We start from the raw sequence: 72,089 nt of genomic DNA, 5'->3' as shown, positions 1-72,089 counted from the left end.
CACTAATCAATACTGCTGCCTTTCTTAACTTGTCTGTATTTTCAGGTTCTTGTTAAAAGTTTATTTTTCAATAACAGAAATTTTAATTTTGCACAACACGAAATCAACATTTTCGATACTAGTATCAGGAAATGTAAAATTTGGATGTAGTGTCATTGATCGAGTTATGTGGCTTAGAGTCTCCTTAAAGCCTTTTTATGTACATTGTAAACAACTTACTATTGACCCTTAAATTGAAAGTTAATCATAAAATGCAATAAGTCGATGAAAAGAGCAACAACAAGCACACACCAGTTGTACGAAATTTGAACTGCTTCATGTATATTTGAACTTACAAAGTCTATTAATCTTAGACTAATTATTGGTTTTCTGTGGTTTAAACACTTCCAGCATGTGGAATTTGTGTATTTTTATAGCATATGTGCAAATAAGTTCTCGTTTCTACAGAAATTGCTAAAAAATTGCATGGACCTGTTGTTTAAAAGCTTTACTTTTAATAGCCTCTACGATAGCTTGATATTGGTTGACTTTAAAAAAAAAAAATACATGTACTGTGTAATTGACCTTTTTTAAAAATCAGTTTTAAGTTACACTTGAGCTATACTAATTTATTACCCTAAATTTAAACAAACTTAAAGGTTGACTAAATAATTTGGGTGAGTGGTAAAAAAATGCACAATGAAATGCAATGAAAAACATAAGATCACAAACATTCTGAGAGTGTCGCTGAAGCAATAATGTTTCCTAAGGGTTCAATTAATACATTCATAATGGCTGATACAATTTGAATTTCTAAGCGAAAATATATAAAATATGGGTTATGATAGTAGTAGAATATAGTCAACTACTGAATATAATCACATTGATTGTTTTTCCCCTAAAATTAGCTGAATTTACAAAGGCCACAATAATTATTGGAAATTTATAAAATGCTGTGAAAAGTTTTGTCCACTCAACTCTTATATAAAAACAATGTGTGTTTGTGAAACACTGATTCCCCCAATATGGCAGCTCAAGGCTAAAGTTAAGGTTTTTCAAATGTAGGTCAAACTTCAAGGCCAAGAGTTCAAAAATGTTGATAGCAAAAGAAAAGTCTTCTCGCAAGGGATACACATCTGAATATAATAGCCCTAATACCAACCATTCAGAAAATATAGCAAAGATTAAAATTTTTCTAAAGTAGGTCAAACTCCAAAGTCAATGTCATGAAGTCCAGAAATAATGGAACCAAGGAAAATGTCTTGTCACAAGGAATGCGAAAGTGAAATATGAAAGCTCTAACAGCAGTTAAAGAAAAGGTTAAAGTTTTTTTTAAATGTGGGTCAAACACAAAGATGAAGGTCTTTGGGTTAAAAATGTTGGTATCAAAAGACAGGTCATATCACAAATATACACGTGATATATGAAAGTCCTAACACCACTGTTCAAACATTTTATCCAAGGTGTAAGTTTTTTATAAAGTAGGTGAATTTCAAAGGTCAAGGTCGAAAGGTAAAAATAATTGGTTCCCAAGGAAAGGTTTGGACACATGAAATATAAAAGCTCTAGCTGCAATTATTCCAAAGTTATGGTCAGGATTAAAGTTTGGTAATTTTTTTTTCAAAGGTAGGTCAAACTCCAATGTCAAATATGTTTGTATCCAAAGAAAAGTCCCGTCAAAAGGAAAATACATATGAAATACCTAGCACCAACAATTCATAAGTCAAGAGCAAGATTAAAGTTTTTGCGGACAAACAAATTAATAGAGAAACACATAATCGGAAAGATAGACCAAAACTATATACCCCCAAATCTTCGATTACGGGGGCATAAAAAAACTTTCGTATGAAATTTAACTTACTAGGATTATGGTCACAAAATTCCCATAGAAAGAGAAGTTGTAACTTGGTCAAAAAGGCTAGAATTCTCCGAAACAGAAACAAGATCTTCTACTCTGATATACACAGAAGTAAAAAAAATATCAAATTAATATGAAGTATTTTTGAATAAATCCAGAGGTCACATAGTAAATGTAATGTTTTCTAAATAGCAACTCTTCCCCTAAGAAGAAATATTATACTCTAGTAAATCATCCCCATGGAAAGTTTACTACTACTATACAGCAAACGTTATATCAGGGGAATGATTATAAAAATTCCTCCGTGCACAGAAAATAATTCTCACCCGGAATTTCTACTACACATGATTACATTGCGACTCATAAATTATCAAAATGTTATAATTAGATTACCTAACTAATAATCTAAACCAATCATGATTCAGTGAGAGGGTTTACTATGCGGAATAAATACTTCATATGAAACTTTCCTCAGGTTACGTACATACAATACTGATGAAATAACTGCTAACACCTCCTCATCCGAGACCATTTCATATCCTGTGTTTCGACCCCTAACTTTGTACAACTCTCAAAACGGGGGGGGGGGGGGGTTCACAGTTGTGATCAGTCACTATGCATGGTGATGGGTTTCCAGCTACCGCTGTCTCTCTTCATCCATATTCAACATAATGTCTTCTCTGCCTCTTGGCTCATTTTCTGTACTGCCACTCTTGTACAAAGGGTCAGTGAATCCTATTAGGGAGAACTACTTCTACACTGACTGTGCATGAAAGCCTCTGCACCCAATTAACCTCACAGGAAAGTTCTATGTCTGCTATCCTCTGTCTCGGCACCATGCCTTCAGATCTTTATATTTTCTCTTTCCTTCATTGGCTTTGACACATTTCTTTCTACTGAAATGTCAATTCTATTATCTCAAACTTTTTACTCTTTGGCGACAGAGAACCATTAAGAGTCTTAAGTTTATTAGATCAATGTCAGGAAACTGCATCTTCTTGTCTAGATCTACCTCTAGCTACCAATCTGTAACTTGGTATATTATGTAATATTCCTGACATCATTTTTTCTTTTGTCACTTGATTCCCCTTCCTTCATGAACTGGATATTGAGAGTCTTGTTCCTTAAGATTCTTGCTTTTTTCCTCTTTCTATTCACTACTTCTGCTAATTTTCGGAGGTTCTGATTGTATCCCCAAGTATACATACCATGTGAAAGAGCGATGCTCCATCCTCTGAGAATGTGTTGTAGCGTTTCCACACATAGGCGTCGGAAGCAAATTGAAAGGGGGGGCTAATTGAAAGTGTGTGGGGGGGGGGGGAGCTAAACCAGCGAAAAAAGGTAAGCCCCAATTTTCAATGCCTATATTATGTCTATTTTTGCAAAAAAAGTGGGGGGCTAGGCTCCCCCCAGCCCCCCCCCCCCCGGTTCCGACGCCTACCACACAAGGAGCAATCTGATATTTCTGACAGGTTCAAATTTAACTATGCAGTCTTGTTGATGTTGGTAACACATCATAAACTATAAATGTAGTTGCAAATGTGGATTTTGTCCATGTAAGGGGTCGTTGCCCACTTCCTACATTAACCACGCCCCCTGGCTCCATAACTTAAATGTCTTTATTTGTCAGCTTTTTTCTCTGCTTGTTAACTCTCCTTCAACCATACATTGTCGCTCTTTAGTCTCAGCAATTTTCTAGCAGCAGCTTTTCTTTCTATATATGTTCCAAGACCTTGCCTTCCTACTGCCATGCCTTGTCTACTCATGGCTTCTGAAACTGATTTGGAGGATGAAAACTTGTCCTGTTCTTACTTCTACTCCTCTTATTTTCATCTTTAGATTCTTCCAAAGTCATTATAAACCGTGCTTTTTCAACTTTTAATTCTTCAATGATATTGATTTTAATAGTTGCTGCAACTTGGTGCTCCTGCTATACAGTTGTACGTAGGGATGTAAAAACTTGGTGGAACACCTAACCATTTTAAAGTTGTTTATTGATTGATCTTTCAGTTTCCCGACTGTTGACAAAGTCATGTCGTAAAACATAAGTGGTCACGCTATTCTTGTCAGGTATCCATGTTAATATATCTATGCCTTAAGCTTCCCTGCTTGACCCGTCTTATTCCCTCACACATCTGTTGTTCAATCTACCTGATATTGTTCCTTTCACTTAATGAATCATCGAACCACTTTCCTAAGCTCTTGATGGAATTGTCAATTATAGACGAAATGATTTCTCTTTGCACCTTAAGCTGCATTAGGTGTGTGATCTTTTGTTGCTTTATTATCAGAAATCGTGATTTCTTGAACTTGAAGGCCATTCTTGGTCATGATACTTTCTCTTCCAATGCATTTTATATCCATGAACATGGGTATCTGTAATGATAGCTATCATTTTATAATCTCTACCTGGTTGTTGCCTGATGTTGGTTGATCAGATGTTTTGGGGCCTCTAGTTTCTCTCTCTCTCTCCCTCTTTCTATAAACCTGGTATAGAATCCCGTTTGATTCTCATCCAGATGTATTTAGCTTTTTACATCACCGTTACTTTTTCCATGATGGTTCTTTTATATTCTACGGTACAACTGGTTCTGACACTCTCTATTCTTCCACAGTTTTCTGTGTGTTTCCATATCCTTTTATCACTGTGTGTATCTGCTAGATGATCTTTCTACCGCTCAGTCGGTAGAGCGCTCGCTCCGTGATCAGGAGGTCGTGAGTTCGAATCTCGGCCGCGACAGACCTAAGTCGATAAAAAATGGGTAGCAACTGTTCCTTCGCCATGCGCTCGGCACTTTGAAGTGAAATTTGCGGGTCCTTCGGATGAGACCTTAAAAACCGAGGCCTCGTGTCGCGGCAGGCGTTGGTACGATAAAGATCACTCACTGCTCAATGGCCCTGAGTGCCGAGTAAAGGTCAATATTTGAAGCCCTTCACCGGTATATGTTGTCGTCTCTATATCAAATTAAAAATTCTCGAATGGGACGTAAAACAACATACAATCAATCAATTAATCAAGTGCATCCTTTGAGCTTTGCACAGAGCCTTCCTTCGTGCCATCCACTGCTGTTTTTGTAAACTTGTATGGATTGGCAACAAACTCTGCTTTCTGTTTCCCTCTTTCTTCTCTGGCTTTTCTAATTCCTTCTGTCATTTGAAGGTTGCTTTGTCACAGTATTTATTTCTGCTCTCAGTGTCTGAATTCCTTGATGTCACCGGTTAGGTTTACTTGTGCTTAGTTTGCCTTCTCCTCTCCATTTGGTGTTATTAACTCCGAATCTTTCTTGTCCAACTGTGTGTATGATTGTTGACATTGATGATAACTTTTTATTGCAATTCTTCAGGTTATATTATGACATAAGTAACAGAATTTTCAGCCATGAAAGGGTTATAATTACGTCGGAATGGATCGGAATCCCGAAAACTTGACCTAGATTAACAACTTTTTGTTTAAAGTACTAGTGTACCATATGAAAAATGCAATACCTCAAAGTTTATCCCATTCACCTCCCCCCCCCCCCCCCCCCCAAGAAAAAACAACACTTGAGAGATATAATTCTAAAATTATGCAGACATCCATTAGCTCAATTTGTGAACTTACTAAAAAGGTGGAAAGAAGAGGGAAAGGTGAGGGGTTAAATGGAAAATGTCTCTAGCTTCAATCGTATTTCAGTTGTATAACTCTCATTGGAAAATGATACAGATTAGAGCAATGTTTTACTATAATCGATAACAATGTATAAAATTGTACCAAAAATTTTTTTTGATTGACAATGCATAAGCAGCGTGTTTGAGGGGATGGAACCCAAGCGGTTAATTATTACCAATCAAAAAGCTAGATACACAAGTAATTTTTTAACCAAAAATTTGGAGGATCTGTCAAGAAGCGCATTTAAATGTTCAGTGGGTCCTTGCTCTATTTTTTCCTAAATCGATGTTTGGATTTTAATTTTCCACTATCTTTGTGTAACCATGGTATTTTTCTCGGCTTAATGAAATAAAAAGCCGTGAACAGAATTGTTTATCTTCATGTAGTCTATTTTTTGTATGTAGTTTTATTGAAATATTACTGAAGAATCTACCATCTCTTTCAGAAAAATGAGGCTTGGAAATAAATAACATTTTCTTTTCATTTTAAGTAACCATGATAACACCATTATTTGAAGCTATAAAAAATATATACACGAAGATGTGAATCTTAATGTAATAAGTAGTCAACTTATGTACCATGATGTGTTACATTCAGATTGCAACTGTCTGAAAAGTAACTACAGTATTAAAGACAGATAAATCTGTTGTAGTAGTAGCCATGGAATCACCGTTCCCCAAATTAAAGTAGAAATCGATATAAAGAATTATGTATTTTTAAGACAATACTGCAAAAATGCTAATTTGAGAATCTTAATGATGAATGAAACTACAAATTGGAATGAAGTGGTCTTCAGCCCTCAAAACATAAATGACACTCGGAGCTCCTCGGGTGGCTCGTGCCTCGCTCACTAACCTCGGACGTGAACGGGGCTCTACCATCATGTGATCCAATTCAAAATTCCTCCAAATATTATTCCTTTGAAATCCAAGTTTCTTTGTGGCACGCTCAACACTATGTTTCCGCTTTCAAAGCCTACCAACAGGTGGTTGTAATCAAAACCAATATACAAGAAAGAATGTGAAAAGAATGAGAAAACTATTTCGGTGAACCTAATGCTGAGCGAAATACGAAATGAGTTAAAAGGCAATTCCATCTGAGAAATGCATCGATTTGATGCATATTCTTCCACCAATCACATCCGAGGTTTGTATGGAGCGTAGCGGAATCAACCGATTGAATAAATGCAAACTTTGTAAACATAAAACAAGCACAGAGAACATATCCCAACCAAAACTATAACCGTGTTTAGTTATGAACAATATTAGAAAATATAAATTGTATGTGCATAAAGCTGTAAAGACTCAAAACGTTTATCACTGGAAACAGTGTCCTCACTTAGTAAACAACGTCATTGCTGGAATTAGGGTCTTATGAAATAGGCACAATCTTTGAAACCAAATATTTACATCCATACCTCCTAGAAAAGTGCGAAAATTGTAAAATCTTTGTTGATAACGCTAACCTGCTAAATGAAGACATTACTGGAGTATCATCCATATGTAATGATCCAGAAGTGCCATTACGTGGACCAGGGCCACCATAAAATTACTTATTTAATGACTTTATGATTACAGAACAAGAAGTATTGGATCAGCTTCAAGTAATAAACATAGGCCTAACCAAATCTCCAGGTCCAGATTATATAATTGTCTCCACTTATAAACAAAAAATAGTAACCAACTCTTCAATTTTTGCTTTACACTTGGTCAACTTTTAGAAATTTGGAAAAAAAATTACAAATTACTCACATTTTTAAAAATACGATAATGGTGTAAACTATTGTCGGCCAATATCAATAACTTCGGTTATATGCATTTTAGGAAAAGTATATTCAAACCTATCAAAGATGAAAGTTAAAGGGGATCGGAGTGTCAGTATACCCAGTAAATTCAACAAGTAAATATAACAAGAAAATATAAGACTGAATTTGTTTTTATTTGGCTGAATGGGCCATGGCCGCTTAAAATGAGGGAGCCGAGGCATCAATATATAGCCATATATGGCATCCCTTAAAATGCCATCGGTGAACCCTGGGAACAGATGTTCACAGCATAATAATTGAGTTTCAAACAAAATAATCAGATATATATCAAGCAAGTCCATTAATTGAGCCTACTGGTAAGCCTGAAAGCCGCATCCACTATGTGTCTCTAAATGTGGTGGACGCGCATAGGAACGGCCATGACGGTGGGCGGAAGTTGGAACCAGTTATATACGTCAGTCCGATTAATTCAATCATGATCTGAAAATATAACAAATCTCACAGCAGAAACATGTAGCAAACTCACATTGTCTATGTGTGTGAAAACTTCTGCTTCGACTGATGATGAATCTGTGCACTCATGACGTAAACAAAATGTGTTGAGGTATAGCCAGATAAAATATTTTTTCTACCTGGCACCAACCGGCTTCCGTACTTTTTGCAGACGTCTCTTTATGTAATAGTTGATGATGGCATGACTAATTCTACAAATATATTAACCAAGAATCCTGTAAAAAAAATCAAGCAGTGCTGCCTTGGCAGTAGATTTCAATCCAAATAAAACAGTTAAGTTACATTTTAGCAAGGAAATTATATATCATCCCAATGTTAAATTTGGTGAAGATGGACCAACAATTCAAAATGTTGAAACACACATACTCATTTGGGAATAAGATTTCAACAGAATGGTAGGTGGAGAACTCACATATTTAATTTGATTTTCATGTTAAAGCATGTACCTGATGAAATATCTTAAGAATGTTAAAGCATACACTGTACCCTTAAGAGGGAGTCATTGATTGAAATTTATTTTGCTTTTGTCCGTTCTCATCTTGAATTCTCAGATATTAATTGTTTGGGATAATTGATGTTCAGACAGAGATGCGAAATTACTTGGAAGATGTTCAAGTTGCAGCTGCGCAAATGATAAATTCATCAACATCAATGCTAAAGGAAGAGCTTTGATAGGATACCTTGGAAATTAGAAGAAAAATACATAAACGTATTATTTGATAAAATAGTCCATGGATTAGCTCCTCAGTACTTGCAAGACTTACTTAAGCTGTGTTTTATACCATACAATTCTGTTCCATTCTGGAACCAGGACACTCATATATTTCACAAGCCAGAACAACTTCATACATGAATAGTTTTCTCCCTTCAACTACTAGTATTAGACTAGAACTATTTACTAAGTTTTCCTACGCTTTAATCATTTAAGATTGCCATTTAATTTAAACATATACTTCCTAAAACTTCAAAAAATATTTCAACTGTGGAAACAAATATTTTACATTTTCAGTCAAGAAATAATGCTAGTAATCTATTTTTTCATCATTTTCAGGGAAAACCAAAGGTGTGACGTCGACATGTGTGGAAATAGTGTCATGCAATTCACTTTTTTCATGAACTGTCCAAAATATATTCTGTGCAAAAACAAACACTTAAAGAAAGTTTAAAAATTTAATTTGTAATTATCATTCCCTTTATCCTTGAAACCTATTTTGTAAAGAGACAAAATTTTAAGGTTTTGCCAAAGGTCAACATGTCCAAAAATTTATTTTTACAATAGCTCCAAAACTATGTGGTTTATAAAGTTAAAACTTTTACAGTTTATAAATATATCATTGATTAACAGAAAGAAAGTATCACTTGTATGGAAGGGAATTACCGCCAAAAGTCTATTTATCTTGCTTTTATTCTTATTCTGCCTACTTCTTTATTCTTTGTTATTATTGTAACTATATGTCACTTCATTGTTTTCATATTCGTCTTTATCATGTTTATCACATTTCACTTTGAACTTTTTTCATTCTTCATTTTGTCCTTACTTCTATGTTGCTTTATTCTTGTAAATTCGTTCTTCTTTCTTTTAAATTGATACAGTTTCTTTAATAAATAATTATGATCATCTCTATTACAAATGTAAATTCAGTCACGCAAACCATGAAGCGCATTCAACGAAGACGAATACAAGTAGTGTAAATTTAATGCGGCATTATAACGCTAGGTGGCAGGGTGTTCGCTGCGAGTGTTGGTAAAATTAGGTACGCAAACACGGGCCGAGGTTATTCGAGATTTTTCAATTTTCTGCCTTAATACTTTATCAATCGAACCCAAATTTTCAAGTTATGTTAGTTATAGGTTTATTTGTATTCGCGGTAAAATTGCCCCGAAATGCTCAATATTTTAGATTTTATCAAAGATATTTGATTTCCAAGTTGGTAAAATGGGAAGGTAGTATCAAACTGACATTTTTAGGTGTGTGTGTGTGTGTGTGTATGTGTGTGAGGGTGTGTGTGTGTGTGTTTTAACAAAAAGCTAATAAATTTATAAATTATTCTGATGTTAAACATTATATTTTAACTATTCATAAGCATTTCTTCTTTCAAATGTGCTTTTGTTGCTTTAAATAACACGTTTTAAGAAAATCTGGGTCATTAAAACCGGACCAATGATGGAAACTCCGAAATAATTGTGTATTTTCTATCACCTGAAAAATATAACTCTATTCAAGTTATTTGTTGGATGATTGAATTTCAGTTTTATTGATATAAAAAATATTAAATATTTTGATAATTGCTAGTATACCCTTATAAATTGAGTTGTTTTTCAGGACCCCTATATATTCTTCCACTGAACTCACATTTCTTTATTTTAGGATAATAATTGTTCATGCGCAGTCGCGTGATTCTGGGGACCGGGGCTAGTCTGGTTTTGGCCAACCCATAATGCTCTGCAAAGTAGTGCGGAACGTCATGGGTAGGGTGGCCGGAACCAGGCTAGACCGGGGCATACTAGAAACTTCCTCCGGTTTTATGAAAATCTGTATTAATTTTTTGTACAGAAATAGCACTTTTCAATAAAGAAATAAATATCTCTAGTAAGCACACAGTGTTTGACATCAGAATAACTCAGAAAATCATTTTGTTTTTTATTTAATTTATTGACCCATTAGGACCAGTCACTTTAAACATTCTCTTATTTGGAGATCCAGCTAGAAATTATTCCTATAATACAAACATTTTTAAACATGTACATCAATTTATTTCTGCTACTAAAAGGTTTGTAACTTGAATCTTACTTGTGGCCGTATTGTTGATATTGTTAATTTTGCATTGTATGACTGTTTATTACTCAGTTACTTTTAATGTTGATCCATGTTATGATATCTCTCTCTATATTTTTATTTTTTTTTCATTTTTGTTAAATTTTTGCTTTCATTTCATCTTTATTTTTTCAGTTATTGTTCCTATTACACTTGTCAGTCAACAAGGGCAAATGTTCTTTTTATAGTTGAAAGTTAATTTAAGGAAACGGATTAATATAAGTTGTAACAACTTGTTTCCGAATCCTGTGTGTATTATTTATTGTGTACATATGATGTATAATTTAAATGAAATAAAGTTTAAACTAATCATTTTGTCAATGTCTCGTTTGGCAAAAAATACGTAAAATGTCGGCTTGATATTGCCTATATACCCATATTAGCAAATTGGAAATCAAAAATCACCAAAAATAATCTAAAATATTGAGATTTTCAAAATATAAATACATGAATATAAATATTGGCAATTTTTACAGCGATTACAGATAAAACCTAGAGACGTAGCATTGTTTTTGAAAGGGGCAGCCAGAGAAAAAAAAACACTTACCTTAAAATATTGACAAGCAAAAAAAAAAAAAAAAAGAAGAAGGAAAGAGGAAACTTCGTCAAACTCGAAAATTCTATTTGGGGGGAGGGGGGTCCAACTTCTTTCAGTACCAAATTTTACTCATACATCACCACGTACATGGCCCTTATTTGACTAGACTGCAACAAAAAGTCGGAGGGAGCAACCAGACTTTCACTGAACATTTTCAGTAGTAAAAAGTTATGGCTAGAAAAATGTTTGGTGGCCAGCCCCCCCCCCCCCTACCGGTGTCATATAGTGAGACTTCCCCCATAGTGAGTCCCCCCCGGAAGTCTGGTTATATAGTGAGACTTCCCCTCCGGGGGGGGGGGGTTCAATGGGTATATAGTGAGACTTCCCCTACCGTGTTTGGTTTGGATTTGATTTACATCGAAGATGTATATATTGCATATTAGGTTCTGATCTTATATATCAAACAAAAATAAAGATGTATAGTTTCAAACGAATCAATATAAAAGTGCGCATTAAATTTATCGTGCACAGCAGATTATTATATTGTTCAGAGACGATTCTTATCAAAAGAAAAAAGATATAATTAGTTTAACAGTAAAGAGGTCATTACCCGTAGAAACATGCAGTTTACCTATGTTTACATGCATGTTTAAGATGTTTTAATTATAATTAAAAATCACTATTAAAATGCTTTAATTATTTATTCATATATTTATTCATTCATTCATATAGGACGGAGAACTTTTATCCGAACTCTGAAAACGTTAGACTAGTATAAAAACATTGTTTTACAATAAAAAAAAAGATATTCGGAAACTAAATTAAAGAGGGAAGTTTCGCTATGAGGGAGATAAGACTAACTATATAGTGAGAATTTCCCCCTGAAGACTGGCTATATAGTGAGACTTCCCCTGGAGAAGTCTCACTATATAGCTAGTCTTCCGGGGGAAGTCTTACTGTACCATCTAGCCAGCCTTCAGGGGGAACGATACCGGGTACATACCTGAACCTATAACATACATCATTAAATTTGGGTTCGATTGATAAAGTATAAAGGCAGAAAATTGAAAAATCACGAATAACCCCGGCCCGGGTTTGCGTACCTAATTTTACCAACACACGCAGCGAACACCCTGCCACCTAGCGTTATAATGCCGCATTAAATTCACAATACTTGTATTCGTCTTCGCTGAATGCGCTTCATGGTTTGCGTGACTGAATCTACATTTGTAATAGAGATGATCATAATAATTTATTAAAGAAACTGTATCAATTTAAAAGAAAAAAGAACGAATTTACAAGAATAAAGCAACATAGAAGTAAGGACAAAATGAAGAATGAAAAAAGTTCAAATAAAATGTAATGAAGACGAATATGAAAACAATAAAGTGACATATAGTTACAATAATAACAAAGAATAAAGAAGTAGGCGGAATAAGAATAAAAGCAAGATAAATAGACTTTTGGCGGTAATTCTCTTCCACACACTTGATAACAAATACTTAAAGAAAGTATTTATCGAGAAAAATTCTTTTAAAAAAATGCATATATTTTAAAAAAAAAATACACCTAATTAATTCCGTACTTTTGGTGAAAGCCATTATTGCATAAACAATATAAGTTTATCAATGAAGGGCAAGTTGGACTTCGATAGCCTCTGGAAAGTTGTTTTCCCTGTTTATTTTGTCCAAATGTTAAGATTTGAAACCGAAAGTACATTGCAAATGGCGGATTTTATAGGGGTCTTGTCTTGATACATGGCATGCTTTCAATAACAGCCTTTCAGAGACCATTCACGTCCAACTTGCCCTTCATTGATAAACATATCTTATTTCTGCAATGATGGTTTTCACCAAAAGTACAGAATTAAGCAGGTGCATTTTTTTTAAAATATGCAAATTTTTTGATTTTTTTTTTTCTCAAAAAATATTTTTTTTAAATATTTGTTTTTAAGTGATACTTTCTATCCGTTAATCAATGATATATTTATAAACTGTAAAAGTTTTAACTGTATACCTCACATAGTTTTGGAGCTTGACCTTTGGCAAAACCTTAAGACGGTGGAACATTAACTGGCAAGATTGGAAATATTGTTTCTACTTGTTACAGACAAAAACATTTGATGATAGACAATGAAAAGGGCGGGTACAATTCGGCACGGGTGTTTGAGAAAACATTGGATGGAAATTCTATTTTGAAATTCATTTTTCAATTAAACGTTTTGCCTGTTACATATGGAAATGAAGTAAGCATATTTCTAATGTGTTTTTGTTATCTTTTGGATGTCTTATCTGTATGACCTTGTACTAAAGAGAGGTTTATATATTGTGTCTACTGACCAATCCACTCATGTATTTAGCATTATAAAATAATCAATCATGTATGGATAATGTTTAATGATCTCTTTTCTTGAGAGGACAACTGGTTTAAGGTTCATAAACCCTCTGCACACTCATGTAAAATGTTACTTTAACATTTTTAAGTTTTTTCCGAAAGAACTGCATTTTGTAAGTGAAATACAAACAATTACACCATAGCTTGCGAGGTAAAATTAAACAAAGAAATTTCAACTTGACAAATCTATAAAGGAATTGTAGTCATTAATGTCATTAAGAGTTATCTCTCTTATCAGAGTATCGATGAACATTAAGGGCATTCAAAACAGTGCTTCGAAGTACATGTATATTTGCCCTCAACTGATAGAACGTTACATAAGGAATTATATAAATGTAAAATGTAATGCATAATGTAATTTGTATTGAAAAATGCATAATTAATGCATAAAGTTACATTTTAAAAGCCTGAGAATTTCAGAGACAATGTAAAGTGGATTGAAAAGCGCTTGGGACCATCAAATCGAATCATTTTATATATAGCCAATCAACGTTTACATTACAACCAATCAGAGCATACCAGTTATTTACCAATCCGTAGTAATTAGGCATAGGATAAAAGATATAAATACAGACACCCTTCTAGTTCTTGTTTACTTGGTTGTTACTCATTGCTTGAGTAGGTCCTAGGTCCTTGGGCTGTGTCGGGAAACAACAAAATTGTTAGTTAGACCACACAGCACAGGGATTTAGTTCCTCAATGTCTTGTGTTTGGTGACTTAAGATTGTGTCTTGGCGACTTTAAATTGTATCATGGCTTTAAAAGGGTGTGTTTTAGGTACATGTAGTTGCAGACCGTGTCGGGAAACAACAGAATTGTTAGTTAAACAACTCAGTCTGCAGCTATAGATATAATGATATAGATTTGACCATTGATTTGATTAAAGGTGATTCTCTTGTTATAGTTCGTGTTTGTTAAGTCACCAATCATTATCCAGATAGGACCTAGGAAAAAGCACATATAGTGGATTTCAGTCAGTTGGTCTTTTAGTGTCATTGATAATATTGAAGTTTGTTTTGATTTTACATTTTGAGCGTGATTCCTAGGGAGGAAACCTAAGCGAACCCAATAATTAATAATTTTCATACTTATTGTTAGGCCCTTATTTACACACTGCATTGTCGGCGTTTCCCAATCATGACAAGGAGCACATGGCGGGTGTGACCGGTCGGCAGGGGATGCTCACTCTTCCATGGCACCTGATCCCACCTCTGATGTTTTAGAGGTCCGTGTTTGCTCTGATTCAAAATGTGTATTGTTTAATGAGCTTTTGAGCTTGAATACTGTTCGTTGTCTCCATACATTTCATTGTACATAGTAAAAACGTTACAAATTTGGTGGCAGCGGTGGGATATCACGTTTATATTTTGTATAATTTGTTGATCTATTGTTTATTTTCATTGTGGGCATATTGTACAATATGGATAAGACGTTGACGACATTGACAAAGAAATCAGGTTTATAGAGAAAAAGTCACAAAAATTTTAAAATGACAGTTTAATCATTCACAATACTAGTTTAGTATCTAACGAGGATACAAGTGCTCATAAAAGTAGTACTCCAGATGTTCGATCAGATACAAAATCAAAATATTCTGCTTTTGCATCAGGGAGATTTTCAGATACAGACTTCCACGGTGATGTTAAACCGAAAAAGCATCCCATAGGAAAAGTTTATTGGGAAGATAAAATGTTGTTTGGTACAAGTTCAGCCTGATGAAGGCAAAAGACCTGGCTATTTAATGTCAACACCAGTCTCTGGAAGTGCAACAGAATCAAACATTACTCATCGTCAACATTACCGTCGCTTTGGTAGACCAGATGAGGACACTAATATTATAAGAGCAGCGGAGAAGAACCCACAGACTCGTATTAAACCTGCAACATTTGATGGCACGGGTCCTGGTTAGACTATCACTCCCATTTTGTTGCGTGTGCCATGTCAAACAAGTGGACAGAACAAGAGAAAGGTCTTTATTTAGCAGTTTCCTAAAGAGGACAGGCTCAATGTGTATTGGCGAATTTGCCTAATACACATAAGCATGAATATGTCTTGCTTGTTAATGCCATAGAGGAGAGATTTGCAACTCAAATCAAAATGCGACTACGAGCAACGGAAACTTTGCAACAACTAGAACAGTCCATACGAAGATTAACAAATTTGGCATACCCAACGGCTCTACGGGATGTTTAAAAAACAGATGCAAATGAACAGTTTATCGATGCTTTCTTGGATTCTGACATAAGGTTGAGAATAAAACAAGCAAGGCCATCAAATCTCAATGATGCTATTCGACATGCTGTCGAATTGGAAGCATTTGTTAAATCTAATCGTAAAATGTTAGAAACTCAAACCCAATTACGACCAATGCAGTCAGAGAAAACTGAAGGAAACAAAATGGCCAATTCAGAATCAATCAGCACAAGTGTCTTGGTAGAGCTGAAGGATGAAATAAGAGAACTTCGTAAAGAAGTTAATGACATGAAAGCAAAGACGTTCATCTAATACAAAGAGATATCCTGTACAAAATACTAGTACATTCCAATGCATCACGTCTTACAAAGCTCAAGTTGGCGTAAACCAGAACGATCCAGAAGCTGGATTGTACGTGAAAGCTACCATTCAGGGGTTTGAAGCAAAGTTGCTTGTTTGACACTGGAGCAATATTGTAAGTACTGTCCAGTAAAATTTACGAAGCTATACAAAAACATGCCAGTTTTGTGCAAAACTGATCAAATTGTCTCTTCCGCGTGTTGGACAGACCTGACTGTGAAAGGAAAAACTTCTCTTTGTATTTATTTGGGTAATAGTTTGTATAGCCAAGATGTCATCGTAGCAGATTTTTCTCTTGATGGCGTCATTGGACTTGGCTTTATGAAGAGATATAATTGTATAATAGACGTAGTTAACGGGTATTTTAAGGTGAACGACAAATTTTACAAAGTTTATTTCCTTGGCAAAATTGGATGCTTCAGTATTAACTCAAAAGATATGATCGCTCTTCCTGCCAGAAGTGAAATAGTGACTTTTTGTAAAGTCTCAATGCCGTCAAAACCCCCACGACATGAAAGAAGTTTTGGGTATGATAGAACCATCGGAGAAGTTTCTCAAATCAGGAAAAGCTTTGACAGCTGGATCCGATTGCTATATAAAAAAATTAGAGAAATACCAGTCCGAATGATGAATCTATCCCATGACCAATAAACAGTGTATTCAAGAACATTTATTGACGACAATGTGTCTACTATAGATAAACCATGCGCAGATCTGCCGTCTCATCTGCAGGATCTGTTTGAGAGATATGAACTTCATCTTAAAGCTGGTGAAGTACCTAAATTATGGAGGTTCTTGACCAGGTATGCATATATATTTACGAGGTCAGACAAAGATCTTGTCAAACACACGATTGAACCAAGGACGCTCGCCCACTGAAAAAACCTCCTGGAAGAATTCCACATCATTTTCAGGACGAGATGAACAAGCAATTAGATGACATGCTTGATAGAAACATCATAGAGCAGTCAAATAGCCCATGTGCATCAGGAGTAGTTTTGGCCAAAATGAAGATGGCTATTTGCGTTTCTGTGTGGACTACAGGCGTTTGAATGCAGCTACTGTCAAAGATGCCTACCCACTACCACGCATCGACGACTCGTTAGACAGTCTTGACGGAGCAAAGTGGTTCTCAACCCTTGACTTAATGTAATGCCTTTTGGCCTTTGCAGTGCCCCGGCAAACTTTGAAAGGCTAATGGAAGCTGTTCTGATTGGCTTGCAATGGCAAATATATTTGGTATACCTAGATGACATCATTGTTATCGGAACGTCGCTTACCAACATGTTAGAAAACCTCACACGGGTATTTGATAGACTATCATCTGCCAACCTGAAGTTGAAAGCAAGAAAGGGTCATCTGTTTCATAAGAATGTTGAATTTCTCGGACATGTATCAGAAGAAGGAGTAAGCACTGTTCCTTCAAAAATTTCTGCATTACAAAATTGGTGCGTGCCTACAAACCTCTGACAGAGGTAAAAAGTTTTTTAGGTCTTTGCAGCTACTCCAGACGTTTTATACATAACTTCACAGCAAAGGCAAAGTCACTGCACAAATTGACTGAGAAAGTAGCAAATTTCAAATGGACAGATAATTGTCAAGCATCTTTAAACTCGCTTCGTCATGCACTTATCTCCGCGCCGAACCCAATTTGGCCCATCCTGATTTTACCCACTCATTTATTCTGGATACAGATGCTAGTGACGTAGCTATTGGGGCAGTTCTTTCACGGATACAGAATGGAGTACAAAGGGTTATTGCATTTGGAAGCAGAACCTTTTTTAAAACTGAACGTAAATATTGCATGACACAAGAGGAGCTGTAAGCTGTTGTCTACAATACAAAGTATTACAAACACTACTTGTATGACAAATAGTTTTTAGTCAGAACAGAGCTCTTTGAAATGGCTAATGAACAGCAAAAATCCAGAAAGCCAACTTGCTCATTGGTTTGAATGTAAGCAATTTTCAAATGACAATTGATCATAGACCAGGGAATAAACATGCAAATGCTGATAGTTAATACTATAAGTAGTGCGGAATCTCACGACAAAAACATAAATCACCTGATCATGATAAAATGGGTTAAAAAAAAGGTGTAAAGCCAGAGTCGTCACAGATATCTGGTCATAGCAACTTCATAAAATCTCTGTGTTCTCAGTGGGATGCTCTGGTATTAGAAAATGGATTGCTCTTCCAAAAGAAAAAAACATGAAATTAAAATGAAAAAGTTTCTGTTTTCCCATACAGTGAAAGACGTACAGTGTTAGGACAGTTCCATGATGAAAGAACTTCTGCACATTTTGGGATAAGGAAAACATTGTCAGCCAAATACTATTAGCCAGGATTGTAGAAATTGTGTACATTGCAGGTTGTGAAAAATGCCTTAGGCGAAAATCATAAAAAACTACAAAACGGTGCACCAATGGAACGTTTTGCTATAGATATATTAGGCGAACTTCCATTGTCTAATAATGGTAACCGATATATACTAGTCGCATCGGATTACTTTACTGAATGGACAGAAAGTTTTCATATGGCAAATATGTAATCCGCAACTGTAGCTAAGGTGATAGTGGAAGAAGTCATAGCTGGCTTTGGAGTGCCTGGAACTGTTCACTCTGATCAAGGAGTCCAGTTTGAAAGCAATCTTTTTACAGAAATGTGTATGCCTTTGAATATAAAGAAAAAACGCATCACCCCGTACCACCCCCAATCGGACGGGGTGGTTGAAAGATTCAACATAACACTAGCTACCATGCTATCAGCATATATCAATGAGCACCATATGTAATGACGGAATACAGAGCAGCGGTCCACGAATCAACTAGTGCAACCCAAAACAAAATGATATTAGGTAGAGAAGTCGCTACCAAACTGGATATTGTTTATAACCTTAATCCTTATATTAAAAAATACCACAGAATAGATGAGTTTGGGATTTACACGAAAAATTAGAAGAAGCCCGTGTAGTTGTCAGGGAAATGACAAAGGAAAGTATACAACGACAGAAGTGGTACCATGATAGAAAATTGAACTGGCAGTCATTTACTCCAGATGATAGAGTTTACGTTTACTTTCTGAAACGTAAGACTGGTACATCTTCCAAGCTCTCATTATATTGGCAAGGACCATTTGAAATTATTGAATAATGTTCAAATGTTACTTACATGTATAAGTCGCCCGGGTAGCGCAGTGGTTAGAGTGTCTGCTCTAGAGTCGCGGCGTAAGGAGTATATCCTTACGTCGCGGGTTCGAATCCCACTGTGGGACGTGGAGACCGGTCCTTAGGATGAGAGCTTATAAACCGAGGTCCCGTGTCGCAGTAGGTGCTGGCACGAAAAAGATCCCTCACTGCTCAATGGCCGTAAGTGCCGAGTATAGGACAAAATTTGCAGCTTTCCGCCGGCAAGTGGTGGCGTCTCCATATGAGTGAAAAATTCTCGAGAGGGACGTTAAACAAGATACAAACAAACAAACTTACATGTATAATATAAACTGTGGACAAGGGGAGCAAATCAAGTCATTCATACTGACAGAATAAGGCCAGTGAAAGACCAAATCCTAGCATCAGAACAATTGCATTTACGGACAGATATTGCAGACAATGCAATTTCAGATTCTAACAATTACAAGACAGAAGACACCGAGACTAAAATTAAGAATGACTGCTATCAGACAGGTAGCAAACGACAGAGAAAGCTCTCCGAATATTCATCGGAGTATGTTTCATTTAAACCATTTCTTCTTCTTCCCTTTGTGGGGTGTACTCAAATTGAGTGTCAATACTCCAGTCTTTTTAGATCATGCCAAAAACGAAGATTACTTCAAGATCTTCACTTAAATGCCCCATGTGCCCTTTCCGAACAGAAACGTTATAAGAACTCAAGAACCATAATTTTATTATTGTGGTCTTCAAATGATTTGTGATTTGTGTCCTTTTAAAACTACAAAGCACGTATATCTCAGAAGACATTAAAACAATGCATCAACCATCAAACTTTGCAGAACAACCGTTGACTACTGATCTTGAACTATCAGACAGCAGTGACTGGGATAATGATCCAGACATTTCTAATGGGATAATGATCCAGACATTTCTGTTGAGGATGTCCAACCTAACAAACCCTCCGCAGAACAGGATAACTCTACTAGTTCCCAGAGTCATGAAGATCCTAATGGTGAAAACGCATCTCAGCAATTGGAATCTATTACATCTCTTCAGCAGGGTCGTTTGTTTCGACAACCCACTAATACTATATTGCAAGGAAAGAAACGCACTCGTGACCCTATATTTCCAATTACTGTCTTAGGAAAAGTTGGAAAGTGGGTGGAGAAGTCTCAATCTTCTTTGGACGAGAATAAAGCTGATAAAACTCAATCATCAGGTGAAGGAACGCTCGAAGCTAAAACACCTCAACGAACCAGCACTTGCGATTCCAGTGTTCAGACTGAGTTTCCCAAACACGTTAAAACAACTAAGAAGATTGTAAAATACATCAAAGACAATCCTTATTACTATTATTGTTAACTTATGCAAGGACGCACAGCACATTTTTTTGGAGGGCACGGGTAATGTAATGAAATAGTATAATCAAAGTGGGTTGAAAGGCGCCTGTAATCATCCAATCGATTGCCAATCAACGTTTACGTTACACCCAATCAGAGCTTACCAATTATTTACCAATCGGTAGTAATTAGGCATAGGATAAAGGTATAAATAGACAACCTTCTAGTTTTCGTTCACTTGGCTGTTACTCATTGCTTGAGTAACACTTCTTAAGGCTAGGTTCTTGGGCTGTGTCGGGAAACAACAGAATTGTTAGTTAGTCCACTCAGCTAAGGATCTAGTTCCTCAGTGACTATTAGTGAATTTAGATTGTGTCTTCGTGACCTTGAAATAATAAAGGTGTCTCAGTGACTTTTTTAAGGTGTGTTTTAGGTAGTTGCAGACTGTGTATGAAAACAACAGAATTGTTAGTTAAATCACTCAGCCTGCAGCTACAGAGATAAGGGTGAAGATTTGATCATTGATTTGATTAAAGGTGATTCTCTTGTATATAGTTCATTTTTGTTTATAGTTACCAATCATTATCCAGATAGGACCTAGGAAAAGGATATATAGTGTATTTTAGTCAGTTGTTCTTTAGTGTCATTGATAGTATTGAAGATTGTTTTGATTTTACATTTTAAGCGTGATTCTTAAGTAGGAAACCTAAGCGAACCCAATTATTAATCATTTGTACATAGTAAAAACTTTAAAATAATAATATATTTATTCGAAACATCGCGGATACACAGCTATATACAATATACTATAGGTTGTTTTGAGACTGTGAGACATAGATGAAGTAGCTGTAAAAAATAAACAGCTAAACAGACAGACTCGCGATCAAAATCATTTACCAATGCCAAAGTTAAAGTTTTTTTTTTTCTAATGTAGGTCAAACTCCAAGGTCAAAGTCAAGACTTCAAAAACATTGATGCCTAAAGAATGGTATTGTCACAAAGATAATATACACATGTGAAATACAATAGCCGAAACCAACCATTCAGAAATTTTGGCCAAATTCAATGTTTTTCAAAAAGATGATCCAATGGCGGATCCAGAAGTTCATGTGTGTGGGGGGGGGGGGGGTTGAGGCCCGTAGGGCCGAGGGGGGAGGGCATGGGAGGGGGTGTCCCCCTCCCATAGGTGGGGGTTCGGGGGCCTCCCCCGAGAAATTTTCTTTAAAAATGGCTCGAAATGGTGCATTTTCCAGCATTTTAGATTGAATTAGTTAGTTTTTGGCCACTTTTTTCTAGTTGTTTTTCAAGACCGACATACCCAAATTTTCAAGAAATTGAACAAAAAATTAAAATTTTGGGATTTTTTTTTAAACTTCCATGTTAACTTGAAAAATGAGACTTTTCTAAAGAAAAAATTAAATGTAAAATCTGATAAAATTAGAAATATCCCCATTTGCTATATAATATCCAATTCTTCATTTTAAAATGCACGTCCAACACATTGTCGCATATTAAGCTTTGTCTACCAAAATACAACTGCATGGTGTGCAATTTTCCAACACTTAGAAAATTCGAATTCTGTATAGAAACCCTAATTACTCTTTTGAACTACTTGACTATACGTTCATATAATTTGCAATATAAACAAATAATGATATTTCATATTGAAGAATAAATATAAATTATTTGGGAAATAATTGGAATTATTGCTTATTCATGGGGGGGGGGTAATTATAATTTCTAACATAAATGCACTCTTTAATTCTTTTTTTTAACCCACTTACCTGCCCAATGTTTGAAAAAAAAGTCTTGAAAAACAATCAATAAAAAAGTGGCCAATTCTTGTTTTGACAGGACTTCTAATTTATACGTATCAGTTTTACCACAATTCATTATACAAAGTTGTAACGGTTAGTTGGGTTTTATTCAACATCATTCAACTGTAATTTAAAAAAAAAGCAGATCTTTTGCTTTTAAAATTGCATTGTATCTTCCATCTACAAAAGGAATACTTTCAATGTGCTTTTTGGTACGGGTCACAACGTATAAAACAACTAGTATACGTCCCTGGTGTATTAATTAATTTTTTTTCCTATTAAATAATAATCACAGTTTATTCATGTAGTTCAATAAAGTAACATTCCATTATCGAAGAAAGAAGAAATTTCTCGAAACTATATTACTTAAGCAATACCTCCCCCCCCCCCCAAAAAAAAAAACCCCGTAATATAACTATGTGCAGTTTTGGTTGTTAGTGTATGACGATGTGTCATCACTAGCTGCACGGACTATCATGATCTCTGTACAGTACTGTTGATTACCTGTATATTGTGTGCGCTCAAGCGGAAAGGGGTTACATATGGAGGCTGTATATTTCACATCTTTGTGTAAAACAATGGGCTTGGATAGAGTCGCATTTATGCAATATATTGTTAAAATGACACTAAATGTCTTGTAAAAAATTTTTTTTTTGATCGGTTCCCGAACCCCCCCCCCCCAAACCCCCCTGAATCCGCCACTGAGATCATACTCCATAACTCCAAGCTCCATGTCATGAGGACAAAAAAAAAAGGTACCAAAGTAAAGGTCTTGTCACATATGGATGCGTAAGAGAAATATGAAAGCCCTAGCAGCAATCTTCCAAAAGTTATAGGCAAGGTTAAAGTATTTCCCCCCAAATAGATGGTCTTAAATTATCACAATGAATGCACATGTGATATATGAAAGTCCTAGCACCCACCCTTCAAAAGTTATGTCCAAGGTTAAAATTTGTTTAAAGTAGGTCAAACTCAAATATTAAGGTCGAAAGTAATAGTATTCTGTAATAGCCGTCTGTAAGTGTAGGCAGTGAAGGTTTTCAGTAAAAATATATATATAAATTCAACAAACTCTCGAACAAAATTTTTGTAGCAATTGTTACACGGAAGGAAGCTGAAAACACACTGAAACAGTTATTAGATTGCAAATATATGATATAAGCAACTATGTTTGATAGCAACATTTAAAACCGTTTCTCACAATATCGTAATCATTTTAAAAATGTGCTCGAGAAAGCGACTCATTAATGTTCGAGCTATCTATCACTGACGACGCCTTTTATTTCCGTTAGAGGATTTGGCACGTGTGTACTGTACCGATGAAATCTTGATTGTAAACACGAGAGACAATAATTCGTTAAAATGACAAAGAAAAAGGTAGTTTTGTTTTGTAATCCTTTATACAAAAGTTTCCTGGTATCTTATATCTTTCATGGAAGTCGAACCTTGGAGGAAAAGTTGAAATTTGCACAATTTCACATTGATACTGTTTTCCATGAGCTTTAGAACACAGGCCTCTGAATTTCTATCAATAAGCCGTTACATGATTGATTAGAGTAATAAATATACACCCTCTATATATAAATATACGTGTATTTTTTATAGATAGAGGGGGTATATATATTACTCTAATCAATCATGTAACGGCTTATTGATAGAAATTCAGAGGCCTGTGTTTAGAAGAAAAGGATTGTTAGAAAAATTATATTTAAATTCTATGCTATACTCTAATCAGTAGGCATTTCCTCCATATTTCTTTTAATTGAAGTCTGAATACAGGAGGGGTTGTAAATCGATGAATTCTGCCTGGGGTTGAGCTTTTTTTTTGTATAGGGCAAGTAGTTGGAATAATCTAACTGTGTCTCGGGACAAGCCCTCACCACAGTTAGAATAGGTCCCATATACATGCAATGTAGCAAATCGGAGTGGATCCACTCCAAAATGATTTTGAAGAATACAAAAGGAGTTGCACTGAAAATAGCTACCAAATTAATCTTAACAAACCTTTTTGAGATTGTATATGCCTTTTAACCTAAAAAATAATCCATATAAATACAAAAATTCAACTGATTTTCTCAACGTTTTTTCCTCGCTTAAAATTTAACGCCATGTTGACATTTGGAACTCTCTGGATTGTTTATAGAAAATGCACAGAATTCGAGTTACTGCCCGTGTTTATTTTGCAACATTGCCAATACACGGAACAAATTCTATCGTTAAACCGGGTCCATAGGACAATATCATTTTAACGATAGAATGTTCTATCTATAGGGCAAGTAATACAAAAAGTAGGTAAAAATAGCTACTTTGTGTAGGTTTAAATACCTAGGTAGCTAGAATACAAAAAGTAGGTAAAAATAGCTACTTTGGGTAGGTTTTTCTAAATACCTAGGTAGCTATTAATAGCTACGTAGGTAGAAATTGTCTTTGGGCTGGACCTGATTATTTGATAAACTGAGGCTTTTAGACTTGTAATATCTCAGCGAGATTCATTTTGGTCTGACTCTATGAATCTCAGACTAGTGTCACACAAAGTGATTCAGAAAATCTTGCCCGGACTTCAACTGCTTGTTTCGATCAATAGGGGCCGAAATGAATTAGCTGCCCTCTTCAACTTTTCGCTTTGGACATCCTTTTAGTCCCTATCACTATAAAACTTTCGTTTCTTACCTTTAAAAGGTTTAAATCCAACAAAATATAAAGTTGTTGATTTTTCATAGCAATGCCCTATTTGTTTAAACCTCCGACGCTGCGGAGTTTCAGCAGCAGTCTGCATCAAATACTTTGTACTGTGGTTCATTTCTATAGGAAATAATAATTGTCAAAAACAGGGATCTTAGACTCTTACCAACTTTGAGAAGCAGCTTTTTGTCAAACTAATCATAATTGTGAATCCAATCAAATTGTATATCGTGTTTTAGATTATATTTACCTATGAGTATCATTTTCTAAAAATTGTTGTTTCTTTTATTACAGCATTTCAATGAAAACATAAGTTTAAAATAAAGACATATTATTTATATTACAATTACATGCTTAAAGCATATTGTCCTTTAAAAAAAGTATTAAGAGGTATCATAAAAAGTACTGTATCATTGCAAATATGCTGGTATGGTATCATACTGTTTTATCCTTAAGTATATCCAACCCCATACTCAAGTGAACATCAAGGCCCATGGGCCTCTTGTTAAAGTGATTTTTTATGCCCCGGGATCGAAAGATTCCAGGGGTATATTGTTTTTGTCCAGTCTGTCTGTCTGTTGTCAACTTTAACCTAGCCCATAACTATTGCGCTGTTAAGGGTAAGGCATTAATATTTAACATGAGTGTTCATTACGACAAGACCTTTCCATTGGTACAGAAATTTTTGATCATGTGACCTCAACTGTGATCTTTGACCTACATTTGAAAAACTTTAACTTTGGCCATAACTATTGCACTGTAGTCTATGTCCCACTCCAGAATTGTGTTATCATCTGGGGCATAGTGTTTCACAAACACATCTTGTTTTTAGCTCTTCTGAGCCAAAGGCTCAAAGAGCTAATGCTATGGCCATTTGTGCGGTGTGCGTAAACTTTTTAGAATATGGGCCATAACTCAAGAACCCCTTGGCCAATTATTGTCAAATTTGTCACAGGGTATCCTTGGCCCAAGGGCTCCCTTTTATACTAAAACTGGGGTTGTGACCCTTTAACAAGGGGAGATAATTAGGAAAATAGAAAAAAAAGTACTGGTTGCTAAAAAATCTTCTTCTCAAGAACCACTGGGCAGATTATCACCAAACTTACACAAAAGGATGAGGATATGTTGTAGATTAAAATTTGCACGGGGATTTACCCTGGGGCAAAGGGCGTGGTCTCAAGGTCACTTCAAAGTTGACCAAAAATTACATTTTATTAAAATGTTGATATTTTGCTTACTATAAGGACTAGGATCATCAAATCTTGTCAGTTGGTGCATCTAAGGACCTCATATCATGTTGACTCAAAAGTAGGTCACGGTGACCTACTTTTTAAATTTTGCGGCCATTCTTTTTCAAAATGATTTAGAGGCATATTTTGAACAATTTAAGGCCTATGATCATCAAACTTTGTCAGTTGATGCATCTTGGGTCCTCAAAGTACGTCAACTAAAAAGTAGGTCACCTTGACCTACTTTTTGAATTTTATGGCTAATCTTTTTTAAAACAATTAAGGTCATTAATTCGAATACCGGGAGGCTTAGAATCATTAAATCTTGTAAGATGATGCATCTTGGGGCCATAAAACATATTTATTAAAAAGTAGGTCACAGTGACCTACTTTTTGAACTTTGCAGGCATTCGATTTCAAAGCGTTTGAGAGGCATAATTTGGACATTTTAAGTCCTATGATCATAAAACTTTGTAAGTTGATGCATCTTGGGTCCTCAAAAAAGGTCAACTGAAAAGTAGGTCACCGTGACCTACTTTTCAATTTATATGACTATAATTAAATATTTCAGGTACTAATTGGCTTAGAATCATAAAACTTTGTCAGTTGATGCATCTTGGGTTTTCGGAGTAGGTCAACTAAAAAGTAGGTCACAGTGACCTACTTTTGAAAATTTATGGCGTTAATTAAATATTTCGGGTACTAATTGACTTAGAATCATCAAACTTTGTCAGTTGATGCATCTTGGGTCTTCGGAGTAGGTCGACTAAAAAGTAGGTCACAGTGACCTACTTTTGAAAATTTATGGCGATAATTAAATATTTCGGGTACTAATTGGCTTAGAATCATCAAACTTTGTCAGTTGATGCATCTTGGGTCTTCAGAGTAGATCGACTAAAAAGTAGGTCACCGTGACCTACTTTTGAAAATTTATGGCTTTAATTAAATATTTCGGGTACTAATTGGCTTAGAATCATCAAACTTTGTCAGTTGATGCATCATGGGTCTTCGGAGTAGGTCGACTAAAAAGTAGGTCACCGTGACCTACTTTCAGAAAATTTATGGCTTTAATAAAATATTTTGGGTACTAATTGGCTTAGAATCATAAAACTTTGTCAGTTTAGGCGTCATGGGTCCTCTGAGTACAACAACTGAAAAGTAGGTCACGGTGACCTACTTTTGAAAATTTATGGCTTTAATCAAATATTTCGAGTACTAATTGGCTTAGAATCATTAAACTTTGTCAATTGATGCGTCTTGGGTCCTCGGAGTACAACAGCTGAAAAGTAGGTCACGGTGACCTACTTTTGAAATTTTATGGCTGTATTTAATATTTTCAGGAATTATTTGGCTTAGAATCGTCAAAATTTGTCAGTTGATGCAACTTTGGTCCTCGGAGTAGGTTGACTGAAAAGTAGGTCACTGTGACCTACTTTTGAAAATTTATGGCTGTAATTAAATATTTTGGGTACTTATTGGCTAGAATCATCAAACTTTGTCAGGCGATGTATCTTTGGTCCTCGGAGTACAGCAACTGAAAAGTAGGTCACAGTGACCTACTTTTGAAAATTTATGGCTTTATTTAAATATTACAGGTACTAATTGGCTTAGAATCATCAAACTTTGTCAGTTGATGCATCTTGGGTCCTTGGAGTAAAACAATTGAAAAGTAGGTCACTTTGACCTACTTATAAAATTTTATGATTATAATTTTAAAAAATATTTTAGGTATTAATTGGCTTAGAATCATCAAACTTAGTTGATGGGTCCTCAGAGAATGACAAGTGATAAGTAGGTCACCATGACCAACTCTCAGGTACTAATTGGCTTAGAATCATCTTGGGTTCTCAGAGTATGAATTGGAATTTCAAGGGTTTATGTAAATATACAGGATACTTTGAGGCTTCAAATAGAAGTGATAGGTTATACAGTTTATCAGAAGAGCGATTCAAGGCCCATGGGCCTCTTGTTTTTTATCAGTTTGTTTATTAGGGTTAAAGAATAATAAGCAGTGCTTTTTTTTTTGGTCAATAAGTATTGCTGTGTGGAAATTTCCAAATGCATACTTCTATATTTTTTTTTTCATAGAGCAAAGTTATTCGTTCTATGAAAGCTAAGCAAAGCGAGGGACAAGAGGAAGACTACAGAAAGGCCCCACATTCCTTTGTGTTTCACAGAGGTCATGTTGGTAAAAATATTCTACAGCTTATCAAGGACATGCGACATGTAATGGAGCCTTATACAGCATCCCGACTTCAGGTACTGAGAAAAAGTTAGGAAGATATTTTTGTAATAATTAGGTACTTTAGACTACAGGTACCAAACTTAAATTAGAAGATATTTATGTAATTATTATCTGACATCAGGTAGCAGTGATTTTTTTTCGGGTGGGGGGGGGATGTAATGAAATAATGGTGAAATTTTAAACATTGCTGACAAAGAGTAAATACATTTTTTTCTCTTCAAATTTATTCTCCAAACCCATGCACATACAAAAGGTTTTGTGATGAATGTGTAAAACAATGGAGGTATCCATGTAAACAGATACTTAGCTTATATACAAAACCATTAGATAGTTTCAAGATACAAGCCTTGAAGGGCCTTGGTAACATTTTTAGTTTGAATACAGGGTCGGGCTAATAACAGGAAAAGGACAAAACTATGGGATTTCAATAAAATCAGAAAAACAAAAACAGTAAAAACGTTCTGTACACTAGTAGTTTACTAGATAAGGTGTCCAAATGTTGGCAAATTATTATTTTTATTAGATTAGGCAACAAGTAATTTCAAGAAAAAAATAATAATTATACAAGGTGTGACTAATATAAGTAATGTTCCCATTCAATATTTATGTTTAAATTAAAAAAATAAATTGTTTTATGATTTTAAATCGGATATGAAGTAGACCTCAATCAAAAGCATGCCTGTTTGGTTATTTTATTCAATTTTTTTATCATTCTAATTTATATAAATGATTTTTCTCAATTTGAGAAAAATATCGCTAATTTTTCCCAATTCAAAAGGAGGGGTGGTAGTTTAAGAAGCAAAAAAAAAAAAAAAAAAAAAATCACTGTGGTACATGTAGTGTGGTAAAGTTAACTTTAACCTAATTAGGATGATATCTATGGAATAATTATTCAGACTTAAGGTACCAAAATAAAGTTAGAAGAGATTTATGTAATAATTGTCCTGACAATGTTAACAGGAAATGAGAACTAAAAAATATACTTATGCAATTTATGGCTATGAAATGTGAGGGAAAAAAGTATCATTGCATCGTATTTATTTCTTTTTTTGATTTTAAAGAAAAAATGTAGATTGTAGCATTACTTTTTGTACAGTACAATATGGTTACAGTGAACACATATATAATGAATTTATGCTTACAGCAAGTTATTTCCATAGTTTAAAAAAGTTTTGTAAACTTATCAGATATAATGATTAATAGTTATTGTTTGTTTCTGGTTCTTAGCCACAAGCATTTTAACTTTGGTGGTCTTGATTATTATCTAAAATCAAGATTAAAGCAAATTGAAGATTTATCTTAATTTCTCTATAATATCTAAATTAAGGAAATTTGACTTCTTTTTGGGATTTTTAACGAGTTCCGCCATTCTTTTTTTTTGAAGGGGGGGGGGGGTGCAAATACTCTAATTTTATAAAACCAAACATGTACCTTCTATGCTTCTTGAAAAAATGATACTTAATTTTATGAATCGATGTATAATTATGCTGTTTTGATCCTCTCTGATCACAATATATATTATTAAGTTATTAAGTTATCCCAGTATAACAATATAATTAAAAATTGGATGAAAGTAATTGCTCACAGTACTTATAAATTCTTTGAGATATTGGTTACTTTCAATGACTTTAAGTGGCAATTAAAATTCCTTTTTTTGTTGTTAATTATATATTATTTTGTAGGTCAGAAAGAAGAATGTGTTGAAAGACTTTGTCAGTATAGCTGGAGATTTAGGAGTGTCACATTTCTTGATATATACAAAATCAGAAATAAATGTTCACCTTCGAGTGAGTCGATTATCAAGGGGGCCAACATTAACTTTCCGAGTGAAAGAATACACATTGTGTAAAGATGTTGTGTCTTCCCTGAAAAAGCCAAATGTGGACCCAAAACAGTTCAATCACCACCCATTGTTAGTGATGAACAATTTTAGTGGGGAGGAAATGCATCTGAAGTTGATGTCCACAATGTTTCAGAACATGTTTCCTTCAATAAACATTAACAAGGTAGGAGTATCTTATGATGAAATAATCATTAACAAGGTAGGAGTATCTTATGATGAAATAAACATTAGCAATATAGGAATATCTTGTGATTAAATAAACATTAACAAGGTAGGAGTATCTTATGATGAAATAAACATTAGCAATATAGGAATATCTTGTGATGAAATAAACATTAACAAGGTAGGAGTATCTTATGATGAAATAAACATTAGCAATATAGGAATATCTTATGATGAAATAATCATTTACAATGTAGGAGTATCCTGTGATGAGTGCTTAGAGGACTATTAATTTCAGCTATTCACAAAACTAAACATATTGTCTCTATTTATGTGCATGAACATCTTTCATATTTATTACATTTAATTAATAGATACCATTCAGTCTGTAAATTAATTGATAATGAAAATATAGTAGATCTGTAGGTGTAAAACATGCATTTTAATTTGTTTCAGGTAAATTTGAATAACAGATTTTAATTTGTTTCAGGTAAATTTGAATAACATAAAGAGATGTGTGATGTTGAATTACAACAGTGAAGATAAGACAATTGACTTCAGACACTAGTAGGTTAATAAAATACTCAGTTCTTCTTTATAGTCCATCACTGTATATTTGTTGTCCTTTTTATGTCCAGCCATGAATATGGCCAAAGCATATAGTGTTTGTCATGTCTGTCTTCCAACCTGCTGTTTTTCTGTCTGTCTGTCTGTCACACTGCATTTAGCTCAGTTCGAAAGGACCTACTGTAAAAGTGGAAATTTTAAGAACATGCTAATTTTGACTATATTGACAGTGCGTTAAAGATACATTTACATAAACAAGTACATAGTAACTAAAACAAGTTCATAGATGTCTTAAAGGTAGTACATTGTACTCTTAAACAAGTGGTAAAGTTAAAAATATCTTCTATCTGCTTAATACTTTAAAATTGCTTGAATGAGTTGAAAAGGAATATATATATGCTTTTAAAGAATGTTGGGGATCTCAGTTTCTATTTATCAATTTACTATTTCAGTAATGTGAAGGTTGTACCAGTGGGGCTCAGTAAAGGTGTTAAGAAGTTAATTAAAGCAGAAGTTCCAGACCTTAGTCGTTACAATGATGTCTGTGATTTTATAACCAAGTAAGTAAGTAGTAAGTAGAAAGAGTACTTATATATATTTTTACGTGATCTATACATTCAATTGAACCTGGAACTACTGGCATGTCAGTTTAGTGCTCTACTGATTGAGCTAAAGTAAACCCAGAAGCCCATGCTAGTTGGAAGCCCAGTATCACACACTACCACATTGTCCCCCTTGCCAGAGAAAGAGGTGTCCACATTTCCCTTGGAGTGCTAGTGCCTGTGGGGCGAAGTTCTCGGTGCAGTCACTTTCATCCGCCAGAAAATACTTGGGTCCCAATGTGGGCACTCAATATAACAGAGATGCATACATGTATGTGCCTCCACTTCAGAATGAATCCGGGACCTCTGGCATGCCGGTCCAGTGCTCTACAAATTGAGCTAAAGGGTTAACCCATTAACCCACTAGCCCAAGCTAGTATCACACACTACCACATTTTGGCTATCAAGTACTAAAAAAAAGTATTACTGAAGTATTTTTAAAAAAAAAAATCTTAAAATACATAGACAGGAAATATGTTCTTAAATACATGTACATTGTGTATTTGAATTTATAGGGGAGGTAACCTCTCAGAGAGTGAAGCAGAACTGGATGGAGAGCATAATGAAGTGGTCTTACCCCAAGACATCAGAAGTAGGGGCAACATCAAAGCTGCTAAAAGTGCCATCAGGTAAATATCTAGTGAGGTAGGGGCAACGTCAAAGCTGCTAAAAGTGCCATAAGGTTAACATCTAGTGAGGTAGGGACAACATCAACATCTAGTGACACAATCCTGAGGTAGGGGTGACATCAGTGATTCAAAGAGTGTCGTGCCATCTGATATAACTTTATACAGTTATTGACTATTGATGAGGTCTTTTTGTGACTATACAAACCTGACCATGACCGTATGGTCTTGAGAAGACTGAAATCTAAAGTTAATAATCCTTTTATCAAATACTAAGGGATTTTGCAACATTGATTGTCTCTAAAATATGTTAACACTCAAAATATAATGTGTAACAACATATCATAATTATATTTCAACATAGTTTAAGAACTGTTTAAAAAAAGGAACAAAATTATAAAACAATAAAGATTTTAGTCTCTTCAATACTACCATTCACAACAACACATGCTCTAAAACATGCAATTTGATTGTTCGATAAAAAATCTATGGTTGGTGAAGAGAGAAAACTGGAATAAATGTCTCGGAACTTCATTTTGAGGTGAACTCTTTCTGAGGTACACCTCAGGAAAGACAGTCTAGACCAATCAGAGAACATCAGTGTTTCTGATCATTTAATAACTAGTGATAAACGATAAAGGTCTGAAGTAGAGGCAACATCAAGGCTGCTTAAAGTGCCATCAGGTAAAATATCTAGTGATACAACCCCAGTGTGGGCAGCATCTAGAATACATAGAGAGGACCATACTTGAAGTCTTGAAAAGGGTCAACATCAAGGCTGTTTAGAGTTTCATAGATAAACATCAATGATGCAAGTTTTCTTAGGTGTGTCAGGGTACATTTACCAATGTGAATGCAGTAAACAAGGATTTTTTACCCTTTGATTCCAGGGGCCGGGACAGTCAAGATTGGGAAAAATAGTGATATTTGGTTGAAATTAGGAAAAATATCTTCATAGAAATAAATAGGAAGAAACAGGCAAAAGTCAAATATTTAATCATTTTTCTTATTTTTTTTTAGTATGAAGCTGGCTTAAACAAGCTTTAGTGATATGAAATAATAGCAGCTGTTTGTTCCAGATGAGTGGTTAATCGGTATTGTTTGACCAATTTATAAGAATAAAAGTGATTCAACCCAGCCTGAAAATTACCGTCAAACTGGAGAGACTGACATGATGCACGTTTATTTATTAAATAACGATCCCGACTTTAATATTTAAACATCGATCCCGCTTTAAAAAGTATGCATGCAAACATCTGTAGTATTTCGAATAACTTCTTGAAACTCCTCGGATGGCTCGTACATCGCACATAGAGAACATAACATAAACACCTTTTTTGTCTTATTTTATTTTAATAATTTACAACTTTTAAATACTTTTTTTATATTGGGAATTTTTAGGTCTAATTTTGGGAAAAACATGCACTTTTCAGCATTGGGAATGGGGCCGAATTTCGGCCCCAGAGAGACCCTAAAAAAATCCCTGGTAAAGTAGAACTGAGAAGTTCCTCAAGGAAAATGATATCAGTGACAGAGTCATTATGATGAAAATGATATCAGTGACAGAGTCATTATGATGAAAATGATATCAGTGACAGAGTCATTATGATGAAAGCTTACTTCCATGGCTCTGAGACTTGTGAAGAAAACTTGTTACACACTCTGAATGAGCTTTGTCACAGCAAAATAAAGATATTTACATGTGAAGAAACTTGTTACACACTCTGAATGAGCTTTGTCACAGCAAAATAAATATATTTACATGTGAAGAAACTTGTTACACACTCTGAATGAGCTTTGTCACAGCAAAATAAAGATATTTACATGTGAAGAAACTTGTTACACACTCTGAATGAGCTTTGTCACAGCAAAATAAATATATTTACATGTGAAGAAACTTGTTACACACTCTGAATGAGCTTTGTCACAGCAAAATAAAGATATTTACATGTTAAGAAACTTGTTACACACTCTGAATGAGCTTTGTCACAGCAAAATAAATATATTTACATGTGAAGAAACTTGTTACACACTCTGAATGAGCTTTGTCACAGCAAAATAAATATATTTACATGTGAAGAAACTTGTTACACACTCTGAATGAGCTTTGTCACAGCAAAATAAATATATTTACATGTTAAGAAACTTGTTACACACTCTGAATGAGCTTTGTCACAGCAAAATAAATATATTTACATGTGAAGAAACTTGTTACACACTCTGAATGAGCTTTGTCACAGCAAAATAAATATATTTACATGTGAAGAAACTTGTTACACACTCTGAATGAGCTTTGTCACAGCAAAATAAATATATTTACATGTTAAGAAACTTGTTACACACTCTGAATGAGCTTTGTCACAGCAAAATAAATATATTTACATGTGAAGAAACTTGTTACACACTCTGAATGAGCTTTGTCACAGCAAAATAAATATATTTACATGTGAAGAAACTTGTTACACACTCTGAATGAGCTTTGTCACAGCAAAATAAATATATTTACATGTGAAGAAACTTGTTACACACTCTGAATGAGCTTTGTCACAGCAAAATAAATATATTTACATGTGAAGAAACTTGTTACACACTCTGAATGAGCTTTGTCACAGCAAAATAAATATATTTACATGTTAAGAAACTTGTTACACACTCTGAATGAGCTTTGTCACAGCAATATATATATATATATATATATATATATATATATATATATATATATATATATATATATATATATATATATTCTCTTGAGTATTTCTCACTGACTAATAATTACTAATAATAATTAGTATCACTGATACTAGTACATGTAAATATTTACAGCAGAGCTGATTGAAAAAGAACTAATACATGACTTTGGTCACTATGATGAAAACATACTTCCATGGCTCTGAAATAAAATGTAGAACCTTGTTACACACACTGAGTGACCTAAACTACATGTACCTTTTAAAGCCATCAAATAATAAGAGAAAATAAACATTATCAATATACACATATTTTTTTTTAAAATTATGCATGTCACAAATTTAGCCTGTAAACTAATCACAAATAGAAGGATTCAGTGGCAATATCTGTGGACATACAGGTACACACAGATACATGGCAATAGTGGGGCATATCTCTTCAGACAAAGTCTCATGGACAATATCAAATGTGTATAAATACAAAATGACATTTTAAGAGGTTCTTATTTTGTAGTCGGTCTGGTATTATAAGTGAAAAAACATGAAATAGTGTTAGTGTACATTTTTACTTCCCTTTGCTTGTATAGTTGGACAAATATCCCAGATCATGGTGATGAAAACATACTTCCATGGCTCTGAATAAAATGAAGAACCATGTTACACACACTGAATGATCTGTCTTTCATTTGAAATTAATTGCTGTTTTATGAAATCAGTTCTGGCTTTTTGTCTTTAAACATTTAATGAATCATCATACCACCAAATTCTAGTATGTGCCTAGTTAGAATAAGCTGGGTTTCGGGAAAAGCCCTCACCACATTTAGAATACATTCCATATAGTTGCAGTGTAGCAAATTGGAATGAAACCTCTGTGGCACAATTTTGAGGAATACAAAAGAAGTTGCACTGAAAAAAAAAAAAACAAACAAAAGAACATCAAATTAATCAAAATTTTTTTGAGCTTGTACAAGTCTTCCACCCTAAAAAAATAATCCACATAAAGAAAGAAATCAACACATTTTCTCAGTGGTCTTTTCTTGCTTCAAATTATACACCATGACATTCAGAACTCTGGATTGTTCATAGTATTTGTGAAGCTCAGAATTATCTGCTCTTGTTTATTTTGCTACATTGCCAACATATGGAACAAATTCTGTCATTAAACCAAGTCCATAGGACAGTATCATTTGAATAATGGAATGTTCTATCTAGTGCATGTATGTGTCCATGGAAGTTTGTACTTATTGAACTAGTTCACTGTAATATTGCAGACATCATTTTAAGAAAGGAAATTAATGTTTGAAAGAGTTCAGAGGGAATAGAAAAAGGGAAATAAAAAGTTCAGACAAATATGTTAAAAAGTTTTTTTTTAAAGACAAATTAGACATAAAACACTGTAAATAATATTTATTATATAGGATAGCTTGTCACTGTGATGAAAGCTTACTTCCATGGCTCTGATGAAATGAAGAATCACGTTACACACTCTGAGTGACTTCTGATATAATCAGAGAGAAATAGAAAATTGATTCATGGAAACAAATATATTTCCAAAGGGAAAATTTTGGAATTGTGATCTGTTTTGTTATTATTTTTAAGTTTTCTCATTATTTATTCACCATTAATTTTTTTTTTTTTAGATTTTTTGATTAAGTTTTGAATGTCATAATTTTAGTTAAAATATAAATTTGCTCATGGAAAAAAGCATTCTGAGAGTATTGCATAAGCGATTCTACTCTCCTACCAGTACCAGCAAGTGTAACCTGGTTTCCCTTAAAACTTAAAAGCCATTAAATCCATCTCATCAAAGAGGAATGAAATACAAACATAAGCTGTAACTTGTCAAGGTAGACTCGCATACCAATAATCCAGCTCAATATCTGCTAGAGTATAGAAGAAAAAAAGAACCAAAATGACAGAAAGAAAAGGTTTCACCTGTAGGGGACTAATAAAACTGTATACAGTATTTTCCAGATCATAGTGATGAAACCTTACTTCCATGGCTCTGAAATAAATGAAGAGACATGTTACACACTCTGAATGATCTTTCTTATGCAGGATTTAAAATGTTAAAAAATGTGGAAATGCTGTTGAGGAGTAGTTGATGTGAATTTTGCAATCAGAAAATTTTTCAGAAAATTGTACCCTTGTGTTTAGTAGTACTCAAAAACATGAAAAATAGCTATATTTAGCATATTAATGTTCAGTTTCAATTCTGTATTTAAGAAATTTGCAAAAATAATTGCCACTTAATTTTTATACCCCCACACTGAAGAAGAGGAGGGTATACTGTTTTACCCTTGTGTGTATATGTCTGTCTGTGTGTCTGTCCGTAACAAAGTTTCGCCGCAGTTTTCTCAGCAACTACTAATCGCAGATGCTTGAAATTTTAGCACACTGTTGAGGCATGCCATTAGGTGGGATTCATGAGAGTGTATATTCACATCAGAGTGGGGGTATTACTAGTGAGCATTTGCTCAAAGTCTTCCTGTTATTTTTTTAGAGTGCAACTTCAATAAATACATGTACTAGTATTTAAATCATATTAGAGAGTAATGTCTCATGTAGTAAATATTCCTTACAGAAAGTGCTGTGTACATGTTTAAGATGAATACATTTTGCCTTATGTTGAGAAAATATAATCAACTTGTACCATTATAATTCTGTGAAAGTTTGTAGTTAAATTGTTTTGTTTATTGAAAGGTTGACAGAAATTGGTCCCCGTATGACGTTACAGCTGCTGAAGATAGAGGATGGTGTATGTCAGGGGGAGGTCATGTTTCATGAACTAGTCATCAAAACTGACAAAGACCTCAAGGATCTAAAAGCTCTGAGAGATTCAAAGAGGTAGCTTGCTTTTTAATGGTTATGACTACATATAAGTATCATAAGCATCATTTTAGAGAGCATTTTTAAATGTTAGATAAACTAATGTCTCCCCCTCCCCCCCCCCCCCCCCCTTCATACCCACACACCACACACAATATACAAGTTGTAAAAATCACTAAATTATTTAATTGGAATTTAAGTCCTGTTATTTGTGAAGTGTTATTAAATTTATAGGTTTTTTTTAGGAAGCTGAAAGAACTACGAAAGAAACAACAGGACGAGAATGTCCGAAAGAAGAAACTTAAGACTGAGAAACACAAACAGAAGTGTCTGGAGGGAATGAAGAGAAGAAGAGGGGAGGAAGATGTAGAGCAGCCAGAGCTGGGAGGTAAGGATTGTCTAATATCTCTATAGGTACAACTGTACTATACCCAGGGCTCATAATTATTGTAAGCTATAACATTCGGATACGTTGTTACTAAGACCCTTATCACTTTTAAAACATTTACTAGGGAAGAATCATTAAATGAATGATTTTAAAATGTTCAGATGGTTCAGTATTGCACGTAGTTACCGTGTTGGCCTGTTTTTTTAACTGAAAGAAATATGCCTATGGCAGTTTTTTTTTCTTAATTTTTATTTAACATCTCTTGCAAGAATTTTTTCTCTCAAATGAGATGTTGCAAGATAACGTTTGAAGGGTTTCAAATTTAGACCTTTACTTGGCACTCAGGGTATGAGGGTTTCTTTAACGTGGCAATGTCTGCCATGACATGAAGCCTTGGTTTAAAAGATCTCAATGGAGAGACACAATTTACTCTTTAATAGTGCAGAGTGTTAAGTAAATGATCAGTCATTTCAATTTTAATCAAGTTTTGAAAAGAAAAATAGCTCAATTTTCAATTTTCTCCAAGTTGAAAAAGAAAAATGATTTATGCCTCTTTTCATATATGACGTTTTTATGAAATATTCAATATATTTTTTTTTTAAATGGTTACTTTTAAAAGTTAAAAATTTATGTCCCCTGAGTCCAGCGTTCAGGGTCCAGAGCAGGGTTGTTACCATACTGAAAATACAATATTACTAGTTTGCAAATGTTCTTATTTGTCCCCCGCTATTGCAAAAACGTGGAGACATTAAATCTCATGTTTGTCACAAAAACTTAAACCTTAAGAAAAAATAAGGCTTTCATATTTTACATGTACATTATTCATGACAACACTGTTCAAGGAGTAATATCATTTTTAGCTCACCTCAACGAAGTTGGGGGAGCTTATGTAATACTCTGAGCGTCGGTGTCCCAGGTTAAAGTTTTTGGAGCAGTTTTCTTTTCAAGTACTTCTATGCCCTATATCAATCAGAGATGCATGGAGGATGCTTCTAGTGTGTTTCATTATACATGTACCAGTCAAGGTTTCAGATGCTGCAATTTCAGCTAAAGAATGACCAGGTTAATGTTTTTGGAGCAGGTTAAGGTTTTTGGTGCAGGTTAAAGTTTTTGGAGCAGGTCTCATTTCCAAGTAACTATAGGCCCTATATTGACCAAACTTGCATGGATGATATGTCTAAGGATGCACACTACTGAACTTGCTTCGGATGCTTGATCTGACCTATATTTTCCGGATGAGTGACCAGGTTAAAGTTTCTGGAGCAGATCTCATTTCCAAGTAACTAAAAGCCCTATATTGACCAAACTTGCATGGATGATACACCTAAGGATGCACACCATTGGACTTTCTTCAGATGCTGGATATGACCTATATTTTTTCCAGATGAGGGACCAGGTTAAAGTTTTTGGAGCAGATCTTATTTCTAAGTAATTATAAGCCTTATATTGACCAAACTTGCATGGATGATACGTCTAAGGATGCACACCACTGGACTTGCTTCAGATGCTGGATCTGACCTACATTTTCTGGTTGAGTGACCAGGTTAAAGTTTTTGGAGCAGATCTCATTTCCAAGTAACTATAAGCCCTATATTGACCAAACTTGCATGGATGATACGTCTAAGGATGCACACCACTGGACTTGCTTCAGATGCTGGATCTGACCTACATTTTCTGGTTGAGTGACCAGGTTAAAGTTTTTGGAGCAGATCTCATTTCCAAGTAACTATAAGCCCTATATTGACCAAACTTGCATGGGTGATACATCTAAGGATGCACACCACTGGACTTGCTTCAGATGCTGGATCTGACCTACATTTTCCAGATGATTGACCAGGTTGAGGTTTTTGGAGCAGATCTCATTTCCAAGTAACTATAAGCCCTATATTGACCAAACTTGCATGGATGATACATCTAAGGATGCATACCACTGGACTTGCTTCAGATGCTGGATCTGACCTACATTTTCCGGATGAGTGACCAGGTTGAAGTTTTTGGAGCAGATCTCATTTCGAAGTAACTATAAGGCCTATCTGAACCAAACTTGCATGGAATATGCATCAAGGGACGAACACTCTCAAACTTGCTTCAGATGCTGGATTTGACTTGCAGTTTCTGGATGAGTGACTAGTTTTAATTTTTTAGATAAGTTCCCAAGCAGCAAGCCATATCAGACCAAAATTGCATAAATGTTGCATCTAGGGATGCACACTACTAAATTATTAGTTTAGTGTGGGACATTATCTTACTTAAAGACAACATTTGTTGAGGTGAGCTCTGTAATCTCTGATTACCTATGTTTTACTTCATGACCTTGAAATTTGAGCAACTATTCAATTATTAGCTAGGAGCTAATCTATGGCCATTTATGCGGTGTGCGTAAACTTTTTAGAATATGGGCTATAACTCAAGAACCCCTTGGCCAATTGTTGTCAAATTTGTCACAATGTATCCTTGGCCCAAGGGCTCCTGTTTATATACAAAAACCAGGGTTGTGACCCTTAAGCAAGGGGAGATAATTAGATAAATAAAACCAAAAGTACAGGTTGCTAAAAAATCTTCTTCTCAAGAACCACTGGGCAGATTATCACCAAACTTACACAAAAGAATGAGGATATGTTGAAGATTAAAAATTGTTCAAGGCATCACCCTTGGGCAAAGGGCGTGGTCTCAAGATCACTTCAAAGTTGACCAAAAATTACATTTTATTAAAACTTTGATATTTTGCTTACTATAAGAACTAGGATCATCAAATCTTGTCATTTGATGCATCTTAGGACGTCATATCATGTTGACTCAAAAGTAGGTCATGGTGACCTACTTTGAAAATTTTGCAGCCATTCTTTTTCAAGTTGATTTAGAGGCATATTTTGAACAATTTAAGGCCTTTGGTCATCATACTTTGTCAGTTGTTGCATCTTGGGTCCTTGGAGTACGCCAACTAAAAAGTAGGTCATGACCTACTTTTTGAATTTTATGGCTGATCTTTTTCAAAACATTTAAGGTCATTAATTCAAATACTGAGAGCTTAAGAATCATTAAATATTGTAAGATGATGCATTTTGGGGCCTTAAAACAAATTTATAAAAAATGTAGGACACAGTGACCTACTTTTTGAACTTTGCAGGCATTCGATTTCAAAGCATTTTAGAGGCATATTTTGGCCATTTTAAGGCCTATGATGATAAAACTTTGTAAGTTGATGCATCTTGGGACGTCAAAAAAGCGTCAACTGAAAAGTAGGTCACCATGACCTACATTTTAAATTTTATGGCTACATTTAAATATTTTTGGTACTATTTGGCTTAGAATCATCAAACTTTGTCAGTTGATGTATTTTGGGTCCCTAGAGAAGGTCAACTAAAATGTAGGTCACTTTGAATTTATATGGCTATAATTAAATATTTCGGGTACTAATTGGTTTAGAATCATCAAAGTTTGTCAGTTAGAATCGTCAGAGTTTGTCAGTCGATGCATCTTAGGTCTGTTGTTTACCAAAAAGTTTGGAATCTCATAATCTCCTGGCTATATCTGAATATTTAAGATAATAAGGGGCTTCGAATCAACACACTTTGTCAGTTGATTCATCTTGGGTTCTCAGAGTGTTTTAACCAAAATGTAAGTCATGACAACCTTCTTTTGGAATTTCAAGGCTTTATCTTAATATACAGGATACTTAGATGCATCATATAGAAGTGATAGGTTGTACAATTTATCAGAAGAGTGAATCAAGGCCCTTGGGCCTCTTGTTTTAAAGTTTAGCTGGGCAGTAGCTTTTGCATCTGAAGAGACAAGGCTGCCTTTTCATATTTTTAGCTCTAATGGTCAGAGACAAAGTGAGCTTAAGCAATAGTAAGGTGTCTGTCTGTAGAGAAATGAATAGGTTTTTAGCTCACCTGAGCTGAAAGCTCAAGTGAGCTTTTCTGATCACCTGTTGTCTGTCGACCATCCATCTGTCCATCTGTAAACTTTTCACATTTTCAACTTCTTCTTAAGAACCAGTGGGCCAATTTTAACCAAAATTGGTACAAAGCATCCTTGGGTGAAGTGGAGATTTTTTTTGTAAAAATGAAAGGCCAAGTCCCCTTACAAGGGGAGATAATTAAGAAAAGACAAAAATAGAGTGGGGTCTTTAGAAAATCTTCTTCTCAAGAACCACTGGGCCAGAAAAGCTGAAATCTATGTGAAAACATCATTGGGTAGTATAGATTCTAAATTGTTCAAATCATGACCCCCGGGGGTAGGGTGGGGGCCACATTAGGGAATCAAAGTTTTACATTGAAATATATATGAAAAATCTTTAAAAATCTTCTCAAGAACACTGTACCAGAATAGCTGAAACTTATGTGTAAGCATCCTTGATTAGTGTAAATTCTAAATTGTTCAAATCGTGACCTCCAGGGGTAGGTTGGGGGCCACATTAGGAAATCAGTTTTCCATTGAAATATATATATGAAAAATCTTTAAAAATCTTCTCAAGAACCACTGGATCAGAAAAGCTGAAACCTATATGAAAGCATCCTTGGGTAGTGTAGATTCTAAATTGTTCAAAGCATGACCCCTGGGGGTAGGATGGGGCCACATTAGGGAATCAAAGTTTTACATTGAAATATATATGAAAAATCTTTAAAAATCTTCTCAAGAACCACCTGACCAGAAAAGCTGACATCTATGTTAAAGCATCCTTGAGTAGTGTAGATTCCAAATTGTCCAAATCATGGCCCCCGGGGGTTAAGGTGGGGCTACAATAGGGAATCAAAGTTTCAGATTGAAATATATAGGAAAACTCTTTAAAAATCTTTTTCTCAAGAACCACTGTACCAGAAAAGCTGAAACTTACGTGGAAGCTTCCTAAGTTATTGTAGATTCTAAATTGTTCAAATCATGACCCCCGGGAGTAGGTTTGGGTCACAATAAGTATTTCAAGGGGGAAAATCTGGTGAAGAAGAGCAAGGCTAAAGTTACTCAGGTGAGCTTTGTTGCCCATGGGCCTCTTGTTTTTTTGTTTTGTTTTTTTTTTTTTTGAGATCCACAGGGCTAAAATTTGACAATGAGTATATGTAAGCACACTGAGCAAGCCCTGTATACAAATTGATCCTTGTTCGGGAAAAACAGTGAATTCACATGAGCATGTGTACATGTATGCTTGTTTCTTGTTTCAGATGTAGTACACAACATTTGATTGAGATGAAGCACATCACTTGACCTTAAAACTGAATGAAATGACCTAAAAAGAATTCTATTGAACTATTTTTTTCACTAGGCTATCAGATAAGCCTTGCAAAGCCAATTTTTATGCCCCATTGACAAGAACTTCAACCATCATTTAATCTAATTGGTGTAAATTTCAGATTGGCTTTTAAAGTTTTGCTACATTTGCTAAAGAGTGTTTTGAATTCTAGATAAATTCACATCAGTTAGATATTCCAACTATTATCATCTTTGAAGAGTCAGTTTTTACTTGTACAGAGTAATGATTCCCCTGTATTTAGTTTAGAAGAGGTTTGTCAATTCTCTTAAATATTGTGGGTGATTTAAAAAGTTTTGAGAATTTGTTTTATCAATTTAGGATTCTAATAATTAAGCTATACCTGAGTGTTATGAATAATGAAGTTGGGAAAAGCAGCAAATTTAATTCAAAATCAATGGCAGTGTGAATGAAGATGCTCATTGTGCACCCAACTCAAATCAACAAAATTATATATCTCTGCAAGAAATCTTGGTAATCTCTTATAATGAGTTAAAAGCCTAACATTTGTTAACCAATTGCAGTTAAGCAGCCATTTAATAACCATTGTTTTAGCCATGAAAGTTTTTTTTTTTTAATTTTGCTTTACCTTAACTAGAACATTTTAAGATATTCCAGATAAAGTGATAAGTCTACAAAAATTTTTATAGACTTTATTATTACACCTCTAACAGTAAAAAAATTTTAATTATGTTATTTTTCTGTGAAATTTTGTAATTTTGAGATATTGGGTTGAGATTCTGTAAACAATTGTATATATATGCATTGAAGATTAAGTGTGTGTTTCTTTCTGTTAAAGTGTCCATTATTGAGCTAAAAATAATGAAAATTCTGTTTTTCTGTAACTTTTGTCAGATATTAGAATGAAATTTGAAACATTTTTGTGCTTTTGACAAATGAAAAATGCTGGAAGGTAAAATCTATTGCCATTTGTGTAAGTACAAGTATGACATTGTTTAATTGAGAGTTAAATCAATTCACATACTTTAAGCAGGAATCAGATACCACAATTAAATGTTGAGAACTGTAAGATTAGTCTTGGAAGCTTTGATATGTTGTATGTAAGCATTTTAAATGGAACATCTGGTGCAGTATTTGGTAATTAGGACAATCACCTCATGTTGTAATTAATGAACCACAACAATTTCTTCTTGTTATCAGTCTGTACTGGGGCCTGAGAAAGCTGAGAAAGTTGCTTTGAAAACAGGATTCTTTAGTTAATACATGTCCTTTTTGTCTTTTTACAAGAAAGGCAGAGGCAAGCAAACTTATAATAAAAAATCTTTTGTATTTAATTTTTTTGTACATACATTTATGAATACTTTTAGCATTTCAGTTTTTCACAATGATTTTTAGCTTTACTGGTCAGAAACCAGAAGAGCTTATGTGATAGTAAGGTTGTTGTTGCCCTCCTGTCTGTCTGTCTGTAAGCAATTTTTCAAAATGCTACTCCTCCCACAGTTATGGTCTAATTTCAATATATAATTAACTTGGCACACAAGTAGACTACACTAAGATACATATCTTTTTATTTTTTTTTATATATTTTAATGAACAGTGTTGTCATAGTTTACAAAAAATAGAAATTTCTGTGAAATTCTTTCACAATGCTACTTGTACTACAGTTTTAATCAGATTTGAATATAACTAGGTACACAGATAACACTAAGACAAATAATTCTATAACACTAAGACAAATAATTCTATTTATCAGAGTAGATTTCACTAAGATACATAATCCTGTATAACCATTTTTGGTTTTAACAAATGTTGCCATGGTTACTAAAAAATAGAAATTTCTTTGAAATTCTTTCAAAAGGTTACTCCTACTACAGTTTTTGTCGAACTTCAATTAAACTTGCAAAAAAGAGACTAAACCAAGGATCATCATTTCTATTGTTATCATCATAGCTTCAAGTGCTACTTTTCTCTTCCTTTGTTAAGGACCCTCTATACACCAGTGCAAAATGTTTTTTGACACTGAGAAATACTGTATAAATGTGTTAATATTAAGCTTATCTATTGAATTTTCAATTTATGGTTCATGGCACTTATCCCAAGGAAAAAAGTTCAAAGACAAATGTTCAGAATGCTAGAATTGATCACAAATTGAGTAATACACTGAAGATTTCAATTTATTTGAGTTCGGATCTAAGGGTAAATCACTCTAGCTGCAGCAAAATACCACAGAATCAGAACTCTTTAGCTGCTATAGGACATGGTATGAAATTTTTTTTTTTTATTAAATTTGTGGCCACGAAATAAAATTCATTCCCATGAAATTAAATTCGTTCTCATGAAATAGAATTAGATCCCAGGAAATAAATTTAATTTCTTTGCTTATAATATGAGATGAATGACTGTACAACATTTTCATCTGAGGTTGAATAATACTTGTATTTTTAACCATTATCAGATAGAGATGTATATTACTATCTTACTGTACATATCTAAGTTGTCATTAACTGTTGTATTTAATAAGTCTATATATTACATCATTTAATAGGTCTAAAGATTATATGTCTGGTAAACAGAAACTGTACTTTGTGTCTCACAAAACAATTTTTGATATTTCTTCAAAGTATGTTGATTTAAAATGACACACTCTCTGCAACTGAGTGTGCTTACTGCACACGAGTTTTTACTTTTATTTATGCAAACTAACTTTTCCGATCAGTAAATGCTATAATTTAATTCAAGGTAGAATTTGTTTTGGAGGCTGCAGATCTGTAGTGAAACCAAGGTTTCTTAAAATCCTTCTTATATGTCGACCACTGATACTATATACGTGTTTTGTTAGACTCTCTAAAATCTGATTGTGTGTCATTACGAGTAAAAAAAAAGTAATTTATAAGCATCTTTAAATAGTTCAAATACACTAAACCAGCTTCCTCGAAGGATAAAGTATTACTGAATTACAATATAACTGCGCCACATACTTATGCAACTTTCATTTTGTGGGAATGAATTTTTATTTCGTGGGAACAAATTTAAATTCATGGGAATGAATTTTATTTCGTGAGAACCAATTTTTATTTTGTGGGAACCAATTTTTATTTCGTGGCCACGAATTTTATTTCATGGCCATTAATTCTTATTTCATGGCCACGAATTTTTATTTCATGGCCACAAATTTTATTTCGTGGTCACAAATTTTTATTTCTTGGCCACGAAATAAAATTTGTGGCCACAAAATTTATTTTGTTCCCACGAATGTTATTTTGTTCCCACGAATTTTATTTTGTTCCCATGAATTTTTATTTCGTGGCCACAAATTAAAAAAAAAAAATTCTCATACCATGTCCTATACCAGCCACCGTACTTTAGTGTGCAGTGTAGGGAGGGTTTTAAGTAAAAACCAGTAGAGCTACAGTCTCATTAGAGACTTCTGGTTTGAAAATGAAAAATCAACTTAAAAATGGTAGAAATTATAAGCATATTTCAAAAAGAAGAAAAAACAAGATGTGTTTGTGAAACACTGATGCCCCCGTATGGCAGCTTATGGCTAAGGTTAAGTTTCTTCAAATGCAAGTCAAAATCCAGACCAAAAGATAAAAAATGTTGATACCCAAAGAAAGGTCTTGTCTCGAGGAATACACCTGTGAAATTTGAAAGACCTAGATACAACTGTTCAAAAGTTATGCCAAAGGTTAAAGTTTTTCAAATAAAAGTCAAACGTCAAGGGCAAGGTCAAAGTGGTTGGTATCCAAAGGAAGATCTTGTCATAAGGATTACATATGTGAAGTATGAAAGCCCTAGCACCAACCATTCAAAAGTTATGGCCAAGGTTAAAGTTTTTCAAAAGTAGGTCAAACTCCTAGGTCAAGGTCAAAGGGTCAAAGTGGTTGGTATCCAAAGAAAGTCTTGTCGCAAGGATTACATATGTGAAGTATGAAAGCCCTAGCATCAACCATTCAAAAGTTATGGCCAAGGTTAAAGTTTTTCAAAAGTAGGTCAAACTCCTAGGTCAAGGTCAAAAGGTCAAAGTGATGGTTGGTATCAAAAGGAAGGTCTTGTCGCAAGGATTACATATGTGAAGTATGAAAGCCCTAGCTCCAACCATTCAAAATTTATGGCCAAGGTTAAAGTTTTTCAAAAGTAGGTCAAACTCCTAGGTCAAGGTCAAAGGGTCAAAGTGGTTGATATCCAGAGGTAGGTCTTGTCACAAGGAATACACATGTGAGGTTTGAAACCCTAAACACCAATTGTTCAAAAGTTATGGCCAAGGTTAAAGTTTTTCAAAAGTAGGTCAAACTCCAAGGTCAAGGTCAAAAGGTCAAAGTTGTTGGTATCCAAAGAAAGGCCTTGTCACAAGGAATACACATGTGAAGTTTGAAACCCCAAGCTCCAACTGTTCAGAAGTTATGGCCAAGGTTAAAGTCTCATAAAATTTTGCAAAAGTGGGTCAAACTCCAAGGTCAAGGTCAAAAGGTCAAATATGATGGTACCCAAAGAAAGGCCTTGTCACAACGAATACACATGTGAAATATGAAAGTCATAGCTCCAACCAATCAAAAGTTATGGGCAAGATTAAAGTTGACAACAGACAGACAGACAAACAGACAAACGGACAAACAGACAAACAGATAAACAGACAAACAGACAGACAGGACAAAAACAATATACCCCCGGGATCTTTCGATCCGGGGGCATAAAAATGTTTTATTTAATATGTATTATAGATTTATTCATTTTGATATTATATTGCACAAAAGTATTTGTTTTCCAGATGCAGATGATGATAATGCAAATGATGAAGATGATGATGATGCAGCATACTATCAACAGGAAGTAGGGGAAGCCCCTGATCCAGGTTTAATATTCACTTAAATTATTATTTTAACATTCTTCTGAAATTTTTTCATTAGTTTTTTTTTTTTAAACTTGAAATTGGTAATATTCATCTGTCTAGAAAATATTCCATGCGGATGTTTTCCTAGATAGGTGTACTCCAAATTTACATGTAGAAAAAAAAACTATATACTTTACCAAATGGGGTGGAGTATATATGAATTAAGGGATGATATTGGATGATACTTGTAAATCTGTTATACTGTAAACATATTTCATTTGGCTGTGTATTCTTTTTAGTGCCTTTGGCAGAAAGAAACTTCGGCTAATTCAAGTATAATGCTAAATTTCTTGCATATGTATACATAAATAAGGACATTTAGAAATCCACTTAATCAAATCTACGCTAACTTGTTCAAAAATCAATTTCTGCCAAATATTGTACACGCTAAATATAATACATTTACAGTAATTAGGTACACACTCTGCAGATGCCTTATAGTGATCAATCTGTCCATCTATCCCACATCATTTCTCTGGAGCATGTTTTCTTTCCCCTTGGCCAAGTTAAGCTCAAACTTCACGTATGAAATGCCATGGATAGAGAATATTCAGCTGCCCTGACCATTTTCTTAATCCAAAGTCAAGGTCAAAAAACATCTGTGTTTTAAATCTTTGTACGAATCTTTTTTTTTTTGTCCTCTTAACCCAATCTTTGCTAAAACTTCATCCATATATTGCCCATGGGTAAAGAGAGGAGAATTCAAGCTAGCTAATTCAAGATCCAAGGTAAAGGTAAAAAAGTCCCTGTAAATCCTTGTCTGAGGCTTATATTTCTCCCCTTAGCCCAATCTGACTCATATTTTACCCATAGATTGCTCAATGGTAATGGGTATGCATTGACCTTGAACCAATTTTATAAGTACACATACAAGGTCAAGATTATTCATGTACCGGAATGCTGTTGACAAAAATTCTTGTTATGAGAATTTTTCTTCTCTGTGGGCCTGTTTGGCTCTTACCTCATCTAAAGAGTGCCCATGGGTAAAGATATATGTCAAGAATCAAAGTCAAGCTCAAAATACATTCTTTTACATTTCATCCCAATGACCCTTCCCTTTGGGAATGTCGTGAGAATATTTGTAATTATCAGTGAGAATCTGAAGCACAGAAACAGACTTTTAAGATTTTTTTACTTGGTCTCTGGAGCTTGTTTTTCATTGACAATTGAAATATATGCTTAATCAAACATACTTGTTTCAATATTGTCTTAGATACCTTATTTTGAACACCAGTGACAACGTAATGGCCTTGTATCTAAACATGAAAACTCTATATTCCAGATCTGTTTCAAAGTACCAGGAGGAAGAGAAAGGTTGTTTCAAAGTCACCAGTTCCTCACAAGAAAAAGAAACCAAATGTTGTGAGCAATGGTGACAAATCTAACATTAAAGACAGTATGAAAGGAAAAAATATCAAATTTTCTCGGGGATCAAAACCTGATGAGTCATGGAAAGTGAAAGGAAAATCCAAAGGTGGAAAAATAAAGCAGAAAAACAGGCCAGATAATAAGAAGGTTAAAAGGTCAGGAGAGATAACCAAGAAACCCAAATTTAAAGCAAAACGAAAAGGCAGAAAATGATGTACAAATTTTGTATTGAGAATTAAAGAAAAGAAATGAAAAGGCTTTGTTTTGGTTATCTTGGTATTTGGCAGATCATCCAACAGTGGCATAAATTAATGGATTTTGTTTTAGAGTGATGAAAGGAAAAGATAGGCTAAGACCCTTTTTTGGCCCCTGGTTTGGGGTGTCTTTTAGAATGATGCAACAGTTTATCAATAAAAACCTGTTGTCACGCCTGCCACAAAATGAGTACTGGCACTAAGGTAATGAATACACAGAGGTCGCAGAAAGGTCAGAAAATATGTCAATTTCCGAATTTTCTCATTTTTATGCAAATTTTTATCGATTTTACAGCACATTTTGTTTCAGAAAACGGAGAGCACAAGCTTGCCTATATACCAAAGAACGAGGGCGCTTTTGATTGGCATTTGGCAGGAATCTGGGCCACTTGAAAAGTGAAAATTTCATTGGTCTGTCACATGAAATTTTAGCATTCTTTTGATGTATCGGGTTCCTGTGAAATAGGAAAGGGAAATATTTTCCCGATATTGTATTTTGATTTGCTGAAAAAAGATCTTGAAAATTGGTTAGATGAGTAACTTGGTACAAAATGTTACTTTTTCAAACACGTTTTTCTGAAAATTTGCTTTTTGGTCATCTCTCCATGATTTTGAAACGTTATTTGTGTGCATTTTAATTCAAAGAAACTAACAATCATTTGTAAAAAATGGAGAGAAGACCCAGAGACAATAAAAAAAATGAACTTCTTCCCCCCCAAAAAATCCAATGTGTAAATGCGTTGCTTCATTGTCGCTTTAAAAACCATAAAGTGTGTGGAGCGGTTATAGCTCAGTAGTATGCGTTACCCGTCCAATGCAATGAAAAAGAAATATTTTTGGCTCGATCCTCGCATGGAGTGTTAATATTTTTTTAGTACAAACAATCAATTCTTTCGTCAATTTAATTTTATATACTGATTTATTTTCAAATACATAAATTCTGGTTATTTTGCACCGAAAGCGAAAGCAATTCTTCCAACCTACTGATACTTTAATGCATGTAATTGCATTTAACTATACCCTATAGGTGTTTATTATTTATGTGAAGCGTTACTAAGTTTTACATGTAGTAATTATTAAGATAAGCAGACTTAAATATTAAATTTGACAAAGTATTTCAAACTAAATGTAACATTTTCCCATGTGCGTAACTTTGTAAAGTGTGTCCAGCTGTGGTCAGCCGACCAAATCGTAGACATTTAAACTATAAATTAATCGTACGCCTTATTCCTGCAGATCACACGCCAAACACGCCCATCTTCTTTAGATATTTAATATACATGTACTAGTATCAGATGTATCTTATGTATAAAAATCTCAGATATGCAAGCTTGTGCTCTATGTTTCCCGAAGTGAAACGATCTCAAATTTGACGAAATTCCACCAGAATTGAAGAAATTCGGGAAAATGTCCTACTTCTGCGCCTTCTTATGGTCTCCGAGTAAGCTTTGAATCAAAATTAGTGCTGGTTTTAAAACAAGCATCATTTTAAGTAATTATCACAATTTTAACTGTGCTAAGATTTTCACATCAAATAAGGGGCCAGATTCGGCCGTTACCATACATTGTTCTTTAGAGAGTTAATAAAAGGAAATGCAAGGTTAAGATGTAGTCTTCCTGGTGGTGTTTTGTTGTATGTGCTCTTGCAGTTTATGCTAAACAATGGACCATTGTTACTTTTTTCACTAATGATATAAATCAAAATCAATTTTCTAAAACATATATTTATTGTAAAGTGTAAAACGTATAGAAATCACCGGTACTTATACAAAATATTTGTTTAATATCTTGCACCTAATGTCACATAACGGACTCTTCCGAGTTCGCAGTGGCTTTAAAACACAACATAAACGCGACAAACATGTTTGGATATGTTCTAAAAGTAATTGCCCTAAAGCTTGCTGTTCATACTTAACATGTAAAGTTAAACACGCAACACAGTCACCAGATAAACAAACATTCAATCGATGTTATTAACACTAAGAAATAAATAGATAGGTTGTTGATCTTTTTCATTAACCACGACTGCGCAATCTGGCTTGTGCTTCAGCAAATGCTCTGAGGTACTCTGCATGAGTTACGCCTTGGGGACCTCGAGGGCCTTGTGGTCCAGCGTCACCCGGCATTCCAGGGTACCCAGGATTCCCTTGTTCTCCCATTATTCCGTAGTCTCCTCGAGATCCAGACCATCCTTCGTTACCAGGGGGACCAGTGTCGCCAGGCTTTCCCTTCTCTCCCATACGTCCCGGGATTCCGGTCTCTCCAGTGTCACCTTGATCTCCTATGGGCCCAGGTTCTCCAATTACACCTGGCATTCCAACGTATCCCGTTAATCCGGGAAATCCGGGAAACCCAGGGATGCCTGCAAGAGTATCATTTCAGCATGTTACAAATTTGTTCAATTTTTTGTTACTAAAGAAAATTACCTGGAGGAATGGTGACAGCAGGAGAAGCAACATTTAATGTGCAGATTGACATTGAGATTGAACCGAATAATGAAAAAAATATCGTCAAGAATCATTTGTGTGAATAAAATTATGTTAGTAAGTTCTTTGAAATATTAATTGCAGTTGTTGCACACACATATGGGATAAAATGTAATGTTTTTCAATTTTCCGTATAATGTATAGATCCTCTCATCTATTAAAAATTTAAATCATTAGAGATACAGTCTCATTCGAGAGTTTTCTTCTTTGTGTTTTTTACCGACTCGTCACAAAATTACCTCAGTAAAATAATTTACATACACTGTAAATGTTGCTCGAGGTCTCTTGTTTTGCTACAATGATCCCGATTGCCTTTAAGAACTTCGTAATTTAAAAAAAATATGAGATGTCTTCAGTTCTTACCCTTCTTGCATGTTTCCTCATATTATCATTTTGTAAGTTGGATTTAAATTTTGTGTTTACCTCCACTCAGAAGATTCAAAAGAAATTGGATGAATAAGTAGAGAAAAATGGAATGACGAATAACGATGTGAGAAAAAAAATTCAATCATAAAACTTTCTTTGATAAATCAGTTCACATTAACGAAACTATGCTCCATGTAAAATCCCCCTCAATTTGCTACAATCTCGTTAAGTATTGAAGTAATATTCGGCTATAAATAAACATGTTCCTACTCCAAAGACAGCTAAAATGGCTATTTCCACATAAAGCACAAATTTTCCAAATAAGTGGGTATTTGCTAGGTTTTTTTGTTTTGTATGTCTTTATAGTTTGCGTAAAAATAAAAAAAAAATTGTTAGCAAAAATATGTAGTAAGGGTCCACAATAGCCAAAAAATACACTTTACGACACATGTGCACATCTTGCCTACATGTGTTTGAATTTCTTAGGATCCTTTCACAAAATATCTTACGACTAAGACAAAATTTTCCAATTTCTCAGAAAAGTATCAAAGCTTAGTGGATCAAAAAAATTTATATTTCTATTCCATTAGAATACATTGTGAATAATTCTTTTTAAAAAAATAGACATATTTATTTAAACAACGAAATTGCAGAGTTTTTCAGATTTTGTTCATAGTCGTAAGATGTTGTATGAAAGGGATTCGCCTTAGGTGAAGTGGATTCAAGTTTATTCAAATAAAGGGAAACACCCTTCTTCGAGAGAGATGATTAAGAATGAGTGAAAATGAAAATGCATCTTTGAAAAAACTTCTCAGGTATAGTGTAGATTCAAGTTTGTTCAAATCATGTACCCTGGGCTAGGGCGGGACCACAAAAGGAAACCAAAATTTTACAAAGGAATATATAGGGAAAATTCTCACGAATAGTAAAACCATGATTATTAATATTTATATTAAAGCAAAGTAATAAGCAAAATATAACTAAGATGTAAAGAGTGGGTTTTTTAAAAAAAATTTGAGCCCTGGGGTTAGAGTCTTGCCGAAATCAAAGATCCAAATATTTTTACATAATGCACAGGAACACAGGAATATACAGGGAAAAAAGTCTTCTTTAAAACAGCAGGACCGTGTTGATATTGAAACATCTCAATCCTTGATTTACATAAGTGGTAACTCCTCTAGGTCTAGATTTTGATCCACAACATATCAAAATATATGTCAAAATATTTATGAAATTAAAGAGGGAAATCAAGTTTAGCAAAAATATGCCGAGCCAAAGTGATTCAAGTAAGTATTGTGGCCCTTGGGCCACTTTATCGTCTGGGTTCAATCCCCATGGAAATCGCAAATTTATTATTTTTTTTTATTTAAAAAAATTTTCTGTTGAAAGAATTTTCCTCACAAAAGTTTTAATGTCATACCTATTAATAATTGAAAATTGAATCTATGCAATCCAATCTAAAGGTACCGGTATTACCCACCATTTATATCCAATCATGTTCTTTACAACATTCAACTAACTTGTGTAGCTCACCTGGTGGCCCGGGTGGTCCTTGATTTCCCCTGTCCCCTTTGCTTCCCATCGGTCCGTGAATACCCTGAGATCCCTGTGCTCCCTGCTTTCCTTTAGCGCCACTTTCGCCTTTTGGTCCTCTTGGTCCTTTTGATCCATGATATCCCCTAGGTCCAGGGAATCCTCGCTCTCCCATGGGCCCTTTGTCACCATCTTTACCAGCCGGGCCAGGCAAGCCAGGTTCGCCATCGTCTCCTCGGCCACCTCTTTCACCTAAAAAGTACATTCATATGAAGTTAAAACTAGGAACGAAAAGGGGAAAAAGTACTAATTAATTTGTGAATTCCCAGACTATCTAGATTTATAATTAAATATTTGTTTTAATTTTGTTTAATTGGAATACTTAAATAATATTTTAAATAAAAAAGAGACATATTTGTCACAACTCCAGGGATACGAAGAAGGGTGGGGGTGGGGGAGATTTTGTCCTCAAGCATCACCTTCAAGGATCTCTAATTAAATTATTTGAAACTGATGGATTCTCAAACTTTAAAAGTACATGGACACTTTTGATCGTTTTGAATTAACTTTTATGTTATTAGTATTCTTTTTTAAATAAGTAGATTACTTAAACCTGATTCCAAAACATGCTTATAGAGAGAGAGAGAGTTGACGAATGCTTGCGCATTTCATATGTTAGCAGCACAGAAACCTAAAGCGGAGGTAATACAAAGATTTCTAAAAAGCAGGCCAAAACATTCAATATTTTAACATATTATAAGGTTGAAATAGTTAAAGATAAAAATTCAATTCAAGGTGAATGTACAAAGTAAAAGAAAAAAATTGAAATTTTAGATGAAACTTTTGGAGTTGAGTCACGTAACAATTGGTCATAAATGTTAACAGAAACAGGGCTTTACATACCTTGTTTTGAAAATGAAAAATCTATAATATGTATACAGAATATCTTTTTGGCAGTTCTATGATTAACATGTTATTTACATTGTAGTTGCATCTGTATTGTTTAATACACCGTTTGTATTCTAGTTTCAAATTGAATTCGATTATTCTTATACTAACAGACAATATACATGTAATTCATTCTGATTATAGCATATATATTAGGCATGTTGAGATGGCGACCATCTTAAAGGGCCCCGCTTTTAACAAAGGACATTAGGATAAAAGACCCTTTATCCTTGGACACTCTTTGAGTGAAAGTTTGATTCAGCTGGGGCCAATAAAAGAAAAATGTCCAAGAAAGGATTTTCTGAATTTGACCTTTCGTCTAGAAAATTAGTTCAAAGTCACTGCACACCCTCTACCCATTAGCACTGTATGGGTGAAGTATAAGCCCAACTGGGCCAGAGGAAGAAAAAATAGGCTCAGAACAAGGATATTACACAGAGATGTTTCTCGACCTAGACATTTGATCTTTGCTTCAAGGTCATTGCATAGCCTCTATCCACGAGCACTCTAAAGGTTTAAGCCCGGTAGGACCATTGTGAGAGAAAATATGCTCCAAACAAGAATTTTACACAAAAAAGGTTTTCTGACCTTGACCTATCGTCTAAAAAATTGGTTGAAGGTCACTGCACACCCTCTAGATAAGGAGACTCTATGGGTGAAGTATGAGCCCAACTGGGCCAATGGGATGGAAAATATAGCCTGGACAAGGATTTTACACAGATATTTTCTGACAACAATGTAGTAACTTTTCTGAATCGCCTAAACACGTGCATATCACCTTTTTTCGTCACACTATTTTTACCAAAGTCAATAGCTAGCCGTTCTCAATACAATATTCAAGCAAATTAACGTTCAAACTTTCATGCATTTATTTATCAGACATTAGGTTTGAAATTCACAATAAGTGTCACTTATTTATTAATTGACAAAACAGAAAATCGGAGGGAGAGTATACTTAAATAAATGAAGGCAAAAGTGTTATAACAAAATTTGACAGTTCTGGTCATATGCGGTCAGACTTTCTGTCAGTCTGTCCCAATTGATTTTCCGCAACCTTTTCTAAACGCTTGGAAATATTGAGCTGAGTTTTGGTATGTGAGTGTATCTTGATGAATTACAAATAAAGTTTGCATTTCGTTCCGCTTCGATAATTTTTGACGGAATTATTGCCTTTTTTAAAATTTCTAAGGGGGGCCAGATTTCCCATTTGCTTTTCCACACTTTTTTTCTAAACACTTTTAGATATTGAGCTGCTTTTGGTATGTGAGTTTACCTTGATGCTAGATCGTTTGCATTTTGCTCCACTTCTATTATTTTTGACGGAATTACTTTTTAGAGGAACCAGATTATACTTGCCGGTAGGAGACTAGTATTGCTTATGTTTGTTTGTTTTTTGTATGTTGTTTAACGTCCGTCTCGAGAATTTTTCACTCATATGGAGACGCCACCACTTGCCGGTGGAGAGCTGCAAATTTTGTCCTATACTCGGCACTTACGGCCATTGAGCAGTGAGGGATCTTTTTCATGCCAGCACCTACTGCGACACGGGACCTCGGTTTATACGGTCTCATCCGAAGGACCGGTCTCCACGAACCCGCAACGTAAGGATCAACTCCTTACGCCGCGACTTTAGAGCAGACGGATCATCAGATCAAACGAGACGCGAATTTTTTTAAACATGGTATTTCTTGTCTGAAAGTGTCAGAATGTTTATCATGTTTATTGAAACAACTTTTTAAGTGTATTTAATTAAAAGTAAATTCATTTTTTTAAAAAGTTTTTTTTTTACAATCTGGAAAACAAGCCCCTATGCTCACAATGCTTGTTGAAAGATATTTCTTCAGAAAACACTTGTTACGCCATTTGTTTCCTTTTAAAAACAACATATTATTTTTCAAGAGAAAAAACATATTATAAAATGTATGAACATTACATGTAAATGCTACAATGTACATGTGTACATTCATGTATAAAAACTTTTTGTAATGTAAATGTAGTTGAAATCAAAACCTTTTTAGACATGTTTCTAATGAAAAATTGATAAAACAAAATCTACAATAATTCTATTATTCTTTAATTATTATCTTTTTATATTTTTAATCCATTGTAAAAATTACTAAATATGATGGCGTCATTCGAGCACGGACTTATCATACAGAATTTACTTGGTATAAAACCTAATATCATGGACTATGTTGTCACCTCTTCGAAGAAAATAAAGGAAAAACAAACTTACCTGGCTGTCCATGAGGGCCTCTTGGGGCAAACTGAACGACTACATATCTCTTATGGCGGTCATGATCAGCTGAAAGGTACAAGTAAACTATATAGGATTAAAGCTTACAAAGACATTACTCTGCATTATTATGACAATATATGACACTTTGCGATTTGTGTACTAGTGTTTTCCCTCTCGAAATTCCTATAATCTTGAAATATATATATATATATATATATATATATATATATATATATATATATATATATTAAAATCGGTCTAAAAAAAAAAAAAGCATTTCTCTGTGGACATTATATCTGCCTAGATTCCATGTAGTATGGAAAATGAAATAACAATTGTTGTATTTACTTACGGGCAATTTCATGTAAGTCTTCCTCTTGGATCACCATTAAACGTATTTTTTCCTGCAGCGCTAAAATTTCAGATTTAACTAATTCCATATCGTCCGAAAGTTTTTTAATTTCATACTGAATATCAGCTAATACGGAAACAGTACCGAGGACCAGGAAGGTAATGTAAGTTTTCATGGTGCCGAGGACAACAAAGATGTGAAGGAAGCTACAGAGCCTAGAGAACATAAATAATCGGTAAATAGCAATAAAATTATTTCTAATTCAACATCTGCCTATTTGCTTTGAAGTCAATTGAATAGTTATCTGGTTCTGACTTTTTGGTCAATTGCTTAATCATCCTTATATTACAAATTACACTTTGAGAGATCCCAACTTAAAGTGCAAGATTCTTGTATAGTTTTTCCCATGGAATCATGGAGTCTGATTCAAGAGATACGTGAGTAGAAACATCTCAGCCACAAAGTGGTCACCGGAGTACTAGATACCTTACCGAAATTAAAAAAAAACCTGTTCAACATTCATTGTTAGGACTATTAAGATAGTTTAATTTAGAATATATCCATTACCTAAATTTTATCAATTTCGAGTGACAGATGAGAGAATGTGGAGGTAAATGAAAATAATAAGTCCCACTACGCTGGAAAAGTACTGCCAATTAATTTAAATACTAGTTGTTTATAATGATGATGGTACATGTAGTACTTGTAATATCTAAAAGGTACTTGCAGCAAATCAAGCTGCTTACGGGCACCATAAAACATTTCTATTTGCATAATTATTTTAATGGTACATGTGTATTTTCCTCATTACTGATAAACAAATCAGTCCTTTCAAATGTTTCCAGCAACAATCATCTCGTAAAACTAGCGTCTTCTTAAAAATTCTAAAATTGATATACTAAGTATCAGGAAAGTCAGTTAAGTCATGCATATTGCAGGATTTAATTTAATGAAACAAAATATCAGAAAGGATATATATATATATATATATATATATATATATATATATATATATATATATATATATATATATATATATATATATATATTTCAAGATGAATGCCTTGAAAGAAAAAAATGATAAAGAATGCATTCAAGCAAATTGTTTGTGTCAATGCTCATAGTATCAAAGACCGTTAATTTTTATCATTGTTGAAAGTTGGTATATTTGTAATCAATCAATAAAATGAAAAAAAAAATCAAAAAATAGATCTTATCTTCTGATATATTAGGATTGTATCAATAGGCAACTTTATGTCCAAGTTATGTGTTGCAAATGGATTTTCTGGGATTTAAATATCAAAAATTGTTTTAATATAGAAAATATGATAAAACTATAATGGCTTTATCAGAATTCAAAGTTTGCAGCAGCCTTTCATAACACTGACGAAGGAATCCTTCTTTATCTCGAATTAGCCCCCACCCCCACCCACCCCCAAAAATATAAATAATTAAACGTAATAGGAAGAGTAATTAATCTCTCTCTCTCTCTCTCTCAGATCAGGATTGGGTTTAGCTTAAACTCTGCCAGGCTCATGTAATGTAGTCTTTGATTTAACACACTCCTTGACGAAAATACAATAAAGTACTCAAAACGAACCCCAGTATGTCAAAAAGTAGTGTTTTGCGACAGTGCATAAATCGAAGGTGAGAAAGACTTATGAGGGTTGTCCGTAAAGTTCGTATACAAATGCTATAATTTTCCTACTAATTATTACACTGTTAAAGGTATACGATTTTATTTTGATATAGACCATGAATTAGTGTGTACAATGTAAAAAAAATTAAAACAATACACACTGTTTTACGAAAGTTATAGGTGTAAATAAATTGTATATGGAAGCCGTACGGCCCAGTCTGACTTTAAACTAGTTTCATGACAACGTCAAATATATGGATTTTGAATTTTTATCAATATTCGTGGACACACGCTATTTTTCTTAATTATGCCACACTGCTGAGTGTGTGCGATAATATTTACATATAGACCATTATTGAGTAAATTTTTAAAATTCAAAACAATATTCGATAATTTACGAGCGTCGTCAGAATAAACACTTTGTACAGGCTGCACAGTCCAGTCAGACATCGTGCTAGATTTATAATAACACCATGAATGGGGATATCATATTTTCATCAAATATCAGTAGTTTTCCACTTCTTGTAGTGTTTCTAAAATTGTACACACCGTTGAAAAAATGTATATACCAATTTCAAATTAATGAACTAAATATATTCCAATGGTTTGAATAATTAGTCTTGTACGTCGTTTCAACCATCTTATGATTAGATGTTGCCGCGGCTGCGGTTGGATGGCCGACGTCGCTTTTTCTGTCAATTTTTGAATCATATTTCTTTTGATTTTTTCTTTGCCGCTTTATTTGAGACACATTTAATTTTTATAAGTTTTGGCTTGTTTTATGAAGAAAATAATTTTAATAAGAAAACTTTATTTCAAAGTTTATGACATTTTAAACCCTGGGCCTTGCGCACAATCTGCGACCTTTAAAGACAGCGATTTTTACGAAAAAATATAAGTTCAAACAATCAAAACCAAACCGACTTGGATTTTCGTAACACATATTTTGGTATATAATAAGTATATCTAGGACCACTCAGTTTGACAAAAACGTCATTGTCCACAAACTTTATGGACGACCCTCGAACTTGTAAAAATATTAAGTCGTTAATGAAATAAAATGTCTTGAAATGCAATGAAATGTCTTGAATTTTTTTGTACCCTCGATGTCATTATTTCGGTTTGGATTTTTTTTTTGTTTAAGCTTCTATTATTTTTCTAGTGTATCTAAAAGAAATCATTCGATTATGTAAATTTTTAAAAATATTTAAAAAAAAAAAAAAAGAAAAGAAAAAGGCACACTAAATCTTTTGGTTTTGTAATGTTTGAATATAATTTTATTTTCTTTATATCTCATAAATGCAGGCATGTGTGCACTTGCTTCTAAGTGCACTTTCCGTTTGTTTTCCACAGAGGTTTCGAAGCAGTTGATCCCTAGAAATAGTTTAAATGCATTATATGTACAGATTAAATTAAATGAGCAACTAGATCCAGTCCCGTTTTACTAAAGAACTAACGACTAAGACCCAGGCGCTAAGACTGTTTTAAAACATTGCCATCTTCATAAGCTGCAGGGAAAAAGGCTTCCTTGTAGACCAAATTTGGCAAATTTACTGGGATTTCTGTGATACAAATAAAGTTTATGCTATAGAAAATAGAGTTAACAAAACGTCCGACTTCGGTCTAAAACGTCAGGATGAAGTTATTATTTCAAGAATACGTATTGGCCATTCAAAAATTACCCATGCGTACTTGCTTAACCATGAAATTCAACCAGAATGTATATCATGTGACTGTCCGTTAACTGTAAGTCATATTCTCTTAGAGTGTTCTGATTTTTTCACATAATCAAAGAGGTCTTTTTAATAATGTTCAAACGATGCAAGAATAATTTAGAAATATTATTGTTTAAACAATCTTAGATTATTTACGTGAAACTGATTATTATAGTGAAATTAAGAGATGTTTAAAACTTGTTGTAAAGATTTTGAACAATGTATATTTTAACTCTACAGATTTTTAACTTTTAAGTCCGTCAGATGGGACATCAAATGGTGCCCTGTGTCAAGGATTGCAACCCCCTTGGCACGCAAAAGATCGTTTCTCTGGTTTTCGAAAAAAGAGCAGGCTCACTGGGGGCCGCAAGAGAAATTAACACTTCTCAAAACCGATCATACAGATTCTCTGCCGAAATATGGCTGAAATATTGCCGACTCTGCGTCAAACAGTAATAAATCAATCAATCAATCTAATATTTCACATTCAAATCAGAGAAAAGATTGATTCAAATGCCAATAGTAGATAAGTCAAATTTTCTTTAATCGGAACCAAGTTTAAATAAATTGAGATACTCAGCAAAAAAAAAATAAAAATATGTCTGTTATCTTGAGTTCAACATTTACTTTAGAGGTATTTCTTAGAACAAGAATAATCCAGAACTGTTCTCTTCAGACTTGTTATTTCGTTCGAGCTTCCAAACGATTTGGGTCCATGAAAAAAAAAAGAATTTGTTGAGTACTAGCAAATATCAGTGACATCTATGTCTAACAACACATGTGCATACCTCTGAAAATGATTGTCTTATTTCATAAAAAGATCACCGATTAAGTAGTTTTTCAGCCAATCAATCTCTTGTTGAAGTTTGAAAGTTTGTTCAATTGCTGGTACATGTACTAACCATTCTATCACTCTATTGGTGATTAAATAAATAAAATAAATATAACAAATAATGTTTTTAATGTTTTTTATTTAACTTTTTCTCACACTTTTTTGGTACCTCGCCACAATCATAGCTCACATAACCCACAGACCGGGCTAGCCCAAGCACATCTAATTAAACTAATAAATTAAATGCCAAAAAATAACAAGCATGGATGGAATTTTTTATAAAGCTAATTTGGAATTTTCATATTCTAACGCTATTTATCCCTTGTAATTTCTTCGGGCCTGTGCTTGTGCTTGTGCGTATGCCCTAGATGCGGCTTGTGCATAATAAGACGTGTCCTTTACTGCAGCTGCCGCAGCAAATTGTGCAGGCCCGGGCAAGCCTGGTCGCCCTGTGGCTCCCTGGGGTCCGCGTTCTCCCTTCTCTCCTGGAACTCCTGGTGCACCTTGAGAGCCTTGGTATCCTTGAGGTCCACGTGGTCCCATTGGTCCATCTGGTCCTTGTGGTCCGGGCTCACCTGCAGGACCTTGTGGTCCGGGCTCACCTGGCATTCCTGGATATCCAACGTCTCCTGTAAATTATAAAGAAACATACAATTTATAAGCGATATAATTTATCGAGAAATACTATATGTGATACCACTTCTTAACATGAACTTTCCAATATTTCTTTAAAAAAGTAGTTTTATTCTTTTATTATCTATCTATATAGTTTGATTTTTAGCTCCTGATTTTTAGCACCTCAGCAATTTAAAACTCAAATCCCTTTCTTCTCTCTCTTTCTTTCAGCTATTACCTTTTTCTCCTTGTGGTCCCATAGGTCCCATTGGTCCCGGTAACCCTGGCTCTCCCTTATCTCCTGGAAGACCCTGCTCTCCGGGAGCGCCAGGCTCCCCTACTGGTCCTTCATATCCTTTAAGACCTTGAGGTCCCTGTGGTCCTGGGGCTCCTGGAACACCTGGGGCTCCGGTTTCTCCTGGAGCACCTTGGTCACCCTGAGGTCCTTGCATTCCTGGTGCGCCTTCTTCTCCAGGAACTCCGGGAGGACCAGTATCTCCCTTAAATCCTGGATATCCCTGTTTACCCTGAGGTCCGGGGGCACCTGGGGCGCCTGGTTCTCCCTTTGGACCTGATAATAAATTACAAGTTATCAATGCAGTCCTTTAGATTTATAAATATTGTTCCGAGTCTGTTTTTTATGTACCAAAATTTTGAATCCCTTTTTCTTGTTTTAAAATTTTCTTGTATCTTCTTTGGATTTAAGTACTACAACTATATAAAAACTATCTAGATAATTTTGTTTCTTTACCTGGGGCGCCCATAGGTCCAACAGGTCCTCTTAAGAAGTAGGAACCAGCTCGTTTTCCTCTGCTGTGTGGAGCTGCTGTAAAAATGTAAAGGAATGACATTAGCATTTTATTTCATTTTAATTCAGAATAAATATTTAAAAATGTGACCATGCATTTACTAGTATTGAAATGCTTTCTAGAAATCTTTAAATTGATAACAATGCAAACGGAGCAAAACCTGCTTTCATCTGATATGCAAGAACAGATTATATATTTATATACTAATCAAATCAGAATAAAACATTTTCTGTATAGTTTGAATACTAGTATATGTAATGTGTGTAAAAAAGGGGACGGGAGTCGCATCTTTAGTTTCTTTTATAAATAATTTACAAAGTCAAAGCTATTTGTTTAAATAGACCAATAAATAAATGAATGAATAAATAAAAACAATAACATACAGTGATTCTGTCAAAGGACTATATTCGGGAATGACCAATATTTGCCCCCAAAACCAAACTTTGATTGAGAAACATATAATTATGTTCGAAAACAGGGGAATATATGCAAACTTCAAAGCATTAAATATTTTCATCAGCCATGACGTCATATGTTAGGTATAACTTCAGAAAAATGACGTAAATCTAAAGTTCCCATGATTTATAGAGAAAAAGGTACATTTACATCGATATTTTGAGTAAAAGTCACAGAGCGCAACTCAGCTCCAACTCAATGTTTTGATATATTGTGTAGAATGATAATATCAATGAAATTTGTGAATATTGTTATGGAGCAGGGATGCGCTCTATAAATTATATATTAAAAATTGAACAAATTTTGTCTATTTTGTCCTCTTTTGGAAAAATGACAAAAATTCAAATAGTTTGTGACGTCATTGAAATAAAAATTGCCAATATCCTACTTCAAATCTATAATATTTTTTGTTCATTAAGATTTTTCAGACAATATACAATTTAGCACATTGCAAGAAATTTTCGAAATTTGATTTCTGTGCGGCCAAAAATATGCATATACCGCATATAGCTCTTTATTCAAAATTGCAAATGATTGCAATTATTTTCTCTTTTCATACTAAAAGTTACGTCTACTTAAGTAATTCACGTACTTATTATGAATAAGCTACTTTTTTCTTCGTGTAATGTTACCAGCTAACCTGGCATTGATTTCATTTTTATAAAAGTGAACATATTTAAATAGAAAACAACTCACTGTGCTCGACCTCCACGATCTCACTCTGAAGGTTGCTGAGTATCTCCTTCATGGATTCCAACTCGGTCCTGAGTTTGCCTAGCTCTGTTGTACAGTCGCTATTGGGTTTGCCGTACACGGCAGCCCACCCCAAAACGCACAGCAGCACACAAGTACGCATGATGATTAAAGTTCACAGCTGAGTCTGAGACTGACTGGGGCTCACAACTCCCTGCTTTATAAACCCCCGGCCAGCACACAAAGGCCCCGGTGTCGGCAAAAAGTAAATGAGCCTTTACAAATGTTGAATTTCTTGGGTCTATTCTCTTGATTAACGAGGGGCACTTTTGGGAGGTTCTTTTGAGAAAAAAGAATTAGCATCTTGGCTAACCTGGACAACACTAAATGAAGAACTACTTGTTCTTTTTGTGCAAACTTAGCATATTAATCGTCTTTTGAGTTATGAATTCTTTAAAAATGTGATCCTTTAATTAAGTGTCTAGATCTTGGTTTTATGATTTGAACGAACAGTTTGCTCTCGTGATATTTGCATAAACGTCGAAGGCGTTTATGCATAAATTTATCACGTGAGCAAACTGTTTGATCATCATCATAAAACCAAAAATCCAGACAGTTATTTTTTATATTCACATTTTATCTCATTCTTATCCTTGATTCACAAAAAAAGAGATATTTACGTTATTTAAATTCAATATCTGCAAGCTTTGCCCAGTATATTACTAAGCCACATACAGCGAGAAGGTAGTTCTGTCACGTGATGAGCAAATGGCTTCATGAAGATATAAAAGTGATTTCCTTATTTGTAATTTATCTCGAACATTAGTAAATGTAAATATTAAAGGATATCATTAGTTATCAATTTTGAGGTATGATGGGTCTAAACGTCGTAGAACATTGTGATAGTTTATGTTTGATACGAAAGATAGAACCTTAGTTGATGTCCAGAGAACAGTTTGTCCGGCTAAATGAAGAGTGCAGGTGTCGAACTTTAGAAGAAAGACCAACAAGGCAAATGAATACGAAGGAATATCACATCATAGAAAGCTACAGATTTCAGGACATTTTCCAGCAGAATTCGAAACAAATAGGAAATAAGTAATGAATTTCGTTATATTTTTGAATGCAGTGATGAAAAAAAGAAGGTGCCTAATGTACAATTTATTTTCCAAAACATTTAAATATCTATCCATATATTAACAATATCGAATCATTATTAAGATTAATATTTTTTTTTTAGAAATATATATTTTTGATAAAATTTACAACAAGTCTCAAGCTTGTAATCGGACTAATATATGCTTATATACTACATCATTGAGTATATCGTAAAAGTTGTACAACTCAATTCACTATTATGTATCGGTTACAGAATATAAACTCTGCATTGTCATTTGATTGTGTTGTACTTTTTGTTGCATAAGGTATGGCATTATATTGTCTTAATGCAATAACATGTAACAATAATAACTCACTTCACGAACTTCGAACGGAGTTTCAGGTGAGCATTGTTATCCATGAACATTTTGGTTTTACAAGACGTTTCACTATTGTATAGTTTAAAGGATTTCTAAGATGAATCACTGTTCGTTCTCTTCACATATTGCTTTAAATTCTTGATTGAACTTAAAAACCAAGTGAAATTATCTTTATATGACCGTGGAACCATATTTTGATCTCGAAGATAATATTCACAAATAACAGATCAAAAAATCTAGGAATTTTACATTGAATGTCCAGCTTAACTGAACTTAAAATATTGTTATATCATTACATCTCATTGTCATTGCATTGATGATGAATGTATGAACATGTCTGGTCATCTAAAACTGAACATTTTAATGTTACTGAATTTTTATGTATGACTCAATGCATATATACTTAAAACAATGTAAACTATGTACATACATAAGTAGATAATTGTACCATGGTTCACAATCATAGAGCATGTAAATATTGTTAATGTTCTAAATATATGGAAAGTTACACGTTAGCATAAAACCAAAGGAAATACCGTTACATAAGGATAAATGCAATCTTTCGTTTTATTGACATGTCTAAAAGAGTTTAGAAAGATAACGTTTCATCCTTGTGCTAAAGATAAAAGTGAAATCCCGGAATTTACAATTACCTTATCACAAGCTAGAAAAAGAAATCGGATTCATTTAATTACAAGTCTGAGTCTGGTCACGGATAATCCACAATTTCCCGCACACGTGTCATTAGGTAACCTAAAAAAAACCCTCCCTTTTCAAAAAGCAGATTTATTTTCTTTCTCTTCAATTTTTTATTTACAAATCATTAGGTAAAGTTAGGATCAAGACTCTCGTATATATGTCTGTAACAAATTGATAACTCAAGTATATGAATGTATCAATATCCCACCCTTTCAATATTTGTAATTGACCACCACTTTCGAATTCGGTGCCATGCATGGACCTGATTGTAATATATGCAAATAATTTTAAGAAAGTCAAAATTTATTATTTGCAAATAATAAAGCGATGGACTTTTTTTTCTTTTGCTTGTTTTCTTTTCTCTTTAATTTTTTTTTTCATTTCCATTCTTACATGTAACCCTGCAATTTCAAAATCCCTTCATGATGACATACAGGTATGTCACGATCGTCTATACATGGAATATATTTTAATCAACTGTTATAGAATTCATTACATCGATAAGATTTCTCATACGTCTGATTTTTTTTAAATCTGTGATCTACATAATGATACATTGGATATGACCTTGATTCAAGGACAAAACATACCGGAAAAAACATAATTATATATGTACCATAGATTTATTTCCAATCCATTGCAACTTTTTTTTTTCAAACGTATAAATTTCCTTAAAAATCAAAGGACGCGAACATATTTAATTGGTGGATGTGCTTCAAAAATGATAATAATTTTCCTCATCTTAATAACGTGTGTCATTTCCTGGTTGTGAAGTATAAACGGTTATACAGTCTGACACAGCCGTACAAAGCTCTAATAAAGTTCCCCAAGTTTGGACATGGAGGATCTGCAGCAAATCTGGTATTGAAATCCTTAAATATATTTTTAAATAAAACAAATATATATCAGAATGTCAAATAATACATTTTATGTTTCAGCAGCACAGAGGATGCGTCAAGCCATAAATCACGACAAAAGGTAACTTTTTCCCTCATTTAAATGAAATTCAAAACCTATAACAGGTATACATTGATTGATGTAGAATTCATATTGTTGTTCAAAGTACAATGTATTACATACATGTACATGCATGTTTATAGATTAAAAAAATATTATGGTAATATCATGCAAACTGTAGCTCTTTTAAAAACTTCTCTTGATAAATGATACATCAATTTACACTCAATTTGGCCTGACGAGGTTATACGTTAACTGGAGCATGCACCCTGCTTCAGTAACGATAAAAGTTTCTTGATTAACCTCTCACATAAAATATTATCTGGTTTCTTTTTTCCAATTTTTTTTTAGTTTCAAAAGATATATTAAATAAGATAAATTAATCACTATGAAAATGGCCCAACAGCATTAAAAAAAATAAAGGTTAAACACATGAAAAGATTCTAGTTTTAACAGTTTAACCATCATCTCAATTAAACATATTGGCCGTCTATCAGTCAGGTTGCACTAGTATCATAACTTAATAGGAATATTATAGTTGCTTATTATGCTCTTGTGCTGGCTTCCACAAGGAAAAGTATGTTACTTGGATAACCTTACTGGCCATATTATTCGTAAATATTTTTTATATAGAATTAATTTCAAAATTAGAAATTCGAAATAAAATTATCACACACACCCTATAATATTTCTTTGTTTGTTTTTAATTTTATTATGAATTGCTTTGTTTTTATACCATTGACTACCAATTACTTCACTAATCGGTTGGGATCAATACAGAAGTGTCAGGCGCGGATCCAGGAATTGAAGTTAGAGGGGGCGCAAAAGTAGGCAGGGGGTCGGGGGGGGGCCGCTTTGAGGCCCCCAGTGGGTGCAGGGCGAAGCCCTGGTGGGGGTCCAGGGGGCGAAGCTCCCGGAAGCTCCTGGATTCTAGAGATTTTGTAGGGTAAAAATGAAGTCTCCCGAGTTGACATTTTTACATTTTCTCTACGAAACTAGGAGTTACGCCAACTTTGACAATTTTAGGGGGTTGGGGCGGGTGCGCCCCCCTTAAATCCGCCACTGGGTGTGACCGGTCGACAGGAGATCTTTACTCCTCCTAGGCACCTGATCCTAACTCCGATGTTTCCAGGGGTCTGTGTTTCTGTTCACGTGTCGCATTCTTTTCTGAATTTATGAGATTGTTCACTGTTTGTTACCTTGACATTTTACATTGTATATTCTGAACTCTTTTTCTTATAGATCTAGCAGTGATAGAATTGTTGTATGAAGACAACAAAATGGACTATCAAAATATTATATAATACAGGATGCAATCATTTGTAACCAACTCATGAAAAGAGCTTTTATGTAATAAAATGTCGACGTGTGAATAAAACATCCTCTATAACCACTCGTCAGTATCACGAAAAGGAAAACCTGACTTTTTTTAAAAAATTGGGAATGAGTAGCTTGCGTACTTATATACTTGATAAACACTGAGATCTAGGCATTATTTGAAAGCCATCTTTAATTTCTAAAAATCATGAAAATACATACATACCGAATCAGTGTTCATATAAAGGAAATTTACTCTCGGAAAGATTTTGATTTTTTCACGACTTCTCAATAATTTTGGATTGAGTGATTTAAAGACATATAAAGGAGAACAACAAAAAAGTGATAATTTTGAACAACATAGAAAATCCATAAGAACCTTTTCAAAAGAAATTTGATATTTGCATCAATAATAACCAAATTTATATATATATATATATATATATATATATATATATATATATATATATATATATATATATATATATATATATATATATATATATAATTTAATTTAATTCTGATTGTAACACGCCATTTGATTGGATAAAAAAAATTACTTTATATTGTATAAATTGGGTTGCCTACGTCACAATGACTTGCGTCAAAAAAAGTATCGATCCGCCTGACGTTACATTTAAATTTTGCACAATTGGAAGTCATTTTTAAAGGGCAATCATCTTTTTTCTTAAATTAAATGAATGAAAATTAAATTATAAGGAATGAAAATAATAGCTACCCAATTTATACGGTATAAAGTGGGTTGGAACAGTTTACGCTTTTTCATAAACCGCTTCGCGGTTTATAAAGCGTAAACTGCCCCAACCCACTTTATACCGTACAGTGTACAAATTGGGTAGCTATTAAATTCATTCCTTAAATATATACACCAAACCATGAATCCATTTTTTGTGTTTTTAATATGTGTCATTAAAATCTTATCGACAAAAGTTTGTAAAGTTGTAAAATAACAGACAAACCAGATTCATTATTAAACGTGTCTCCTAATTCAAACGGAAACATTTTTGTTTGCTGAATCAATTATTTCTTTAAAAATACACGACATATTGTAAAGATGGTATGAACATTTAGGACTGATTTGTAAAGATAGTATGAATATTTAGGACTGATTTACTATTGTAAAGATAGTATAAATATTTAGGAATGATTTACGTGTTTATCTCAAATGAAAAACAAAATTTTGCTTCAGAGCAACTTTAAGAATGAGCTGAAAATGCATTTCATGCATTTGCTTTCAAAACAAGGTTTTCCTGGAAATAATCTTTCAGTCCATTTTCATCTATATCAGTTTATGACTTCACCAGTTATATCAGTTATGACATAAGAGCTGAAATATGGGTCAAGATTATAAATTATATATTGAAACTACAGAATGCTTTCCATTGGAAAACACACAATTAATTAAACTCACAACACTTTTTATCGTAAGATTTAGCATTAATTAAATTATTTCCTGACGCCACGAATGTCAGGCAGGTTAAGAATAAAAATAATAAAAATTTTTAATGGTGCGAAATTAAACGTTGAAAGATAGCCAGTTAAATTTTGTGCAAGCAGATTTATATCAGAATTTGGTACTTGCGTTTTTAACAACAGTCAGCAAAAGAAACAATCGTATTCAGTGGCGTATATTCCTTTCTGCTGATGTGTAGCTAGTGTGAAGTCACAGATTTAACCTGATGCGCAAAGTGTGGGTAGGCAAGGAACCCCCTCTCGATAGGTATTGGGGGGGGGGGTTCAAAGGGAGCATTTTTGCAAACTCGAAGACATCTACGATTGTGCTTTGACCAGTGAAAATGATATTGTAATCATCTTTTCAGTTAATATCATGATATGAAGATCACTTAAAAAATTGAGAACTCTTAACTTATCTTTTACGCTGCTTAGAAAATATATGGAAACTTCCTTACTTCAATACGTTTAACTTCCTACTAACCAAAAATATTTCCAGTTATCAATTTCATTTCCTGAACTAGTACTCATCCTGTTGTGTATAACAAATCTTGAATCAGGATCATACCTAAATTAATGAGGTCATTAATGAATAAGTGACCATATCTTTAAATCCCCTGATTAGATTTCATTGAGGCTTGAGTATATCGTTGATGATTATTGAAAGTTATTTCAGTTCTAAAAGGTAAAAGTCACTGGACAACGAAATGGTAAAATAGTGCCTAGACTTTGACATTCGGAGCTTTGATTTTAATGCATTAAAACTTACTGAATCATACGTTGCTGAAGTTCCAGTCAATTAAGGTGACTCAAATTAAGGTCACTTGTCAAGGTCATATTGTTAAGGGTATAATCAGAGAAGGAGAGCGACATATGACCTGAAGTGAAAAAGTATTATATAAATATTTTTTTTAATTTTGCAATCAACTTCAGGCATGTAGTATCAAAGAACCGGGGGAGGATGGGTGGGTGAGGGCCCTGCTCCATTTTTTTTGAAACATGACGTTACTGTTGAAAATGTTGATTGAAATGCTGGTCCCCCTCACTTTAAGTTGCGATATAGTTAAATGATGGTGATGTGGTAATGTATCAATTAATTAAATTTGGTTGGGAAAAATGTTCAGAAACCTCCCCCCTCCACCACCCCACGAAATAGGATCTTGGAGATTGGACAATTGACCTTTTTATTTGCTTGTCAAAGTTTTTTTTTTCAAGTAAGCTGTCAAATATTTTTTGGCCCCCCTTTCAAAACCTACATGCCTAAAATTGACTATTTATATTTTGTCTAGGCAATGAATAGAAAGATAATTGGATTGGTGACAGCTGTTGTCTTAGTAATTGTACTTGCTCTTGCCATATCTATTCCTCTTACACTGAGAAAGGAGAATCAGGTGACAAACAATCCCAGTCCTCTTTGTAAGTTTTTTTTTTGTCATTATTACTTTAAATCTCAATTATTAATTGAGACATTTCTACATCTTATAATTATATACATTGTAGATCTAATA

The 72,089-nt window shown here is 34.1% G+C and overlaps 3 protein-coding genes across 4 annotated transcripts in view; 2 read left to right on the top strand and 1 right to left on the bottom strand.

The window, feature by feature from the left end:
* The first annotated feature begins 23,687 nt into the window (after positions 1-23,687).
* LOC133205175 (suppressor of SWI4 1 homolog) lies at positions 23,688-49,964 on the top strand. 2 transcript variants are annotated; one of them, XM_061340936.1, is made up of 10 exons: positions 23,688-23,766; positions 28,389-28,559; positions 30,228-30,551; positions 31,041-31,117; positions 31,570-31,677; positions 32,235-32,348; positions 37,739-37,882; positions 38,110-38,252; positions 48,230-48,313; positions 49,635-49,964. In XM_061340936.1, the coding sequence occupies exons 1-10, from the start codon at positions 23,752-23,754 to the stop codon at positions 49,931-49,933; spliced, it is 1,479 nt and encodes a 492-aa protein (XP_061196920.1). In that variant the 5' UTR covers positions 23,688-23,751; the 3' UTR covers positions 49,934-49,964. The 2 variants fall into 2 exon arrangements, with proteins under 2 accessions (XP_061196920.1, XP_061196910.1); XM_061340926.1 differs by having other exon boundaries at positions 38,110-38,261; positions 48,236-48,313.
* A 2,010-nt stretch (positions 49,965-51,974) lies between these two features.
* LOC133203565 (collagen alpha-1(XXV) chain-like) lies at positions 51,975-64,820 on the bottom strand. The gene is made up of 9 exons (XM_061339339.1): positions 64,661-64,820; positions 63,451-63,525; positions 62,938-63,270; positions 62,403-62,713; positions 61,092-61,099; positions 57,899-58,155; positions 57,544-57,612; positions 54,360-54,611; positions 51,975-52,336 (listed from the first exon to the last, which is right to left on the bottom strand). Exons 1-9 carry the CDS (start codon positions 64,818-64,820, stop codon positions 51,990-51,992), a joined length of 1,812 nt encoding a protein of 603 aa, XP_061195323.1. The 3' UTR covers positions 51,975-51,989.
* Positions 64,821-71,873: 7,053 nt separating this feature from the next.
* LOC133203555 (uncharacterized) overlaps positions 71,874-72,089 on the top strand; it is a 4,163-nt gene continuing 3,947 nt past the window's right edge. Inside the window, exon 1 of the mRNA XM_061339327.1 lies at positions 71,874-71,997. Coding sequence (XP_061195311.1) covers positions 71,874-71,997 — 124 coding nt within the window. The remainder of the gene's footprint in view (positions 71,998-72,089) is intronic.

Source organism: Saccostrea echinata, unplaced genomic scaffold, assembly GCF_033153115.1.
Source record: "Saccostrea echinata isolate AGI-Se365-2 ecotype Australia unplaced genomic scaffold, CSIRO_AGI_Sech_v1 ptg000002l, whole genome shotgun sequence".
NCBI lineage: Eukaryota > Metazoa > Mollusca > Bivalvia > Ostreida > Ostreidae > Saccostrea > Saccostrea echinata.
Note: the sequence above shows the minus strand (reverse complement) of the source record. Positions and strands in the feature narration are given on the sequence as shown.

Excerpts from the sequence above, each read along its gene's own strand:
- LOC133205175 (XM_061340926.1), top strand. Across the intron at positions 28,560-30,227 it reads ATACAGCATCCCGACTTCAG|GTCAGAAAGAAGAATGTGTT; the intron begins GTACTGAGAAAA and ends ATTATTTTGTAG. Across the intron at positions 30,552-31,040 it reads CTTCAATAAACATTAACAAG|GTAAATTTGAATAACATAAA; the intron begins GTAGGAGTATCT and ends AATTTGTTTCAG.
- LOC133203565 (XM_061339339.1), bottom strand. The coding sequence starts at position 64,820 with ATGCGTACTTGTGTGCTGCTGTGCGTTTTGGGGTGGGCTGCCGTGTAC. Across the intron at positions 63,526-64,660 it reads GATCGTGGAGGTCGAGCACA|CAGCTCCACACAGCAGAGGA; the intron begins GTGAGTTGTTTT and ends ACATTTTTACAG. Across the intron at positions 54,612-57,543 it reads AGGCCCTCATGGACAGCCAG|GTGAAAGAGGTGGCCGAGGA; the intron begins GTAAGTTTGTTT and ends TGTACTTTTTAG.